At 38.5% G+C, this 71,076-nt stretch overlaps 6 protein-coding genes across 8 annotated transcripts; 2 read left to right on the top strand and 4 right to left on the bottom strand.

The window, feature by feature from the left end:
- Window positions 1-14,845: 14,845 nt before the first annotated feature.
- LOC108673938 (protein mono-ADP-ribosyltransferase PARP12-like) lies at window positions 14,846-18,214 on the bottom strand. Of its 2 annotated transcripts, XM_018161828.2 has the most exons (3): window positions 18,185-18,207; window positions 17,992-18,100; window positions 14,846-17,186 (listed from the first exon to the last, which is right to left on the bottom strand). In XM_018161828.2, exons 1-3 carry the CDS (start codon window positions 18,198-18,200, stop codon window positions 15,401-15,403), a joined length of 1,911 nt encoding a protein of 636 aa, XP_018017317.1. In that variant the 5' UTR covers window positions 18,201-18,207; the 3' UTR covers window positions 14,846-15,400. The 2 variants fall into 2 exon arrangements, with proteins under 2 accessions (XP_018017317.1, XP_018017315.1); XM_018161826.2 differs by having other exon boundaries at window positions 17,992-18,214.
- A 19,901-nt stretch (window positions 18,215-38,115) lies between these two features.
- Window positions 38,116-46,456, top strand: LOC108673935 (aprataxin). Of its 2 annotated transcripts, XM_018161824.2 has the most exons (8): window positions 38,116-38,310; window positions 39,736-40,157; window positions 40,893-41,035; window positions 41,323-41,459; window positions 41,652-41,860; window positions 42,019-42,147; window positions 42,433-43,761; window positions 44,097-46,456. In XM_018161824.2, the coding sequence occupies exons 1-6, from the start codon at window positions 38,274-38,276 to the stop codon at window positions 42,085-42,087; spliced, it is 1,017 nt and encodes a 338-aa protein (XP_018017313.1). In that variant the 5' UTR covers window positions 38,116-38,273; the 3' UTR covers window positions 42,088-42,147; window positions 42,433-43,761; window positions 44,097-46,456. The 2 variants fall into 2 exon arrangements, with proteins under 2 accessions (XP_018017313.1, XP_047737645.1); XM_047881689.1 differs by lacking the exons at window positions 38,116-38,310; window positions 39,736-40,157; window positions 40,893-41,035; window positions 41,323-41,459; window positions 41,652-41,860 and having other exon boundaries at window positions 42,083-42,147; window positions 44,097-46,455.
- A 41-nt stretch (window positions 46,457-46,497) lies between these two features.
- Window positions 46,498-49,950, bottom strand: LOC108673937 (aprataxin-like). The gene is made up of 4 exons (XM_018161825.2): window positions 49,069-49,950; window positions 48,663-48,805; window positions 46,982-47,115; window positions 46,498-46,682 (listed from the first exon to the last, which is right to left on the bottom strand). Exons 1-4 carry the CDS (start codon window positions 49,237-49,239, stop codon window positions 46,516-46,518), a joined length of 615 nt encoding a protein of 204 aa, XP_018017314.1. The 5' UTR covers window positions 49,240-49,950; the 3' UTR covers window positions 46,498-46,515.
- Window positions 49,951-51,529: 1,579 nt separating this feature from the next.
- Window positions 51,530-55,174, bottom strand: LOC108673939 (brain protein I3-like). The gene is made up of 5 exons (XM_018161829.2): window positions 54,897-55,174; window positions 54,566-54,709; window positions 53,288-53,379; window positions 52,947-53,074; window positions 51,530-52,415 (listed from the first exon to the last, which is right to left on the bottom strand). Exons 1-5 carry the CDS (start codon window positions 54,898-54,900, stop codon window positions 52,409-52,411), a joined length of 375 nt encoding a protein of 124 aa, XP_018017318.1. The 5' UTR covers window positions 54,901-55,174; the 3' UTR covers window positions 51,530-52,408.
- A 6,537-nt stretch (window positions 55,175-61,711) lies between these two features.
- On the top strand, window positions 61,712-65,174 carry LOC108673933 (nudC domain-containing protein 3). Its single transcript, XM_018161821.2, has 7 exons — window positions 61,712-61,951; window positions 62,236-62,514; window positions 62,804-62,865; window positions 63,000-63,103; window positions 63,307-63,447; window positions 63,719-63,910; window positions 64,137-65,174. The coding sequence occupies exons 1-7, from the start codon at window positions 61,812-61,814 to the stop codon at window positions 64,242-64,244; spliced, it is 1,026 nt and encodes a 341-aa protein (XP_018017310.1). The 5' UTR covers window positions 61,712-61,811; the 3' UTR covers window positions 64,245-65,174.
- Window positions 65,175-66,110: 936 nt separating this feature from the next.
- On the bottom strand, window positions 66,111-68,966 carry LOC108673934 (platelet-activating factor acetylhydrolase IB subunit alpha2-like). The gene is made up of 5 exons (XM_018161822.2): window positions 68,765-68,966; window positions 67,842-68,048; window positions 67,472-67,594; window positions 67,157-67,258; window positions 66,111-66,896 (listed from the first exon to the last, which is right to left on the bottom strand). Exons 1-5 carry the CDS (start codon window positions 68,834-68,836, stop codon window positions 66,663-66,665), a joined length of 738 nt encoding a protein of 245 aa, XP_018017311.1. The 5' UTR covers window positions 68,837-68,966; the 3' UTR covers window positions 66,111-66,662.
- Window positions 68,967-71,076: the final 2,110 nt, after the last annotated feature.

Below are 71,076 nucleotides of genomic sequence, written 5' to 3'. Positions count from 1 at the left end.
AAAATTCGAATTGAGTAAAAATATGTCAATTTTTCTCTTCATAAAAAACGCCAAGAAAATTTCATTCTAACACGAATCAAAACACTTACCTACATATCCAATGTCAAAATAATATTTATATTGTCTTGAACTAGAGTAGGTATGTAAAATGAAATTAGTTATACGTACTTATAATTACTTCTAAATATACTCTATTCAGCTTGTTTAAGATATGTACAGGGATTCGAGTTCATAAAATTATATGTTATAAGAATCATTGCGTGTTGATTATGCAGGGATTTAATTACTAACGCCTCGTCATTACTGAGAGTACAAAGAACTAAACCGTGATGCTTCAGGCAGTTATTTAATTATTACACATTAGTTATAAATATTTTGAAAGAGCAAAGCGGTAGTTCAAAACTTTCATTTGGTAGCATTAAATATAAGATAATCTGTAATTACAATTTACATTTGTATCGGTGAAAAGGTAATAGGAGAGCTTTCAAAAATAAGTGCAAAGCTGCAATACATAAATAAAAGCTGCTTAGTTCAAAAATGATATTCGAATTGTGTAAAAATATGTCGAATTTTCTCTTTATAAAAAACGCCAAGAAAATTGTATTCCAACACGAATCAAAACACTTACGTACCTACATATCCAATGTTAAAATAATATTTATATTGTGTTGAACTAGAGTATGTAAGATGAAATTAGTTATACGTACTATAATTACTTATAAATATACCTTATTCAGCTTGTCTAAGATATGTACAGGGATTCGAGTTCATAAAATTATATGTTATATGAATCATTGGGTGTTGATTATGCAGGGATTCGTTTCCTTAACATAGGGACGTTTCCTGAGCATGGTTGACTTCGTCCACCGGATCCACAATTCCACATGATGAAGTGCGAAGAGCGGCGCAGTTTGTTAAGATAAGCAATGTACCGGTCCCTAGAGCAGACCCGGTAACGAGCCAACTTCTGCAATGTATTGCCTTGGCGGCACGCAACTTTGATGATCTGTCCCGAATCAGCTTTCTTACGACACACAATACCTACACCAAGTTTATATGGCTCAGAATACGGTACATACTTCAGGGCCGTAAGCACTCGCGTACAAATTACGATTTTCGGTCGCTCTAAACTTATGCTAGTCGAGGTGGTCGTTCTTCAGCAACACTTTGTCTTATGCAAGACAGTACGCATGCATTCGAGTGGAAAACGACATTGCGGCCAAAATCGACATATTGTGTATGGTTCGTTTGCATGCCACCCTAGAAACCCAGTTGGATTACGGAGATTAATTAATTAAAGCAGATGATCACTCACATCTAACCGGTTCAGTAAACCGGTAAACCGGTATTACATATTCAGATGGCGTTTACTGTCATATAGCCGTTTCAGATACCATACAAATAGCTACTTTAGGGGTAGGTTAAACCTTATGGCACCTAGTTTTCAATGAAGCATTATATTTATTTAGCTATATAATAACTTAAGCAGGTTAATAGTTATGTAGCTATCTACAAAGCTAGAACGAGAATACTGGCGTTAAGGAGCGACGATTCTTAACACGAACCTTAATGATATCAGCTTACAATCTGTCTTTACAGGTCTGCTCGAAGAATGTTCAATACACTTGTCACGACTCTCATAGTTTGCGCCGAACTGCAGCGCTAACAGAAGGATGTAGGATGTATCATCAAATTTTCAAGTACATGCTCTCAAAGTGAAGTTAGGACCACAGTGAAGCCAAGGCACCGTCTTTACAAATAAATATTGAGGAAGAGAAAATGCAGTTTCGGAGTCTGTGCTTCTAATGAGTAAATAAAAAATTTAGTACACGTCAGAACAGTTACCAGTCAAATACACCCAAGTAAATTTTACGAAATATCTGCATTGAAACACTCGTGCATATGAAGTAACCATTTAGCATGCATGCACTTCTATGCATAAAAAATTTTAACTGTAAGCCAAATCATGTCCTGCATTGTAAATAAATCCACATATACCGAGGTTTATAAGCCACTGTTTCATTTCGCCGTGGCACGTTTAAGCGTTGGGAAACCAGAACATGCATTTACCAGGCTCCAGTAATATGCGTTCAACAGGCCACAGGAACATTCGTTTAACAGGGTTCAGGAACATCTGTTTAACTAACTCCAACAACATGCGTTTAACAAGGGTCAGGAACATGTGTTGAACTGGCTCCAAAAACATGCGTTTAACAGGCCACAGAAACATACGTTTAACAGGGATCAGGAATATGCGTTTAACAAACTCCAACAGCATGCGTTTAACAGGCCACAGGAACATGCATTCAACAGGCCCATGAACATGCGTATAAGCATTACGTTTAACAGGGTTCAGGAATAAGCGTTTAACTAACTCCAACAACATGCGTTTAACAGGCCACAGGAACATACGTTTAACAGGGTTCAGGAATATGCGTTTAACTAACTTCAATAACATGCGTTTAACAGGCCACATGAACATGCATTCAACAGGCCCCATGAAGATGCGCATAACTGACCCCATAAACAGCTATTGAGGCAGGGCCACATTTCAAAAGTGGTTCAAGGAAGCGCTGAGTGCCCAACATTTCAAATCGTTTTGAGGCTCGGGGAAAGTTAAGCAAGCCGTTGCAAGAGTCCGACATGGAGAGTTCAAAAGATCTCTTAAGATGCACGAGCAAATATTTCGGGAGATGGAGTCACGTTCCTTCCTTCGAGGTATTTTTAATGCACTTAAATGCAAGAAATTGAAATTTAGTCTTCATGCTAAAAAGTTTCAAACCGCATGTTTCAATTATGTTTTTGGTCTCTCAGTGCGCACTGCAACAGCGATTTTTTTATTTATATTTAACTACAGTGAAGGGAGTATCAATTAATGCAAGTAATGACTATATAAGTAAGTAAACGTACCATAATCAATTATAAAAAAAAACAAATTCGGTGACATTAACGCTTAAATTTTGTAAACATAAGAAGAAATGCTAAAAAAATTCCACGGTCATTTAAGAATACAAAAATTTCATAAATAAATCATTTGTCATCACAGACATAGTTTATTTGAACGAAAAAAGTTTGTCGTTATCGTAGCAATTGAACAAATCTAGAATATATTTTTTCAACGTTCAAGTTTCTTTGCAAATTAATGAAGTGCATGAGTTGCAGTTCTCTACATTCATTATAATAATCTTAATATCATGCAAATTTCAAGTGATTAGCCGAATAGCCTGACCATTTAATCGCCATCCGACATCTGTGCAGGCCCAGCTCACAATTCTGAACAATGCAAGCAGATTTTAAAATTTAAATACTTGATTGTCCCTCCGTACAATCATGTTCTTAGGCAGTTCGAAAAAATCTATTCACGGAACAATGACTTGCAGATTCTGCTGCATGACATGTGTAAACACTAAAATTTAAAACTCAAAAGCAGAAAAGATCTAAGGCCTTCATTCTTACGACGAAACTTTGTAAAGCTCGAAATTAATCTCGGGTAATTAGTAGGCTAAATTAGAAAACAAGAATGAGCTTCATCGCGAATTGCAAAGGCATACACTTGACGAGAAATTTTGAATGTATATTATGAACTAATTTATTGCATGGTTATTACAAAAGATCTAAATCAAAAATAATTTAAAATATGATATTTCCTATTGTTTACACAATATATTATACTTATTCGAAAGTATTTTTGTGTTGCACGCGACTGCAGTTGTATATATAATAAATAAGCAATGAAAAATTTTACAGCGCAACCCAAAATATCTATTATGCATATATGTATATTAACTGAAACGACAATGTTATTTATGGTTTAATCATAACACACTGCACGATGAAAAGAAGGGAAATTAGGATAAAAGTTGGAATTTTTGTTTGGATTTATCAGGTAAAATATTTTATTCAAAAAATTTAGTTCCTCATTTTCTTTAGTCTCCGAAACGGGAGTTACATTGAAGATGTTATGTTAAATGTAGATTTTACCAGGACAGTTCCTTATTGAAATTGTTTATTGGAAAATAATCAACGGGATTCGGTAAAACGGGATTTGGAGTATCAAATGTTGGGGTGATTTCGAAAGACCAAGGATTACCCACACATTTTGACTTCATGATGCAAATTCTGTGCAATTATTCTTGGCTAACATGGAATCTGCATTTTCACTGTAACACTACATTGTCCATCAGAGTTCTTACAAACAAACATCTTACTAGCCTCTTCGCCGATAAAATCTCATTCTAGCCTCACAGCTTATTATTAAACATAAGTTCGTCAAAAATTCTATTTTAAATTTCATAAGCTGAACCCATTCTTTGTAGAGCGTCAACAGCCACGGTAACAACGTCAAATCTCACTAGTCCACTTCACCCCAGCATGGCACACTCTTCATTTAGCATCAACAAGCATTGCAACATTAAGTCTCATAGACATAGATCGACTTCAGCTCAGCATGACGTATCCTTCACACAGCGTCAACAACCATTGCAACAACATCAAGTCTCGTTAATCTACTTCACTCAGCAAGATGTATCCTTCACACAGCGTCAACAACCATTGCAACAACATCAAGTCTCGTTAATCTACTTCACTCAGCAAGATGTATCCTTCACACAGCGTCAACAACCATTGCAACAACATCAAGTCTCGTTAATCTACTTCACTCAGCAAGATGTATCCTTCATACAGCATCAACAACCATTGCAACAACATCAAGTCTCATTAATCTACTTCAGCCCAGCATGACGCGTTTTTCACAGGGCGTCAAAAACCACAGCAACAACATTAACGATCTCATTAATGTGCAATACCCCAGCGAGAGCCAAGTCCCACAATACGCTGCAGCAAAACCTCCATGCATGCTGCGGAGACATTCGCAAATGGCGCGCTGGCTCCTGAATAATTCTCATGCTCCGTTTTTGAGCGAGCAGAAGCACACAATTACATATTCAGATGGCGAGATAACGAGCGACGGTTTTTCCTATCTCTCACGAAAATGAGCCTCTTTAATTTCGTCTGAATCTTTCTTAAATTATGGACAAAATTATTCTTTACTTTGACTACGAAGAAAGCAGAGAGCGGATGCTACACAGCTTTGATTATTTCAGAATAGATTAAATGTTACAATCAAGCATTTTAATTTACATGCAGTAAACTGCAGCATGAGAGCAGTATAATTTCTTAGCAGTGAAAACCTCGATCAGGAAAGCTGCTTCAATACACCACACTTTTGTAGCAGTGAAAACCTCGATCACGAAGACTGCTTCAGTACACCTCACTTTTGTAGCAGTAAAATTTTCGATCATGAAAACTGCTTCAGTACACCACACTTTTGTATAGCTGTAAGAACCTCGATCACAAAAACTGCTTCAATACACCACACTTTTGTAGCAATAAAAACCTCGATCACGAAAGCTGCTTCAGAACACCACACTTTAGTAATAGAAAATACCTCGATCATGAAAAAAAAAATCAATTATTGCGGCAAGCATTCCATTATAGAGGATCAGGATTATTACAAATTCTTATGAGCGCATTTAGATTTGCCGTCATTAATTATATATGTATTATAGATATGGTATGTATAAGCCGCTATAAAGAGTAGCGTAGTATTGTTTGATTTGAAAGTGCGGCTGGATGATACTTCAGGGCTGGACAGCTAGTGAAGAGATGGTACGTGTAAAATTCATAGAGGGTTTTAATTCGCATATTATGATACGATAATTAAGAATTAAGAAATAATTAAGAAGAACTTGTGTCAGTGATCGAGTTAGCATTTGGGAGAGTCGTTGAATCAGTTTTAGTAGAAGACACTGCAGTTTGCTTGGCCTGAGCGAAAGGAGCGTTTGCTCCTTTAAGCGAAAGCATAAAATTGCACGCTTGATCAGCATACGTAATTACAAATATCAAATTTTACAAACTTAGGAAATATAATCAAAAGGTATTCATATATTTCCACTAGTTGATAATTCAAGGGAATATTAAATTGTATCGAACAATCTTGGCGTTATAAATGACATTCATTGGTAACAATAGTTAATGCAAACCTGTTGGGCTTAACGAACAATTAATGATTCAACAATGGCTGTTATTATAACATCGTGGCCCAAAAAATCGTGTATTCATCCTAACGTTGCCACCAATTCTATGACATAATTCAGGTATTTTAACATGAATTTCTCTTTTTCCCTATTTCAAGGGAGTTTCGGTAAAACTTCCTAGTATAATTTTTTGACGAACCGCAAGTTAGAAGTAGAAATTATTTTGAGGATGACAGCTGGTCAGCCACTGCGATTGTACACTTCTACAACGTGCAGAACGAGCTTTAGGTGTGGAGAATTAGGATAATTAGAGTAATTTACAACGACATACCACATGCAGAGCGTATATCGTTGTAAATAGTATGATGGAAGTTTTTTTTTGGAAATAGGAAATCGCAAATATAAAACATTTAGTGCAGTTATACGAGCCCTCAAGCTTTGACTCGTAAAATTTTTAACGTATTGTATGTAAAACGACCTTAATCTTCGAAATTCTGTGCAAATGATTGTTGATTTGGTACTTATTTTTACACTTTTATAACTGTACAAGAAAATATTAAATGAAAGTACACCCGAACTTAGTCTCAAATCATGATAATAAAAGGACCAAGCGAATCGAACATGAGCACTGAATTACACATTATGAAAGGTATTAATGAGCATACATTGTAGAATTATTAAATCCTATAAATTACTTACCTTAAATTATGGCCGAAAAGAAGGAAAGCATGGAGTGTCCCTACACACTTGGGAAAAACACAACTTAACTTAAGAAAACACCACGGTAATAACTTTTAACACTCACGAAATATTGCCCAACACTTTTAAATATTAACACTAGATTCAAGAAAACCGCTCATTTAGAGTAAACATGACTTTAAACTCTTGATCACTTATTTCACTTAGAAGCTTACACTATGTTTCATTCGCAAGTAAATTCAAAGCGACTTCTGGCAACACGCGCAATGATTTGGATCTGCGGAGAATGAACGATGTTATTTTTAAAATTATCACAAAGATATTCTCATTTTTGTACTAATATACGTTTATTTATCTAAAACCCCAATTACCGTTAAAGCGTTTCCCCAATTTATCTATTGGGGTAATGCAACTTCATTTTTTGGATAGTTTTCTAGGCCAAAATTAATCGTTCAAGCATCTGTGCATAAATAACGCTATATTTTCACTCAAGAAACGTAATAGTAAACGAGTCGTTTAACGTATAATTTTGTAAAGATTAATCCAGAGAATAGCAATGTAGAAAATAAAATTGAGTAAGCCAAAAATTCGGCACGGTGCCTTAGGCATTTTTATTATTACCTTCAGTGCGACAACGACTTTATTGTACAATCCACGTATATATTTCAAAAGAAGGTTTAGCTCTCACTGAAGGCATGCAGTGGACAGAAGCCAATGCACTCTTCTTCACAAGAAAGTCAGACTTGAACAAACTGGAGCCTTGGCCCGACCAATGCTTTATAGTTCCAAGGCACGCCCCTACCAACAGGCCACTCCTATGCCCTCAGCGGCACTGCCGCGCCCTCTGGTCGACGCCCTTGCTACCCTCAAATGTAACAAAGTTAGTTTCATTTCCATTTAGTTTGAGAGTAAAAATTCAATAAAATTGCTATTACATGCTTCAGATTTCAAACAAAATTCTCGGCTGAATCATGAGTGTTTTGTCTGTACAAGACTGAGGGTAACGCAACAAACGTTCCATCAACTCCTCCTGTGAGGCATCGCGAGGGTAACTCCCCTCTTTGCCCTCACCTGGACTCCTCCTTCTTGACGAGAGGGCAGAGTGACCTCACACTAAGCGACGTTCATGCTTGCACAATCCTCTCACAGTGGTAAACTTTGTCGCATAACCAAGCATGATGAATGCAAACCCCATGCATGCCCATCTTCGCATCCATCGGCCATATGATTGTCTCCCTTTTAATGTTTTCTCCTCTGAACGTGTCTAAGATCGTGGAACATTTTTGGTGTCTCTATAATCGTCGTAGGAGACGCTAACAGTTTAAAATGAACAACGATGCAAGGCTTCCAGCACAGCTCGTCTTAATTAATGCAAATAAAAAATGTGAGCAATATAACAAGAAAAAAATTGAGTTTCACTGAAACATTTTCCCGACCATAAAAAATTTTTCTTGCAGCCAAATTTACCGTTACAGTTGCTGCGGGAATTCTTGTGCGAAATAATTAAAGCCCGAAATTAACAAAACCCGGACCAAAGACTTTGGCAACTCGTGTGAAAAAAAGTTGATAAAATAGCATTAGTAACGAATTTAGTTAGTAGTTAACGAACTCATTGTGAGTTTTTACAATGCGTATTCGAATTCCTACAGAGAGAGAGAGCTGCCGCATGCGGGACGAATGGAGTGACCTTTCCGTTGCCTGCTCCCGGACGTGACGTAAGTCCGTCGTTTGCTCGGATCCGCCTACGCTGGACGACCTCATCCACCCACACCCCATGGTTGAACTAGTAGAAATATAATTCAACCATGCCCACACCCTATGACGAGCGCCGTCTCGTGTTCTCGTCGAGACAGACGTAATTGCAATCATGATAATGCTAATTTTAATTCATAATTTTAGTCACAATGATTTCATCTATTTTTTTAATAATTGTAATCATTCGTTTTCAATTGGAATAGCGAGAATTCAATTTTTAATTAGAAAGCAGATTTATTTAAATCAAACTGATTAGCTGGAAAACTATATAATGTATGAATTAGGTTAATTAAAGTCAGGAATAAAGCATTAATCAAAATCAGTTTATTCGATAAATTTTAGTTTTCTGAAATGTTACCATTAGATTTTCAAGACGTTAGGATAGCCGAAATATATTCCTAGAGAATGTCACTCGAACACAAATGCAGCATTTAATCAAAGATTAAGTTCAAATTTATTGTATCGAGAATCACTTTTCACCACTAATTCAACAGCAAAACATTTAAATTTGAAATACTTTTTAAACAAAAGTGGTTATATATACATTTGACATCAATTTTTCAATTTCGGCGTTATTTTCGAACTTCTTTGTCACTCTTCATAATATCCTTGCAGCCACTTGAAACCTGATTGGTAGCCCCAGTTTTCTGTCAACGAACAGGCCAACACCTACAGCCTGCGTACACCACGAGCTGCATCGTTCACAACCACGGATGTCAAATCCAAGTAGTCTACCAAGTCCAGTTTGTCCAAGAAATCTTCCCTCAATAAATCGCATTTATTTGCAAGGACCAAGACAGGTAAATCGGGAAGGTCGGCGTCATGCAAAACTACCTTCAGGCAATCGATTGACGCGAACATCTTGATGAGATCACTGACGTCGATAAGGTAAACTAATCCAACAAGCGAGCCCGGTTGACGATAAACTTGCTTCACTGCGGAGATTTAATCCGAAAGGCTGCCGCTAAACTCTTGAATCGCGGGAAAAAACTTCTTTACAAGTAATTTCGTTTAGAGATCTTCGTACAGTTGGAATGTCACCAAACTCGAATGCTTTTTTTGCATTACCAGCTGCAAGAACGTAGTCTTTCCAGAGCCCTGCATGCCAACGACGAAAATTCTTGGTTCTTGATTAACTTCAGTCACTTCGTCAGTTGAATCAGAAAAGCTGCCGCTAAGCCGTCGATTTTTAGAACAAGAGTTCTTTGCAGAGCTATCGGAAGGAAGCTGATTTTCGTAAAGGTGTGTCTCCGAACTGTAATACTCTTCCTTCAACCAATCAATCGCACCTTCTTCCCTCAGATGCTCCGAAGTTGCCGGTCTCGACCTCTCCATTCCAAAGAATGTAATTCTTGGGCAATGATCAGAAAACCAGTTGAGAATACATCGCTGGAGCTTCTCGACGTAATCGAGCAACCACGTCCAAAGGATCAGCAGAAAGTTGAGTACAATTTAAGCGTTAATCATTTTGGCCGTTTGATTTTCCTTCTTTTTGCGGTCAAAAATTTTGACAGAAGGCGAAAGACCGCGCATCATAGATACCGGAAAAATTAATTCTCAAATCCCCGTATCTACTTTCAGAAGTCGCTGTCAAAATTGCTTCCACGATGTGGCGAAATTCACAATTGAAATATAAATGGAAATCAAGTTATTTGATTCTGTCTCCTCGGCCTGTTCTAGAATAATTCATGTGGATTGAACTCTGGTTCATATAATTACCTAATAAACGTGATCTAATTGCGATCGTTTCTCAATATCTTTTTATAATTTTTTTTAATGCGGGATGATCTCGGAACAACGTGCGCCAGCAATGACTACGTCGGAAAACACTTTATGCTCATTTATCCTATATTATTTCTTGAAGTTTTGCAAGTGTATTGTTTCCCAAGAACGCAAATAAACTAAAAATTTAACATGGTTAGTTACAAGTGTTTAAGGTGGATAAATGTATAATATCGCAAATTTGAGAAATGAGAGAGAAATTTTTTCTCGACCGTAAATTACCTTTCACCGTTGCACGTATGATCTCGTACTTGGACTTGGTTCAGTCAAACATCTCAGACACATTCCAGATGATCTTGGCTACAAACTAACTCAAGTACCCTTTCCGACACGAACGGATCCACACTCAAATCAAATTAATCTTATGTCCTCCATTGACTACCGTAGTGATTACTAGGTCAATTGAACAAAAATAATGTATCGGAAAGGTTCTATGAATTTTTCTGGATATCACTCACTGTCACAGAGCAAGTAACTCCGACCTATTCATGGAGTAGTGAATGAGTGAGTTCATGAGCTGGCAACATCTCACGGATTCTCACCCAAGTTTAGTCCGGCTCATGTGAATCCCAGCTGACCGAAGCTCAGTCTTTCCCGCTCGCGGTAACGAAATGGTAATTAACTTAGCCAAGATCAATAGTGGAATTGGGGTTGATCTGAACATTTTAATTTAATCTATAGGTTTCATGTCTGGCTAACCATTTGGGTTTGGAAATATTTTTAATGGATACGGTTGTGCTTTGTGCAACATTAATTTTTAATTTGTAGTAATGCGCTCCAACTATCTAGAGCATGGTTGAACTATATATACTAGTTCAACCATGATCTAGAGATCGTTATCCACCTCTCGGCCTCTTGTACGGCCGGACATCCGGCCGGTCTAGAAGGTTCGGAGAACCTCAATTAAATAGGTATCTCCCACTACCGAACGACGGCGAAAAAAATTATTCCCTACTTCAACATGAATGTTCGGTGGTAAGTTATACAGAATTGGAATTGCCTATTCAAATCTGAACAGTAGGGTAAAAGAAATATTAAGCTCACTTCGAATTTTGTTCCGTTTGACGTATAACTGGTAATAGTCAGCGACTTCGAAGAAGTGATCACTAACTGGACATCACGGCTAGGATCTATTAAACACGTGTGCGAAGTTTCATCGAACTGCGTTCATTAGTTAGATATTTTAGGCTCACTGAACCTTGTAGACCGGCCGTCAAGAGGCTATTTAAATTTTAACTCAATTTTTTCATGAGTTAGTTCTCAGAGGAAACAATAGTAGATAGATTGATAATTCCACGCATCAAAATATTCATTAAAAAAAATCCTTCCCAAAATCTCCATCAAAAATCCATTTTTTTGCTTCCAAACGATAATTTGTCTTTACATTCCTGCTACTTATGAATTCACAAGCCCCAAGCTTGTCAAGGATTTTCAACTAGCTTCGCGAAAGAAATTTATAATCTATTCTGTCAAGCACTTACTGACTTTTCAAGTTTCTTATTAAAATGGTGGCTTATTCAGCACAATTATAAAGGAATATTGAATGATGAACTAAGAGTATTTCGAAAACAGTTCGATACATCACTGAGACAGTGAGTTTCTCGACAAAATCAACTCGTTATGTCCGAAAATATAGTTTTACTCTGATGATGGAAGTCACAAACGTTATTACTCGCATAATCTTTAAGACCGATGATGTAGATGCAAAACAGTTTACAATACATTTTATTTCAAAAAAATTTGAATCATCACAAAAATTACAAAATCAGGTTATATGGGTCAGGATACGCGTCTAGGTTTAAAAAAAAGCTATTATTCCAAATATAAAAATTTTCACAGGAAAATCATGATTATGCTTTAAGTAAATTAGACAAAATTTTGACAGTGCTGATAAAATCAAGCGCAGAAATCTTTAAAACTTCTAGTATACATTAGATTGTTAGAAAAACTTGAGAGATCAAAGCAATTCGAGCAAAAAATATTTCCGGCAAAATAAATTATACGTCATCATACGGTCCAATGGTAGCATTGCAGCTAAAATTATAAGATCGGAGACGCGAAATATCTTTTAAACTTGAGCGGATCAGAAGATGGGAGTTATTCAGAAATGGAGGGCATTCAGAGCTACAATTATTCTCGCGTTACCAGCGCATAAGCCGGCAATCTGGTGATAAACAGTACGTATCGAACTAAATAAATCAACACTCGGAATATTACACAGCTTCAGGGGTGTTTGCTCATTATAGAGAAGTCTCATAAGCAATTTCATACTAATCTTGAGAACGGTGATATCAGTACAACACTCGAAAAAATTCTAATTCAATTTGTAGTTTCATCGCCATTGCAGTTAATTTTATTCAAATGAGCAATTAACCCTTTAATCATGACAACGTTGATACCAATACAACACTCGATACAAGCATATCATATTATATAAGTATATATAAGAATATACGCCCACATGAATCATGGAAAAATTGCAATTGATCGTCTGGATTACGACGTCGTCATCACACAGACAGTAACACAACTCCTACATATATATGTGCAAGCAGCATAACGCTGTTAGCTATAACATTAGTCTAATTGATATAACAACATGAAAATGTTGGTGAGAAGGCACGAATGGTGTTAATACAAGTACTGAAAAGAACAAATAAAGCTTAACTTTTTAATAATTGAACTCCGCTTGCCGACATGGAAAATTGAAATTGTCATAAGTTCGAATAGGAAAAAATTCAGCAATATTGAAACAGAGATCTGTTCACCATGCATTTTTCGAAGGAAGTTTAGTAAAGCTAACAATCATACGAGAGCTGACACAGCTTGAAGCGATGTATCTGTGAACTCGAGAGCAAGTAGATCTTGACCATCTCAGTGTAGGAAAACCTTCATACTGATACAACGAAGATTATCACAATAGAGGATTGTGTCACTACCAACTGAAATACTTGCACGGTATTCCTTAAAAACGTGAAAAAATATTTGAAAATGCATATGCCAAAAATTAACATAGCTGAAGTTGGTTTAAAATTATTTCCATTTCATTCTTATATAAAGTTCATACAAAATTCAGTCTCAACTCGTACTTACTATATAAGTGACATCACAGAGCAAAGCGTATAGCGAGATGTTGCAGTAGTTGTATAGAACCTACAAGTATCCTAATCCAGCAATCTTGCACCATAGGTTAAACACTATTTATCGCTAGCAGTAAAGATTCTCGATTTTTGCATACGTTTTGAAGGAATGTTCTTCATTAAAAAATGTGATGAAAAGCTGGAAATGACCTATAAACATAAGTTGAAGAGGTATAACAACCGTTAGTATCACATAGAAAAGCCAAAGAAGAGAGCGTATGGGTCGTCGTGACTCCCGAACATGAAATGCGGAGAAGGGAGATGCAAGGCAAACTTCCTGGATCAAAATTCAGCACCACAACGGATCAACCCAAGGCTCAGTGGAAAGCGCCCCTAAGCACTTATTTCAGGCTCACTAGTTACACAAGGCTCAGTGGAAAACGCGCCCAAGCATTCCTTTCAGGCTCACTAGTTACACAAGGTTCAGTGGAAAGCGCGCCCAAGCATTCACTTCAGGCTCAGCGGTTACACAAGGCTCACTGGAAAACGCGCCCAAGCATTCACTTCAGGCTCAGTGGTTACACAAGGCTCAGTGGAAGGCGCGCCCAAGCATTCACTTCAGGCTCAGTGGTTACACAAGGCTCAGTGCGCCCAAGCATTCCTTTCAGGCTCACTAGTTACACAAGGCTCAGTGGAAAGCGCGCCCAAGCATTCCTTTCAGGCTCACTAGTTACACAAGGCTGAGTGGAAAGCGCGCCCAAGCATTCACTTCAGGCTCACTAGTTACACAAGGTTCAGCGGAAAACGGGCCCAAGCATTCACTTCAGGCTCAGCGGTTACACAAGGCTCACTGGAAAACGCGCCCAAACATTCATTTCAGGCTCAGTGGTTACACAAGGCTCAGTGGTAAGCGGGCAGAGCACTTTGACGCGCTAAGGGTACACACACAGTGAAAGCAGGTTGCCAGCGTGTTGGTTACCTGCTCAGGCTGGCGCCTGAAACCATAGAATACAGAAGCCTATTCGTACAGGTTTTCACTGTGAACACTTACATTATTATCCTATGTTCTTTCTTGTGGCAGGTTGCCCGCGCGGGCAAACCTGCTTCCACTGTGTGCGTACCCTAAGGCGATATCAATGTAAACGGGGATCTTATTCAATATATGATAGAGTTTATACGAAATGAACTTGAACATGAGCATCTTTGCTCATGTGTAGGCTTCATTTATATAATGTTACAAGGTGTCAATAACGAAGCAGATATTTTTACACATTGTCAGTAAACTTCAAAACATCGATCCTTTCATCAGCACCCAAAATGAGTCGATTGAAGCAGAAAAATTCTAATCATGAATAAAGATCAAGTAAAAGCGAGTCACTCGGTATTCTCAAAACAGAAAAAGAGGAGCTTATGCATTTAAATATGCATGCATTATGCATGTATCACTCTCAGATGAATATAAAATACAAATAAAACTAAAAAGCAAAGAATTAGATTAGAAATATAGATAGGGTAAACCTCTTAATTAAAACAAAAAATTCAACAGAATTTTGGAAATTACCTTGAAAGATACTACTAAGAAAGGTTGCTGCATGACAACAAAAGCTGGTTTGACATGCTGCTAGCATAACGAGCGGCAAAATATAATTTCTTATTTAGCTCTTCTGTGAATAATAAAGGTGTCGGTAACACTCTCCTGTACCTGAAATTTGAATAAAATTTGCTGTATAATACGTACAAATAAATTCACAAGAGCTGCCACCAAAAACGAGAAAAAGCAGTTTGAAAGACTACCTCCTTCTAGTTCATTTGCATGAGTAAAATGAGTCAAAGTTGCCCGAAATTATATTCCAATTTGATCTGGATGAATGTACTGCACAGATTTCGAGAAAACTCTTTTGTAAAATAAACAAAAAGGAAAACTTCATGAAAAAAATTCCTCTATAACGGGTATTAATCACAGTACACAACATAAGCTGGGTAATTAAGCAGTACACATTAATTAATCATAGTACACAACATAAGCAGGGAAATTAACCACAGTACACATTAATCATAGTACACAGCATAAGCTGGGTAATACTCGTCATCGTTATACTTGACAAAAATAGTGGGGTTCGAGGTACTGTTGACAGTGGTGTCGTAATGCATGTTGGTGGCGGGGTTCTTGGGTGGGTAATCCATGCTTTTATTTCCCACGCAAGCATCGCCAACAAGAACCATGGCAAGCAAGATGACTTTGGGCGATCCAGACGCATAACCGTGCGACACGCGGGCTTGGTTTGAGAAGTAGGTGCCTCGTCCATAAACGCACCCAACGTTTGTTCCATAGAGACGCCAATCTAGGTTTCCTTCATAGATTTTGTCGAGAACGGACGCCTTAGTGCCATGGAACATGTATTGTTCTTTCAGTCGCTGAACGTCCCCTTTGAACAGGTGCACCATCTTCTTTTTCTTCAGCTGATAATCATCCCAGAGAAAGCTGTTCTGGATACGGAATATTTTGTGGATGCTGATTCCACTAAGAGTGGTACGGAATATATTATCCACGAAAATATACTCATTTGAGCCAACAGCAATCTGATCCACGGAGAAGACACCATTTGATATAGTCTCGTTCCAAAGCTTCCTGAAGTGAATTGGCTTGTTGTCTTGCATCTGAGTTGATAAAATTTTAGCAGGCCTCCTGATCAACCGCATGCCATATTGCATGAAATTCATATTCACTAGATCGTAAATGTTTCCATTCCGAGTTCTTACTTCTGATTCTCCGTTTTGCAGGGCTCTTTCTAAACAGTCGCTGAGGGCCAACTGATAAAACTTGTCCGTTTCACCGTGAGTGAGGAACGTGGGGCTTCCATACTGGCTTTCCAAGAACCACAACCATCGAGTGTTTGTACCCATGTTGGCAAAAATATCAGAAGGTGTTGACAAACGTCGCACCTGGAATATTTTCATCTTACTTGAGCGGAAAGTCATACTTCTGAAATCAAAGTCACCGGTAGAGCCGTTTTGGCCAAAGATCTTGCTGAGATGATGTTGATCTGAGGAGTCTGACTTGGTTTCTAGTGTTAAAGTTACTTCATCCTTGGAGGGATCACAGTAAGCCTCTTCGAGACTTTGATTCAGGGGGTCGGGAAGGCGAACCCAGGTGCCGTCCTGTATTTCCCAGGAAAATTTTTGCTTCATGTGAATATTTCTACAGTTTTGGTGCACGCACCTGCCAGCTAAGTAGTGAGAGCAAATCATTGCTCCTGTTTCATACTTGCTTCTTGCTCTCCGACCAAAGTCGACATTCTTCTTCAGCTGTTCTTTGAGTTGATCTTCACTAAAACGTTGGTCTACCAGATATTGAGTTAGCATTTGATTGTGAGTTGAGTTGAAGCTGTGATCACAATCACAAGAATTGGAATTACACTGTCCATTAATCCACTTCAAACAAACGTGAAAACGATGGCAAAATTTCTGGCAAACAAAGTTCCGCTGGTTGTAGATGTTGCAAACCCTCAAAATATGACGATCACACCTAGAGCTCCGCGGTACACAGCCTAAATCTGGTACCAATTTGTTTGTTGAAACTGCTTTTTCTACAACGTAATCATGGACATCATGAGTGACGTTCACAGTAGCAGGTGAAGCCGAGCTAGCAGTACTGGCAGAGCCAACTTTAGCTGTGCCAATTGACACGTGATCTAAGCCAGGCAGTAAAGATTGCACTGAAGGCGTGGGACGTCCATGAGGAGTTGGCTGAGCTGAGGTTGCTGCCAGAGTAGTTGACTGGGCAGAGGTTGATCCTCGAGAAGTTTGCTGGGGAAGGGTGACTCCTGAAGTAGTGCTGTAGAAATAGTACAGAATTGTTCCAGAAATTTATATAAATATTTCTGATCAAAGAATAGATAGATTCAAAGAAGAGTTATAGTACAGAAATTAATCCTAAGAAAATAATAAGTGGGAGAAAGCAGTTTCATTTGATAATGGCTGAGAAGCAATATTTCTTTAGCAAAATGATGACTAGTTAATGGTGTGAAAGTTTACAAATAGATGGCAATAAATTTCATCGGAGATTTTAGAGAACCTGAAAAATACTTTTTAGATAGAGAAAACTTTTGGGAGAGATGTGACTGGCACTGTGTCCATTGATACCTAATGAAATTAATTTGATGATCTAGGGATCTGAAAGCAGCTGTCTGCATGGCAGGGGAGTATACACATCAACTGCAGAAGATTCACTGCCGTCAAGTGGGGCGACTTTGGCCACCACAACAACAGAAACAGATGGCAGCAAAACAAAATAATAAATAAATGTTGGCCAAGGTGACTGGGGTGACTTTGGCCAACGTTTATTATTTTGTTTTGCTGCCATTTGTTTCTGTTGTAGTGGTGGCCGAAGTCACCCCCACTTGACGGTACCAACCTTGAACCTTGCCATATCATTACTAAGTACCGGTACTAACAGGCTGAGGAAGAACATTCAAAATGTTACATAGGTCTACCCATTTGTTGAAATTTCATTGGATTCTTTCACAATACATATATATGGCTGGCTGTAATTTTAGAAAACCATTGCTAAAACAACAATTGCTTAACAAAATGCATAGTAATTTTGGAAAAATTAACAACAGAAATTTATCAAATACAACCTGTAGTAACTGGAGTAGTTATTGACTGGGCTGCTGAATGAGGGGTAAGCTGGAGTGTAGGCTGGGGAGGCTGTGGGTTTTGGTGCAGGAGGTGGGACCGTTGGAGTACTTTGGCTGCTGAATGAGGAGTAATGTTGAGTGTAGGCTGGAGAGGCTGCGGGTTTTGGTGCAGGAGGCGGGGCCGCTGGAGTACTTTGACTACCTCCCATGATGCCCTGACTCGATCTGAAACACAGTTTTGAGTTATTCCCTGCATCTATTTTAGGAAAACCCTTACTAGAACACAGATACAAGAAACTACTAGGGAAAAACTTGATCTTCCTAAGCAATATTCCAACAAGAGGCCCAAATTCAGAATATTATATACAGCAATATATAACATAAATTAACTTTCAATTTTGGCCACTTCAACAGCCATGTATAATGGCAAAAGTCAGAATCTTCCCATTGCAAATTTTTTACAACTGTCTGGGATGATTCAAGCTCCTAGGCTCTCATCAATATGTTGCATATAAAAATGATGATGTTACTGCCTGCCACCTAACAAATCCAAGAACATGATACATGAATAATGAACATGATGACTTTTATTGCTTGCTAAACTGTTATCTTGTCTTGTGAGCCAGCAGGGCAAATGTGCTTAGAACTCTAAATAAATATATAAGCCTCCAAATTGAGTAATTTTTTATTCAAATGGCCTTAGAAATATTGTTTCTATGCCATTATAATGCCTAGCTTCGCTAGAATTTATTCTTCTTGAATCACAAATTGAGCTTTCTTGCCATTTCTGAGTCTACTATTCTTATGGGAAGCTCTCTGAAGTATTAATAATTAGATAGGTGTCTTAGTATGACTGAGGGTGTTTACTGGATCAGGGTTTTCAAATCAATGGTTTGATTGATGGTCTCCACCTCCTCTACAACCATCCTCAACCACCACTTTGGTTAATCTTTTATGTTTTTGCAAGTTTCATTTATTTACAAAAGTAAGTTAATGATGGCAATTACCTAAAAAATTGCAGGTACAAATGGAGAACAAAGACAGGGATAAAATCAAGGCACGGGAGCTGACATGTGAATTGTAATAACTCATGATTTCCATGGTTTGCATTTTTCATCCAAGTCTTGAAGTCTCAAATCAATTAAAAATGTGATTAGTTTGAGGAGTGCACTTGATCAACATTAGAGGGATCTTTATACATACTATACTTAACAAGGATTTATCACTCATAGTAGTGAATTGACCAATTTAACACTCAATGTTAAAAAAGCATCTTGTGCATCAGGAAATGGAGGTTTGCAAGCATGCAGTGACCACTAATCAGCAACTTCTCCTTCTTCCTTGTAGCGAATGGAACTAGGTCTTCCCACAAGACCTTATTTCTGGTAATGTTTCAGAGAAAGTTTCAAGTCAATCTGGGATATTGAATAGAATATTTAAAAAATTGCAGGTAAAATCCATAATTTAAATGCAATTCTCAAATCTCAGGGGTGGTAAGCAAAAATGTGGCCCTTTTCTTGCTTATTAAAAAATGAAATAGGCATGAATGAATGAATTTTTATAAAAGAAATTAGAAAAGGGTTATGAAAATGGGCAAAATTGACCGTTTTTAGCACATTTTCTCATTAATGGAAAAAAATGCGCTATTGTGCAAGTACTAAGTAATGTCCATCTGCCTGTCTGTCTGTGACTTCACATTTTTGTAGATGAGAAAATGTACTCTCTGTCACTCACTGCAGTGAGTACTGAGTTACATGTATTTTTCATCTTATTTACAGGTAGCTTCTGCCAAATTTTCCTGGATAGGGTCAGAAGAGTTTGGATAATACTGAGCAGAAATTTTGCAAAATTGAGGGTAAACCAATTCATTTCACAGTTGATCTTTGATGCATGTGAAATTACAGGAAAATAGGCACTTTTCCATATTTTTCACTTAAGAAATTAGAAAAAAGCCATATCAAAAGGTGAAATTGGCCAGAGACAGAGAGGCATTTCTGTCCAATTTTTGGGTGACTTCTGCCAAAATTTCCAGTTGGGATTAGAGCTTTCCCAGTAAATCCCACAATTTCAGAAGTTCAGAACCATGTGATTCCCACAAGTCTACAACCACAAGATACATTACCTGGCTGAGTCTGGCTCCTATCAAAATAATCAAATTGTTATCAAAGGTGCACAATGGGGTAGCACAGGATTCCAGATCATTGATGTAATTAAAATTCAATATTTTGGAGCCACAAGACTAGGGTAAATGGGGTATATTTTGACACTTTAAGGACGTAGCAAAAAAGCAATGGCTATAAAAAATACACGGTACGTGCATACAAGTTCTGTTTGCTTTATGTCACTCTCAAAACACTGCACTATGCGCCAGCAACAATGAAACTGTCACAAAATGTTTTAGCATAGTTCTGTTCCAAAATTTATTGTCCTTCGACAAGTGGCCGTTCGACCGAGGGCTGGTTCGACCCACAGCCTAGATAGGGACCACTTAAAGTGCTGAAGGCTATGTTCTGGGAGGCAGGAATCATGATGGTCCATTACATCCAGGGCAGTGGTGGTCTTCGGCAGGCAACCCACATCATTCAATAAATCGTCAAAGTTGTTTTTTTTTTCCTGTTGTTTCCTGTCACAGGCACAAACCTATCTATTTACAATTTTGAGGGGATATGAACTGTTAGTGGCATTTAAAATAGGCTTTTGTTTAAAAAATATAAAGGGACTCTGAAATTTGAAGTTGGAAACACCAGTCAGCGGTCGCCGGTCGGGGAGGCTAAAATTTGAAAATCACTATCGGACACTGGCACGTTGCCCTGCTTGGCATGGACGAGTACTGCTGAATGAGGGGGATTGGCAAACAGGTTTCCGGTTCTAAAACTCCTTCCTTCATGCTCCGCCAGCCTAGTATAAAAGTTGCGAGATGTCATACCAACATACGCAGATGCGCATAGCGTACAACTATATTGATAAACTAGGGACGATTGCATAAGAACAGTAAGTGTGTCTTTATACTTGAAAAAAAAATCGGATTTTAAAATTATTTACCAGCAATACATGAAGATTTACATATGGGAGGTATTTAGAGAACAAACATTTCAACTCCTTAGTCATAGACTCAGAAGCGGGACCATAGTAAAGAAATGAACAATAAACAGCATTCCTATGGTCATGTTTGGGAATAACTTCAGAATATTGCTTAGACAAAAATTTCTTAATTTGAGTATATACCAATTGCGATGGAAACCCATTACGTAAAAACGTACTGCGTAAAAATTCAGATTGCATCGTATGGAAAGTTGAGCAGATACAAAAGCCTTGGTTTATTAACGTTCAAAAACCATTTAATTTGAAACAAAATGAACAAAAGCTAAAGAAGCTGGTGCATAAACTGGTAAACATTGATTTTTGGTAAACAGAGGTCTGAAAACGGCCATTCGATTATGTGACATTGTAATCAAGAAAATATAGACTATTGTTTGATTCTAGCTCCATGGTAAACTTGATGGACTTGTGCTGGAGATCAAGATAATAAAAAAAGGCCTACATATGAAGGATGCTTGAAAATTAAGAAAGTGTCATCAAAATACCAGTTATAGAATAGTGGCTTGAAATCAAGTGGACAATTGGCCAGCCATGTAGCCTCGTGAAAACACATGTAAAATGTTTGCAAAAGTAGGGCCGAGAGGAAAACCCATGCCCAAACCGCCAATTTGTCTATAAAATTTTCCAGCAAATATAAAACTGAGTTTAAAACAGATAATTCAAGAAGAGATTTAAAACAGGTGAGGTTCAAACCCATGACACAGTCATTGACACTTTTAAACAAAGAACTTAGGCAGATATTGATAGTTTCATGGAGGGGTATATTGGTAAACAAATACCCCTCCATGGATTAGGTTTGTTTACCAATATACCCCATCCAGTTTCCATACTGGAAACTGAAATGCTCAAGAACAGCAAAAAATGCCAACACTCTACCAATCACAAAAACCAGACTAATCCCACTAATTACTTGGATCTGGCAGCTCTAAGCTGACATTTCATGAATAAATTTCGAAATTGTGGCTCAATTGTGCACTTTTGTTAACAATTAGTTACAAGGTATTTTCCTACTGTTAAACTGCTACTTAGCTGTCACACTTACCTTGCTGCAGGTGCTGCTTGTTGCTAAAAAAACATATAATGCAGGTGAAAACCCAAACTGGCTTATCAGGCAAAGTTTTCCAAGAATTAGGAGTAAAAACTATTACTTTACTGGCAGTTTTTTAAAAATGCTAGCAAATATGTGCTGTTGCTCTTATTTTTTATGATAGAAATTATTTTTTAATTTAAATCTTGTGGCTCCAAGTCAAATATTTTTGATAAATTTTCAATCATTTCTTAGAATCATTGGGCCTCATCTCGGAGCTAATACCAACAATGAACTCACTATGGCCATGGCTTCAGAGTGATATTAGGGAGCTGTTATTAAGTGGATCTTGAAGTTGAAGGTATAGGAGCTCACCAGGACCTCTACAATTGAAGTCAATTTTTCCTGTGATGCCTTTACCTCATAGGTAAATATGTTAATTCTAACAGCATTTAAAAGGAAACATATGTGTTGGCATTGGCAAGCAAAAACAATATTTTGGTGGCCAGGGATTTGGCTACTGTGCCTTAACATGTAACAGCGGAAACAGCCTATGTCCCCCCCCCCACTATTGCATGGCATGTGGTGCCGGTGGCACCCATGGGGCATGGAGTATTAGAGTGCATCTCTGCAGGATCTCAAAACACTGAAACTGTGGGGTGCCCACATGGCTAGCTATGGTGGTTATCCAAAAATAAAGCAGTCTTCTTCTATAGAGTGAGAGAATGGTCAGCACTGAGCCTTTCATACAGAGATGTAGTAAAAGGTGTATATATGTTGTAATCCAAACAGGTGATGAACCAAAAATAACCTTGCCTTAACAAATATTTTTTTAAATATATTTAAAAATAATATAAAAATATATATTTCAGTCTCAGGATTTCCACAATTGCCACCAGTTTCCACCTGAGATAGAACCTAGAATATGTCAAAAACTTTAATGCCTTTCATACAGTACATGCATTAATTTTGATTCTTCTAAAACCAAATCAATTTAACTTAGCATGTATATATGAATTACTAGTAAGATAAATGTAAATGTATGGTGACAATAGGGTACGTCCGGCACTAAGAACCCGGCTGGCTTTCTCGCCCCTCCCCCCTCCTCTTCTCTTCACGAGAAGAGGCTGTAGGCACTAGGCAGGAGTAGGTTTGTGAGCCAGCCTAGGCCTGAATTTATTCATTATTTATTAATATTAATCTATTCAGTAACAATCATGTAACATGTTAAATATTATTCCTTTTCCTCTATAAATTTATTATATTCTTTGTGCTATTACTAGTATTAGCCCACTGCCCAGTCAGTCAGAATTCTTGTATTGCTCAGCTTTATTCATAAAATTAATCATTGTATATTTGTACTTGCCATCAATTAAAAAAATATATATATATTTTTCTTTAGCTTTGTTTTGCTTTAAACATGAATCATTGATTCCTATTTCCTTGTATTAGTATTAAACTAAATTTATATAAGCATTTCAAGTTTTCACCTGTCAATAACCCTAAATTATCTTGCTTTGTTCAACTTTAATTATCTGCTCTGTCATTGTATTATATATTTATTCTATCCTAGCCTTGATTTCATGTTTGTTGTTTATAGTGTGATAACAGTGTTTAAATAAAGTACAGGCACTATGTCAGAGTCTGCATCAGATGATGTCAGTGACATGCTTAATAGTGATAATGAGAACATCATGCTGGAAACACCATCACAAGGCTCTACTGGCAAATCTGCAGTTTGTGTCCCAAGTTTCCTTCCTGGGAGTCATATTTGACCAAAAACTTACCTGGGGCGCCAACATACCTAGTGCGCCTTGCCTCTAGGTGCCAAGCTGACCTCCGCCTGCTACGAGTAATTGCTGCCAGAAGGTGGGGTCATGGAGAGCTGATGCCACAACACTATGGCCATAGTGACAAAGCAGAGAGTTTTTTAGACTCTACCTCAAGTTCATTTTTGAGTCCTATAAGTAGACCAGTAAACTGAGTAAAGTAGGTATCATGGATACCAGCATTATCATACTTAAGAAATTGGTTTAAATCTTGAGTTATTCAGGAAATTAAAAATGAACTGATTCCAAAAAAGCTCTGGTTTGCCACTATGACTACGGCAGCTATACATTGCCCTAATCCAGTCCAAACTTGACTATGCCAGCTTCCTCCTAATTCCAGCAGCAGCCACGCACCTGCTAAAGCTCAACAGAATCCAATACGAAGCCGCACGAATCATCCTTGGGTCATGGCGCTGCACACCCACTGCAAAACTAGAGGCAGAGGCAGACCTGGTGCCTTTAGAATTGAGGCAACAGCAAACTCTACTGACGTACTGTTCCCACTTCCCGCATCCTCACCATCCCCCGCCACCCAGCAAGATCCAAGATACTCAATTACTATCCCTTTGTGCTATATGAACACCTATCTTGACCGCTACCAGCAGCAGGACGAGCATTCCAGGGCTTCAGAGATGATGGGATCTACAACTAAAAATAGAAGATGGCCCAACTGTGCCAATGCAAGCACGCTACATCCCTGCCAGACTTGAAACCTGGGCAACACTTGCAGCGCATCGCAAAGAAACGGACCTCTCCTGAATAATGGCAGCAAGCTTTCAAAGACCTTCTGAATCACACATACCCTACCCAGTACCCACCACGAAATCTACAGTGATGGCTCCACAAAAGACAATAAATCAGGATGTGGAATCCACAGCTCTACATTTCAAATCAAAGCCCGTCTACCAACAGCTACATCAGTCTTCTCAGCAGAGCTGTATGCTATCTACTTTGCAATAAAATTTGCTGCTGAAAAACCAGGCAAATTTGTCATATTCACAGACTTCCTTGCCTGCATTGCCTGCTTTCGATCAGCCCGCCCCTCCAGACATCAACTGGTGTCATGGATCCAGAGTCTCCTCATGACTCGCACTCCAAACAAATTTTCCCTGGAGTGGGTACCTGGCCATGTTGGTATAAACGGCAACGAAGCTGCCGACAGGCTGGCCCGCTCCTCACTGGATCTCACCCAGACCACACAGGTGCCCCTCAGCTCTGCTGACACCAAACAACTCATCACTTGAACGTTTCACACTAAATGGCAAAGAGCATGGTCTGCACAACTGCAAGAACTCACATCTTTCAAGCAAATACTGGGCCCACTAGCCCAACATTCCCTTCCTCATCCACATCAAGTTGCCATCACATGGATTTGACTGGCAGTCTGCGTACTGATGCATGGCCATCACTTCACAAGCTCACCCCCATACCAGTGCTCCTCATGTCAATGCCGGCTCACTCTAGACCACCTCTTCATTAACTGCCCTGCACTGTCTCCTCATCGCAATCAACTGAAGGCTGCTTGCATCCGCCTCGGAGTCTCCTTCAGCCTGTCCTCACTCATAGCCCCCGAATTTCCTGCTGACATAATTATCAAGTACCTCCAGGACACCAACATGCTTGACCCTGAAGAAAGCTGAATGGGGGTGCCAATATTTCAGTCAGTGATGCACCTCATCCTAACCAAGTAACCAAGTAAGTTCAGTCGAGTCATTAATCTCATGTGAGGCACTGTGCAGGGCATGTTAGTAGTCAGTAACCTGGGATGAAATATGTATATATTGCTCAAATAAATCTCTTGCAATATTTATCATTGATTTTACAATCAAACAGCTCCAGTCTCTTAACATGGCTGCTCGCTCGTTGCAATGTCTTATCTCGGTCTTTTTGCCCACAGTTGCGCAAATCCTGAGCACTATTCTGTTGGGGGGCTAACTTGGACGAGTTTCCATAGCTCCCTCAGCGCTAAAAGAAGAGTTGAAGGTCAGAAGGTCCTATGTAGAAATATGTAGAAGTGATCTTGGTGAGAGTCAGCTGCATTCATCGAGTGAACACTGAACGGTACAAGGTTCATGGTGATAAGATGTGTTGTGCCAAAGTGTTGAAAAGTCCAAATCATGAAAATCAAAGTGCATAAAACCAGAATAATTTCAAATCACTTCTGTTTTTGTTTCAGAATTCACAGAATCTGTGTAAAAACAAGAAGTATGGCAGAGTCATCATCTGGAAGACCAGAAAAACTTTTCAGTGAAACCATGACTGATCTAACTGACTTTGATGGCTTCCCTTCAGACTCTCCAGTGATTGGCCGGCCGGCTGCTGGCAAGAAGCAAAAAGCCAAGACTTCAAGCCAAACCTACCCACCACACCGAAACTTCTTCAACCAGCAGCCCACAGTCAACAGCTCAAGCAGACAAGCCCACCCAAGCTACATGCCTACTGAGTGATGAGAGAAGATAAAAAATCACTACCCTTCAACTTTTTTTGCCCAAACCTACAAGAACTGGCCAGCGCTGGAGCTTATTGAACCAGACAGCCTTCATCGCAATGCCAAAGGCACCTTAATCACTGGTAAAGTATCTTCTGCTAATGTAAACCGCTTTATCAATTCAGAGCACTGAGAGCACACCCTTGAGCACAATGGCATGAAATATACTATCCACATTCGCAAAACCCCACCCCTATACCAAGGAGAAGTGGTATTTGACCTAACTGATATAGCATAGCATGAATCAACGCAGATGATTAGGCCGACAAGGGCCTGTCGTCAAGTCTCGTCGTCTTGCATTCAAACACAAACTGCTAAAAAAAATGGCCACATGGCCACGTCAAGTCAAAAAATTTTGCAATGTGCGCTCCCTAAGAGCGCCCAGTCCGATTGTCCAGTGGTCGTACTCTGGTGGGAGGCTCCTCCACACTGAACATATAACTACGCATAACTGAGTCAAGTCGATTCTTGAAGGCGTTCAGCGTGGTCGCCTCGGCAATCTCCGCTGGCAGCCCATTCCACCAATCAACCACATGATGAGAGAAGTGCCGCCTTGCAGTAGTATTACACCTTGGTTTCTTTCTTTTAAACAGATGACCCCTGGTGATCCCTTCCGTGTCTAGCGTGAAAAAATTCTCATTCCGGTAATAGCTATGAGTGTATTTGTAAGATTCTATAAGGTCGCCACGAGTTCTCCTATATGCCATACTAGGAATGTTCATCCTCTCCAGTCGCTGCTCATAAGCCACATCCTTAAATCCTGGGATGACTCGAGTTGCTCTCCTCAAAACACCTTCAATAAGTTTCTTGTCTTTCTAGTCCATACTAAGCTACTCAACAGAACACCTGATTGCCCAGGCAGCCCAGCTCATGTTGCCTTCCAGTTAAAACTCAAATAAAATGATATCTATAAAGAAGCTGTATCCAAGTCATGTTCTAGCAGACCCTAACAATAGCCAGTTTCTTTCAATGCGCATTGCAATTGAATGCTCCTCAGCTGTACCAGATAGGGTATTTTTTCACAATGTAGCCCTCAACGTACACTCCTACCTTGCACCTCCTACTAACTGCTATGGCTGTCAAAGGTTTGGACATGGTGCCGTATCATGTAGAAGACGTTCAGTATGTGCCCGCTGCTCATCACCCAACCATGTGCTACAGAACTGTGATGCTGAAAACCCGTGCTATGCATCGTGCAGGGGTGCTCATCCTACATCATCTCCTTGCTGCCCCTTCTACAAGAAGGCCCTTGCCATCTCATCCTGGGTAGCTGCCAGGGATGAGGGAGCTCACCTGTGAGATGGCAGCAAAAGAATATGCATCTCTGTATATGCCAACCAAAATTATCCCCAGCCAACAGGCAAAAACAAATGGGAACACACCTGCATCCTTACCAAAAGCAAGCCCATCAATCGTGGCACCAAGCCTTGCTCATGCTGCTGCCGCTCCACGGCCCTCATATGCCTCATCAGTCCTAACCCCAGTGCAGCACTGTTCACCCTTGGAAGCCTCCTCTCGCAAGAGGAAAAATCCAAGCTCGCCTACCCCACAACATTTGACAGAGGAAATCACCATATACTGAGTGGGGAGTCTTGGTCCAACACTTTGGACCCTCTCCATGCCCTGACTCAGCTCACAGAAAATCATCAATCTCCCCCAGCAGTCAACCCAACAGAAGAATCTATACAAAAAGCCTCTTTCACGGATCTCATTGCCAACTTCTTCAAATCACTCTATGTACAAAGCATGCATGCCTTATCAGAATGCCTGACCTCCTTGAATAACCCAATAGCCACAGTCTTGCAGCCTCTTCTTGCCTTGCTGACTAGCCAAGTCTCTTCAGTCTAATGCCGCTCCAATCAGTGTTCCTCTGGAATGCCTGAGGACTTGTGTCAAAACTCTCAGAGCTAAAGCTGTTTTTGTTGCACTCAACTCCCTCTGTAGTCTGCATCACAGAAACCCATCTGGAAAATTGGCACTCCCCACGGTTCCCAGGGACCTACTGCCAGGACAAAGCAGATGGCTTCAGAGGACTGCTGATCCTAGTTAGTGTCCATCTACAACAGAGAGCTGCAGACTTGGAACCAATTGCAGATGGACCAATGCAGGCCTTGGCAGTGGACACTGCCCACATGGGATCATGGTCAAAAATTTTTCTCTTTTAAACCCTTGCCTCTCTATAACGCAGACTGAATTTGAACATTATTTGTCCACATTTGGCATAGGGACCTCATCTGTGGAGACTTTAATGCCCATCATTCACTTTAATGCCCATACCAAACCAAACTGGGCAGGAGTCTCTCTCTTCAATGTCATTAGCAAGACCCCTCTCTTGCTCCTTAACACTACTGCATTCCTACCCCCCTAGACCCACACTCGGATACAGGCTCAGTTTTGGACCTGTTTTTTGGTGCCTCTCTCTAGTTCCCATACTCAGTTTCACTTGTCTTGGACTTGGGGAGTGATCATACTCCCCTGCTACTGAAGAGCACACCTCGACAAACTCCTAGGATCAAAAGTGTTCCACGATGGTCACTACCACAAAGGACTTGTATTCAGGAGTAAGATTCATGGGCCGCGGCTCTCTCAAACAGATCCATTCCTTGAGGAAACACACCACATGAATCTTATCAGGCTTTCTCATTGGCAGTGATGGAGCACAGCAAGCGACACTTCCCACTGAGGCAATCAACTTGCCCACATTGGCCAGGATGCCCATGGTAGACATCAGCCTGTGCTTGGGCGCTGCATGCAAGGAGGAAAGCATGCAACCTATTCTACTGACACCCAACACCCTCAAAACAACAGTAGAAGCTGCCAAGAAAGAATCTTGGAAAAAATTTCTCTCACATATAAGCTCACAGACTCGTCTCACAACAGTGTGGAAAATGTTTTGAGCAGTGGCTGGCAGACTCCTCAATGCAGTCATCTCACTCTCAGTCATAAATAACCCACTTTCTCTAGAGAAAACTGCAGAAGCCCTAGCAGCCCATTTTGCAACCACTCTTGCCGCAGCCCAACCCAGCAGGATGTCCGAGGAGAGGAAAAATATAATAGCTGCGGCTCTCGCATGTGAAGATGACACATCCTACAACTGCCAGTTCACTCTAGGCAAACTCACGCGAGGCATACTCAGGCTTGAGACCCGCTCATCACCAGGGTCTGACCTCGTGCAGAATGCATTCCTTTTCCACCTCCCCAAAGCTCATCACTCAGTGCTCCTGGCACTCTTCAACAAGTCCTTCTGACTGGCAGAACTACCCCACGAATGGAAAATGGCACTCATTATCCCTATTCCAAAGCCCCTGAAGGATCCAGGGCAACTTTCCTCTTACCAGCCTATCAGCTTGCTGTCATGCATGGGGAAGCTCATGGAGAGACCTGTACATGATTGCCTCACATGGCACCAAGAATCCAATGTGTGTTTCTTGCCTCACCAGTTTGGATTTAGGCATGGTCTTACAACCATCGATGCTCTTATGCTACTGGAACACAAGATCCAGATGGCACTTTGCAGTGGGCAGGTCCTAATAACAGTGTACTTTAACTTCAAGGGCACATTTGATCAGGCAGACCACTCAGGCATACTAAACAAGCTGGCACAAAATGGAATCAGGGGTCATATGCTGCATTGGAAACAGGCATACCTGACAGCGCTCATTCTGAGTATCAGTCACAGGAAGCTTGTCCTCACTACATCTCACAAGGACTGGTGCACCTCAGGGATCCATCTTATCCCCACTGCTCATTAATGTGCTACTCCACGACATACCTTCTCTGCCAAATGTTAACACAGCTGTTTATACCGATGACATCACAATGTATGTGGTAGCAGACACTGCAGCAGAAGCAGGAAATTTACTGCAACAAGCTATTGATACGTTTATCACCTTGGTGGATGCCTGGTCATTGTCTGTAAACCCTGTAAAATCAGTATATCAAATATTCCCATGTAAACGCAATATTCATCCTCTTCCAGCCCTTCACAGCTCAGGCACACCCATATAAAATCACTCGACAACACCAACTTCTGGGCCTCACCTTTGATTCTCCAACCTTGACCTGGGAAGCCCACATAAACTGCCTCCTAACAACTGCCAAAAACAACTAAACATCCTGAGAGTTTTGAGCAGCACCAACTTTGGAGGCTCTTGCATGATCTTTTTGTGCTTCTACCACACATACATCCGTGGCTACAAAGACTATTGGCTCCCAATATACTCTTCAGCATCACCAACTCTCCTATCAAGATTAGACATAGTTCACTCTACGGCGATCCGACATTGTGAGGCCATGGCGATCTACTCTGCTACTGTCACTATACTGCAAAGCAGGACTGCTACTGCCAGAAATCTACCGCAACCAACGCACAGCCAAGTTTTTCCTCCAGCTTCTACACCGCTCTCCAGCCCATCCAGTGCACCTCCTTTCATGATCATCAGCATAATGAACACTGAACATCTCAAGTGTCTATCACCCTTGATTGTGTGAAGTTAACCAGCAAATAATCATTTATAACTTGATCTTGGACTATACATTCTATATATACCTTGAGTATATTTAGTGAGGGTTCCTTCCAGTTCCGGAGTCATGAACCTGGCTGGCTTTCTCGCTCCTCCCCCCTCCTCTTCTCCCTATGAGAAGAGGTAGGAGACTAGGTCTAGGAGTAGGTTTGTGGGCCAGCCAAGGTTTAAATTTAGGTACAGTAGTTAAAATCCCATCATTTTAGTTCACTATAATTTTCATATTAAGGCTATATTATTTTTCTTGAAACCCTGGTCACATCATTTGGGAGCGCAGCCATGCACCACCAATTATGTGCACCAATAAGCCCTGAATCGAACCTCTTGGATCTCTCCGGACCTACACCAATCAGCCATGCACCACTCGGCTTTGTCCTCTTCTGGCCTTGACCACCACCTGCCGTGCACCACCAGGCTGCGGATCGAATATGACTTTTAGGCATTGTTAAATTACGTAATTTTACGTTCACCGCATCTGAGGTTAGGTTTCAGATAGCATAGTTCTGTTCCAAAATTTATCGTCCTTCGACAAGTGGCTGTTCGACCGAGGGCTGGTTCAACCCACAGCCTAGTTAACAATAAACAGCATTCCTATGTTATATATACTTTTTTTTATATATACATTTTTTTCAAAATTATTTATTCTGTTAATTGATTCATGCATTGCCTCTGATTTCACACCAGTGTGCAAAATTTGAAAAAAAAGTGTGTCAAATATCAGTTATAAGATTTGTAGCTGACAAAATTATTTTTTCAATTTTTTTAATATTGGATTTTTTTTTAATTTTTAAAATAATTTATTTTGACATTTAATTCATGCATTGTCTCCAACTTTACACAAGTGGGCAAACTTTCAGATTGATAGGATCAGTAGAAGTGTATTAAATTTTGATTACAAGATTTGTAGCAGACAGACAGACAGACAGACAGACAGAAAAACAAGAAGTGAAGTTAAAGAGAAGTGTTGTAAAAAGAGGCCTACATATGAGGGATGCTTGAAAATTAATAAAGTGTCAACATACCAGTTATAGAATTGTGGCTTAAAATCAAGAGGACAATTGGCCAACCATGTAGCCTCGGGAAAACACATAAAAATGTTTGCAAAAGTAGGTCCAATAGGAAGACCCATGCCCAAACCACCAATTTGTCTATAAAATTTGCTAGCAAATACAAAACCATGTTTAAAACATAATTCAAGAAGAGATTTAAACAGGTGAGGTTCAAACCCATGACACAGTCATTGACACTTTTAAACAAAGAACTTAGGCAGATATTGACAGTTTCATGGAGGGGTATATTGGTAAACAAATACCCCTCCATGGATTAGGTTTGTTTACCAATACAGTATACCCCATCCAGTTTCCATACTGGAAACTGAAATGCTCAAGAACAGCAAAAAATGCCAACACTCTACCAATCACAAAAACCAGACTAATCCCACTAATTACTTGGATCTGGCAGCTCTAAGCTGACATTTCATGAATAAATTTCGAAATTGTGGCTCAATTGTGCACTTTTGTTAACAATTAGTTACAAGGTATTTTCCTACTGTTAAACTGCTACTTAGCTGTCACACTTACCTTGCTGCAGGTGCTGCTTGTTGCTAAAAAAACATATAATGCAGGTGAAAACCCAAACTGGCTTATCAGGCAAAGTTTTCCAAGAATTAGGAGTAAAAACTATTACTTTACTGGCAGTTTTTTAAAAATGCTAGCAAATATGTGCTGTTGCTCTTATTTTTTATGATAGAAATTATTTTTTAATTTAAATCTTGTGGCTCCAAGTCAAATATTTTTGATAAATTTTCAATCATTTCTTAGAATCATTGGGCCTCATCTCGGAGCTAATACCAACAATGAACTCACTATGGCCATGGCTTCAGAGTGATATTAGGGAGCTGTTATTAAGTGGATCTTGAAGTTGAAGGTATAGGAGCTCACCAGGACCTCTACAATTGAAGTCAATTTTTCCTGTGATGCCTTTACCTCATAGGTAAATATGTTAATTCTAACAGCATTTAAAAGGAAACATATGTGTTGGCATTGGCAAGCAAAAACAATATTTTGGTGGCCAGGGATTTGGCTACTGTGCCTTAACATGTAACAGCGGAAACAGCCTATGTCCCCCCCCCCACTATTGCATGGCATGTCATGCATTAATTTTGATTCTTCTAAAACCAAATCAATTTAACTTAGCATGTATATATGAATTACTAGTAAGATAAATGTAAATGTATGGTGACAAATATTCCTCTCTGTAGTATTGTTCCAGATTGATGTCATTACTGACTATTACGTCACCTTCTGTGACATCACTATTCGCGGGCCACCGCGTATATAAGCTGGGAAAGCGCACCGTTAGTTTTAGGTAGTCAGACGTAGACGAGCAGTCTCAGTCTTAGGCAGACAGCCTTCAGCTGCAGTCATGCAGTTAACTCTAGACTCCGGCACTCCGGAAAAATGATAGGATTTAGAAAAGTTACTTCTGCTAAGGTCCATAGTAAAAAAAATATTTGCCATATTAAAAAATTTCGCTTAGAAAAAAGTGGCAGACAAGTGTCAGCATGAAAACTTTATTTGCGGAATTTACATACCTCAACAACATACTGAAAGCACTCTCAGGCACTTCCTTTGGACAAGACAAGGAAACCCTACTACAAACATACAAAGCCATCGGTCGCCCAATAATTGTACTATGATTTATTTCTCCAAAACATATGATGGTTGTCACTAAAACATTCCTTTCTGTTTCAGGTATGTTTTTCACGATCTTTTTTATAGTAAATTCACTTAACCCAATTAAAATGGTATGAAATTACAAGCCATCCTGTAAGCTTACAGATACAGGCAGGGTGGCCCAGTGGTTACAGTTCAGAGTACCATGATTGGAGCAGAGAGGCGCGGGTTCGATCCCAGCTCTGTGCGCCAGTTTCTGGTCAGAATCGGCAAGGAGGCTGGGCAGTTAAGCACAGCAGAATTGGAGCCGTGAGTTGCGATTTCGAGACCGTAACAAGCTGTTAATGCTCTGCGATGTTAAGAATCGGCGACAGGCCTACGGCCTAATAAACGCTGAAACCGCTACAGAAAAAATGCTATAAGGCTGCTGATATGAAGCTTGCAATGGACAAGGTAGTTGAAATGGTCAATAGCCTGTTCATGGATACGGTAATATTGCATCAATAATACGGTAATTAATGTACCATCAACTGGGGCTACTAGGGACAGTTTTGAGCGTTTTTTTGTTAATAACTGTTAATAACTTCTTATGATGAAACATTTCATAAACAAGTTTAGGCTCATTTTATAGCTCTTTGCAAGGGCTATCAAATGGCATTGTAAAAAAATTCCTTATGCTATTCGTAAGGTGCCAGAAGCAAAAAAAAGTGTCCCGAGTAGCTCCGTCAAATGGTGCTACTCAGGACACTTGGAATAAAACTTCATTTTAAAATATTTGAAAAATGCAGAGTGTACTCTTCCATTACTAACAGTACTCTGAAGTCCTCCTCTTTCTTTGTAGATGATGTAGAGGTAGAATAAATGAAATTTCTGTGATTTTTACTTGTTTTTCCTTTATTGATAGGATATTACCATAAACATTAATTACTGTCAACTGGGGTGACTTGGGCCCCGTTTTTGATTTTGTTTTGCAAACAAAACGGGGTCGTAAACGCCTGAGTTGTAAACAAGGTCATAAAGGCTGGAGTGACTTTGGCCATTGTTTATGACCACTAATGATGACCCCCCTTTGGCCATCATTATGAACAGGGTCCAATCCCCCAGTTGATGGTACCATATTATTGATGGGATATTACTGTATTATTGATGTGATATTATTCAGAGGCTCAGAGGCCAGAGGGAGAGAGCCAGTTGCGTCTGAATGTATTAATTGTAGGTTTGAGCAAGGGATTACAAATAAATCTGAATATCTATAGCTTCAAAATTCGCCGGTTATTTCAAGGAACGAAAATTACACACGTGCTTTCGCCACGAACGCAACTGACTTTCTCCACAATCTCATGTGAGCCTGTGAGGCACTGTGGCACTGTGCAGCGCAGGGCATGTTAGATTGTTAGTACCTAGTCATTAACCTGGGATCATGGGATGAAATATGTATATATCACTCTCTTTCAATATTTATCATTGATTTTACAATCGAACAGGTCCAGTCTCTTAACATGGCTGCTCTTTGCAATGTCTTATCTCTTGTCTTTTTGCCCACAGTTGCGCAAATCCTGAGCACTATTCTGTCAGGGGGCTAACTTGGACGAGTTTCCAGAGCTCCCTCAGCTCTAAAATAAGAAGAAGAGTTGAAGGTCCTATGTAGAAATATGTAGAAGTGATCTTGGTGAGGAATTTAAAAGCAAAGAAAACAGCCAGAATATTAACCATTTCTTAAGAATGAAAACGTTTCGGAGTCCAGCTCCATCGGCAGTTCAAAAGTTCAAAACATATAAGAAAAGCAGAATCAATTAGGAAACTAAATTCACATTGAAGATAAAAACATAAATTGACAAAAATAAAAACAAATACACATAAGGAGACAGGCCTATCTAGCTATTTACAATTTCAAGGGGATACGGATAGGAGCTGAAGGCTGCATTTAACCAAGGTTTCTGTTTAAAAATATACAGAGATTCTAAAATCTGTAGGTCAGTAACACCGGCCGTGTAAGCTAGAACTCTAAAATCACTATCGGACACCAGAACATTGCACTGCTTGGCATGGACGCGCACAGCTGAAGGAGGAGGATGAGCAAGTAAAGTTCTCGTTCTAAAACTTCTGCCCTTATGCTCCGCCAGCCTAGTGTAAAAATTGCAAGAGGTCATACCAACGTACACTGATGCGCACTGCGCACAACTGTATCTATATACTAGGGACAAATGCATAAAAAGAGGGAGAGCATCTTTATACTTGAAGAACAAACTGATTTTGAAGTTATTCACCAATATCACCTGCAGATTTACATTTGGAAGATATTTATTGATCAAATCTTTCAATTCCTTAGCCATAGTCTCAGTCTCTCAGATGCTTTACCAAAGTAGGAAAAGATGCTCTCCCTCTTTTTATGCGTTCGTCCCTAGTATATAGATACAGTTGTACAGTTACAGTTGCGCATCAGCGTACGTCAGTATGACATCTCGCAATTTTTACACTAAGTTGGCAGAGCATAAGGGCAGAAGTTTTAGAATGGGAACTTTACTTGCGCATCCTCCTCATTCAGCTGTGCGCGTCCATGCCAAGCAGTGCAATGTTCCGGTGTCCGATAGTGATTTTTGAGTTTTAGCTTACATGACCGGTGTTACTGACCTACGGATTTTAGAATCTCTGTACCATAAAATGGGGTAACTTTGACCACCTTTTTTTTCAAAATGATGCCATTTTTTCACTAGATAAGTTAAGCTTAAATTGAAATGTGCAAAATACAGGTCTATACTCTAGCTTTACTCACCATAAATTGCTGGCTCCTGCCTCTCATAGTTTTGATGTAATTTAAAAAAAAGTGATGGTCTTTGTTACCCCAGCTCTTGGGGTTTCTTTGACCTGTCTCTTATACACATCTAGATGTGTATAAGAGACAGGGTAGTGGTTAAACAGAGTGGGCGATAAGACTCCGCCTTGTGGGACGCCTTGTTTGATTTTTCGGGCTTTCGATTTGACGCTCCGAAATTCGACGAACGATTGACGACCTCGTAGATAGTTGCACAGCCAGCGTCTTATCGACGATGGTAGCGTTGAATCGAAAACGTCTTGCAGTAGGATGGCGTGATCTACCGTGTCGAAGGCTTTCGACAAGTCGAGAGCGACTAAGACGGTGCGGTGGGCGGGTTTGCGCTGATTCAGTCCTTTCGTGATTTGATGTGTAATCAAGTGTAGTGCGGTGGTTGTGCTGTGATTTTTCCGAAAGCCATGCTGGTGTTGTTTTGGCTGGAAATGTTCGTTAATCACGGGTAGGATCACCGATTCGAGGATCTTGGCAACGGGCGAAAGTAGGGTGATCGGCCGATAAGATGTGCCTTGATCGGTGGGCTTGCCTGGTTTGGGTATTGGGATGACGCGTCCGGCTTTCCAGATATCCGGGATGACTGACTATGTGAGTGAAAGCTTGAAAACTTCCGTGAGGTATCGAAGGCCCTTCGCGCCAACGGTTTGGATCTGCTTCAACCATGGCGGAGTCATCATCTGGAAGACCAGAAGAACTTTTCAGTAAAACCATGACCGATTTAACTGACTTTGATGGCTTCCCTTCAGACTCGCTAGTGATTGGCCGGTTGGCAAGAAGTAAAAAGCCAAGACTTCAAGCCAAACCTACCCACCCCACCAAAACTTCTTCAACCAACAGCCCACAGTCAACAGCTCGAGCAGACAAGCCCACCCAAGCTAGGGTAAATGCGGTATATTCCGACACATTAAGGATGCATCAAGAAATGAAAAACTATGAAAAATAACCCTATGCTTTACTCGAGTTCTGTTTGCTTTACATGACTCTCAAAACACTGCACTATGCACCAGCAACAATGAAACGTCACAAAGTGTTGCCATATTTATTTAAAAGCCTTTAGAATGCAAACCTACCAAATCCATATATTCCAACACAGTGTGACACTGTGTGTGACTAAATTCGGCATTTTGTGAGGCTAATTCCGGCCGCGCTTCAAACTCTACTAATTTGTAATTCCGACACTCTTGTGTTCAAATTCCAATTGCTGTGTGAGCTGTATTGGAATACAACACAGCTTGGAATTAGAACACTATTTAATAATGAACACTACTTATTTAGGCTTTTAATTAAGAGCTATTAAGCTTTTAATTGAGAAAATGATCATTTTTGCACACAGCTTGGAAGGAGCTGTGTGTGTCCAATTTAAGTTGTGTCGGAATTAGTTTTTATGTGTCTAAATCCATTTCTTAACTTAATCATCTATTAGTTTATTTACCACTTGAAATCAGCAAATACAAGTATACTTAAAGGATTCCTAATATATTCACAGACGTATTTAAAAGTGTCAAACCATAATATATTTAACTTAGCATGTATATATGAATTACTAGTAAGATAAATGTAAATGTATGGTGACAATATTCCTCTCTGTAGTATTGTGTTAGAAGAAACCAAGTTACTAGATTATGGCTTTAGAGCCCCAATAACTCTATCCTTGGATTTTGTTGAATACTTCAATAATCTCAGGCCTAATGGTGATTCTATTGACCATCTGTAGGTTTTGAGTCATTATTGTAGAATCACTTATAAAAAGATGATTTGATTTTATTTCTTCACAATTTGCCATCATTTGAATGTCCTGGCAAATCTTTTAGGAAATGCAGAGGAACATGTTTCCTGGCTGTAATTCTGGAGGTGAGATATTGTTTAGTTTCCTAGTTCATAAAATTATTGGCATTGGCATTACAGGTGATGATTAATAAATTAAAACCTAGGAAATTGTGATAGCCTTCTATCATGATTGTTTTTTCTGCTAATCTAGAATTAGTGTAATAGGTTTTTAATACTTTCGAATCAATTCAAAGAGGCTGTGTAAAGAATAACTTTCAATGACATCCTGGGCACTAATTTCTGTCCTCCATTTTGTTAAGTAGGTATATTTTAGATGCCTTACATCTTGCATACTACACCGCATTATTTTACCAGGCTATAATATAGATTGTTTCCTATCAAATGCTGTCTTCAAATGCACAATTATGAACTCAAAACCATTTTTAAAGATTATGAATATGAAATGACCAAATTTCTTGTCTCAAGCCAAGCCATTTCTGCGTACAACAAGTCTGACATTGGTACAATACAAATGTTACTGATGGTGAAGAGACTAAGTCATTCATGTGTGTGTGTGACTGAGAACATGTGCATCTTTATTGCAGGTGCATGTGCATCTTCTTCACTGGTGCATGTGCATCTTCAATGCTTCTTACTTTTTCAAAGCTTATTTGTTCCAAAAGTTTTTATTTCAATGTCTGTGAGTTCATTATGCACCATTGAAAAAACTACATGAAATGAGAGGTTTGACTGCAGCAGAAAGGTCAAGTACCTCCCACCTCTATAGCTTGTTGAACACTGATTCAAAAGTTGACAGGAGAATGGTTCCTTGCCAACATGCTGAACAGCTCCTTGATGTTAAAAGTTTATATATAGTTTACCAAATGGCCTACCTAAATAATACAGATAATATAGCTAAAATATTTTTGATCTGATACCAAAAATAGTATCTGTACTTGAAGAGTATATGTAAGAAGAGTATCTGTCAAGATACTTGAAGAGTATCTTGACAGAGAAGGCTGTGAGATTTCTGATTTTTTTATGGGGGTTATTAGAAATAAAGGATGTTTTCCTGCCCACCGGACATGATTAAAATCCTATTATTATAGGATAATCCTATAATCCTATTATATTGATAATTCATAATTTTCTTGTCCAAGTACTCGTGTATTTGGTTAATCTTGTGCACCAAGGCTATAATGTCTTGTCTGTATACACATATATAGAAAGTAAAAGCTGAAGTATCATTGTTCTACATGGTTTAAAATTATGCAGCAATGCTATTACCAGAGATTGCCAATTCATGTTCAATTTTATCAATTGAGAATCAATTGCTAATGTCTTAGCTACTTCAATATTGTAAGTCTAAGGAATGCAGTAAAATTATTATTTGAGGCATAATATCCATTGAAAGTTTTACTGACAAATTTTAGACTACTTTTGCACCAGTATAACACTGAAAACAATGTTGATAATATTATTTAATTAACAATTTACTGTAATTTCCAGGCATGGGAAGCATGGGCATCAACCCACTGATGTTCTGTGGAGGAATGCAAGCTCACCACACTCATGCTGCTTCATTATCTCATCACCCTCCTCACCCATCACATCACCATCATCCACACCACCACCAACACCATCACTTACATCATCATCCAGCTTCACAGTTACACCCACCTCCCTCCACACTAGCTCACCATCATGCCCAGCTTCATGCTCATGTTCCAGCCGTCCAGGCTCCTCCTGTGGAGGCTGTTCCAGCTGCTGCATGTAAGGGCAAGAAGAGGAAGTCGTCAAGCAGTCCTGCCAGGCCTCCAAGACCTGAGAAGAAAACCTGCACTGCTGGCATCCTTGAGCACATGAAAGACACAAATTTAGTTGTGCTATCTGATGATCACATCCTTATTATGAAAGCCAAGTATCCAAAGGTAAATTTAATAAACATGTTTCAACTTCATGTTGATTTCGAGTTGATAAAGGTATATTATAAAAATACATTATTTGTATAATTCCTGCTCAATTCACTTTTTCTCCAGCAACAAATCAAAAATTTTTAATGTTTGCTTTAAAATGCATTGCTCTTTGTATGTACCATATGAATAATCTGTTGTTTGCTTTGAAATGCATTGCTCTATGTATGTACCATATGAATAGTCTGTTGTTTCCTTATGAAGAATGCATCACACCAGAACATAAAAGGTTATGACTAGAAACCTGTGCTATGTTTCAATTTAAAGTAAGTGATACTGAATTTGAAAATTTCCTCTACCTAATTTACTTAATTTCCTTTTTAATTTCTATGCTATTCGAATGTATCATTGTGTCACCATTCATTTTTATGTGATAACCAAAACAACTTAGCTAATGTGAAGTGTATTGAGAATCCCTCAATAGTAAGAAGTGTTAATAACTTTTTCTCTTAATTTGTTTTATACAATATATTTCAAATAAATATGCCTGCATACGGTACTCCTAACAAATCTGAGATCTATAAGCATTACAAATGATGTAATGGTATCAACACAGTGTTTATGAAACACTGTTGTTCACTGAAGAGATTTGAGGTGCTTTCTCTTTATAAATTGCTAGGATTGAAAATTAATGGTTTTATTAGACTATTGAATTAAGTGTATAAATTATTGAAGTCAACATTTTTTGGCCAGGCACTTCATCATTACATCGTAGTTCCTCGTGAAAACCTCGCCAGCCTGAAGAATGCTGAGGCTCGTCATTTAGCTCTCTTCAGGCACATGGACGAGAGGGCGCGCAACTATATTGCTTCCCAGAACCTACAAGTTAGCTTCAGGTGAGCTTCAATCTTCAGACCATTGCAAATTGTGTGCTTCTCAACATTTAGAGGTCATTTTAGTTGAACCAATTAACTGTTTTGCAATAAAATTTATTTATTATTACTATTTTATTTTATCACAATATTTTTGAATACTAATCCATATCACATATCTCCGTAATAGAATTACTTTAATTCATAAAAAACGAATTTTTTACCAATTAATACACCAATGTATGATTTTATATTAAATACTTATAAGAATTATGATGTAGGCAAAATATAATTTATATTACCTAAAACAGGTATGGCTACCATGCAATACCCATCACTGACCAGCTCGTCTACCTGCACGCCATCAGCCAAGACTTTGACTCGCCTTGGCTGCGCACCAAGAAGCAGTGGAATTCATTCAACACTGAGTACTTCATTGAGAGCACTGGTTAGAAAAACTACCTTGATGCATATATACTTTCTTAACTAGCCAACGTATTAGTATAAATTCATTCAATGATAGAGGTTTCAGAATTCTTAATTTTTAGCCGTTGGTGAATGATGCTTGTTTTTGAGTAAAAAAATTAGTCACGTGTAGTTGTTAATTGTTGTAAATATTCTTTATTGTTGATATTGGCAGCTGTGCTTCAATGCCTTGCTAGCCGTGGCAGGATGGTGACGTGTTCAGCTGCTGATGGTAAGAGACTCCTGGAAATGCCCATCAGTTGCCATAAATGTTCTCATCCAGCCTCGAGTATGATGGAACTCAAGCAACATCTCCTGAAGCATCTCTTCACTGGACCCCTGATGCCTGATGTTGCTAAATCGGTCCATCCCCTCTGGCCTACCGTGAGCACTTCTTTGATGGTACCATAGTGAACATTCATTAATGGTTGTATGTTTATTTCTAAAAATTTCTTAATTTAGGTTGACTTGTATAGATTTATTATAATTTACTTTTTTATTATTCAGTACCGTATTTTAATGCCGGATGTTGAAAATTTTAGGTACCATCAACTGGACCTAAGAAGAAAGAAGGTGGACCCGTTATCTCTAAAGCAGCTAAGAGAAGATAGCAATTAGCGAAATCGTCCACTCGTGCTGCTAACAGACAAAAAAAGATTGTCTCCTCTAAGGTATGTACCGTATTCAAGTTCATGAATTTTGTTTCATAGTGGAAAAGTTTTTCGTCTTGGCAAGTTGTCAATTTAAACCTAAGATAATCTGGCTGTCTGCTTGCATTCCCAGATAGGCAGCTGTGCAGAATTGAAAAATTTCACAATTTTATTTATTATAATTATCGGTGTTAGGGATACAAAAATTTGTTTAAAAATATCTTAAGCAAGAAGTTTTCTTAACCCTAAAACTATTGCCTGGTGCAACAAATGATTTAATGTTTTTATTATTTATTTTCTCTGAAGAAAGGGATACAAAAGAAGCAGCAAAAGGGGACGATTTCAACAGAAGTCACTAATGAGATCAGAGAAACTGGACCCTCCGCAAGTGGAACTAGTTCGAGTGACGCGCCATCAATGCCGAGCAATCCATACTCTTTTGGGGACCACTACAAGAGCAACAAGCTTTCATTGCCCACACAGGGGCTGTACAGTTCACTCCGCCTTGCTCCTGTATCGACGGTTGCATCCCAGCCCAATACTTCAAACTCCGTCAGTACTACAGCTCCAGCAATCTCAGCTCCACTACCTGATCCTATGGCATGTTTCAAAGGCACTGCACTCGTCAAGACCACAAGTACATTAAAGTCGGTTGGAAAACCGTCCGTGACGTCATTGACTTCGCTGCAGTCCAACAGTGGGTCTAGCTTTGTGGTCACTTCCAGGCCGTCAAGTACTAATACTTCGGTGACTCAAACAAAATTTCCTAAGAACAACGTTGGCAGCGTTCCTTCTATTGTAACTCCTCCTGCGTCATCTGACCCAATGGCGTGCTTTAGGAAGGTTGATGCCCATATTGCTAATGAGAAAAATCTGAACAATATTTTTAGGACCCAGCATCCTCCTCAAACAAGCTCTCAACAATCGGGTGCTTTGCAAGGAATGACTGCAAACCTGAGGACTAATTTACCTTCAAGTGTAAACCAAGGGACAAACATTGGATGCATTCAGGAGGATAATTCATCCAAGAGTAAAGCAGTTGGCCTACGAATGCCGAGCGCAAGCTCCCTAAATTCTTCTTTGAGACCCGCCACAGCAAATTTAAAAAATCCCTCTACCAGATCATTAAATTCAGTACCTGTTGTGAGGAATACGACGTCAAACATTGGGAATTTTTCATTAGGACTGATGTCTTCACAGTCGGGCTTCACGCCTAGTCTTAAGAACCCGTCTTCTGGACTAAAAACATCATCTCCCGCTTATTCCCCGCTATTTATATCGACAAAGAATTCACCAGGTCTGAAGAGTCCACTTTCGACGATACAGTCACCTATGATGAGCAACCAACGCATGATGCCCGCATCATCTGCACCCAGTTTCACATCTGCAAATACCGAATCTCAGCAGGAGTCACAAGAAGAAGATAGCTCGTTCACTTTCCGCAACCCGGTGTGCATCTTTAAGCATCCTAAATCAACTTTCAGGAAGCAGATGTCGGGGTCGAAAACTGCTTCGGTTGTGAGACGTCCTGTGATCCGTCCCCCGCCATCCAACCCTCTTGCGTGTGCCATCCGCCACGCCAACTGGCGTAAGACGTTCATGGAGCTCCGCAAGCCCAAGGTCTCTGTCACGCTGGTACGTGGTTCTCTTTAGTTTCTAATAATTATGTACTCTTAGGAGGTTATTTATGCTGGCTCTCATCAGCGTGACATGCGTTTCATTATGCAAATCTATACATTTTCAAGGTATTTCATTTATATGACTTGCACCTTGTGTGATAATTTTTTTCTTCTTTCTTCATATTTCACGTGTGAAAATTATTTGTTTTGAAGGCGCAAAACTTTCTTGCTGAGCTAAAAACAATAAAAAATCTCCCGAAAATGTATTTGCTGTGAATATTTATCTGGGAAACCCAATTAAAAACAAACTGTGACAATCATAATAAAGTGCAAAATATTTTGTATGTGCAGGCAACCGCAATCACCAGCACTGCAATTACCACGAGTACCACCAACTCTTCACCAGTCAGTGCTGCAAACGCTAGCACCTCATCTGTGAGAAGCGAATCCAGCTCTGCTATGGCTGGGGAAGGCAGTGGAAATGCAGCTCTAGACGAGTTACATGTTACTGATGCAATAAATCCTGATACAAGACATGGTAAAAACTCCTACGTCGCTCCCAGTGACTTGTGCTCTGGTGCGTCAACAGCAACAGAGAGCTGTGGTAGTAGTGATGAAACTGGAACCCAAGATGTTGATGCGAATGCCTCAGCTACCGTCAATGACACTTGAGTCGACACTCAGCAGATTCTGTTATAATTACTGTGAAAGACGATGTTTAGGGTTCGATTGTCCTATAATGACTACGAAGCTGCTTCAATCTAGAGATGAAAATTGTCGTCAGTTATGTCCAGAATATATGTCGTTTCTATTGAAGGCCGGCGACATGAGTTCTGTGGCAACTTCATGGCATTAAAGTTTCTCTGTGGCTCCCAAACAGCAAGCTCATTTAACATTTTAGATGAAAGTTTTCATCGCAGTATTTGGTCATTGTTAGAAAATGCTGATTTAACAAGGAATGCAATTTAAGGAAAGAATATGAATGTGTAGAAGTGTGCTGTTGTACTTAAATGCCATAGAAAGCGGTTGTTTCGCTCGTGTGAAAATGAGACGTTTAATGGTAGTTTTAAAAATTAAGATTTTAAGTTAATAGTGACTAGAAAACACTTGATAACATCCAACTAGTTCATTCCAGCTAAGTGGCCATCGCCAGAGTAGGAATAATATCGATACTATTTGAATCTCGCATTGTCTACATATTTTTTTATCTACGATTCTCTTAATTTTTAAGTGATTATAATTCAGTAATTATTTCTATTGTAGAGTTTTAGATTGCTTGTTAAATGTCTTACGCAGTAATGCTTAATATGAAGGAAACTAGCATGGTAGCTATGGCATTCCACTTGCAATACTCGGCAAGCGTGCAATTTGTGAACTTTTTTTTGGTTTTCATTGCGTTTCAAGGCACTTATATTTATAAATGGGCTTGAGCTATTGTTTCAGATCTTTCATTTAAGATGATGGGCTGTCTGACTTCTCATTATCTTCAGTAATATCATAATGCCGCAGCGTTCAATTTTTTTAATGAAAAAAAATATGTGCGAGATGCACATCTCCAAACAGGCACGGAACTATTCAGATTTTCCCTGGCTCATAAGATGTTGTAATTCATGGTTCAAAATTCAGCATTCATCACAAGTACGAGTACTGAATTGTATCCATTGAAAAGCCACTCTAAATAGTGGCATGTAAGTTGGTAAGAAAGCACACAGTGTGAGAGGCCCTGAGTTGAACGAATAACCATGTCAAAGTACTATACTTCTTTACAAATCTTATCGCTATCAACATTAAGGAATTTCACATTACAAGCTTCTGCGCATGAAGTTTACATTTCATTTTAGTTGCCTGTGATAACGTATCTTGGTCAAGCATTCACTTCACTAACATGCATTGGGTTCACAGCGCACTGAACAATTTTATGTTGTGTTACCCTAAAATTGAATTGGTACCCATTTTAAATGGAATATATTTTATGAATTTTTAATTGACGACGATTGAAGTAATGAAAATTTTGTTTTACACATTAAAAAGTGAAACAATTTATCCCACAGTAAGCGATAGCTCGGTATAATTTACTCAAGCTCCGAGACACAACTTAGAATTGTGTTACAGAATTTTTCATTTTATTGTTGAAATTAAAATGAATAAACATTTGTAATGTTTTCGAAATAAATTCCAGAGCTTAATGGTAAAAACTGTTTCTCTTTACTCTATAACAAGAGACTTGTGACAATCTAAAGATTTAAATCGTTATAGAATTAAATTTTCGTTCCAACTAAAGTTTGAAGTGTTTACTTTACACTTCAAACTTTACATATGTAAAGTTTAGTGCGAGACGAAACGAGTCAAAAGCGTGAACTTGAAATTGAAGCTCCGAAACTCAGCCCGAACTGAGTAAGGGTATCAACATTTAACATAGAAGAAATGAGCCTTATCTAGATGATACTCCTGGGTTCTTCGCCCTTATTACAGGCTCGGTTCAAACTAAAGTTGCTTTGACTTGCCATTCCAGTAGATCAGGTACTACCATTCATAATTCATAATTCTCATTGTCTTCAATGAGAATTATGAGATTTTATTCAATGAGAATCCATTCATATTTCTCATTGTCTTCAGAAACGCGGTTCGAGTGTTCGTCCCCATGCCTTAACCCATTATATACTGACGGGACTTTCCAAGCCTTCGCCCAGACCTATGTGTACGGATAGTTAATGTTAGTAATGTGTACTGACCAAAATGTTAATTAAAAGGCTTTTAATTCGAAACTTTTTTAAGGTTTTTCAGTCAAGTGTGTTCGTATGTGGAGCTTGAGTTTGGGGATGTTTGGCGGCTCAACGTCGCATTTGTGGCAGCGAAGTTTCGAGTCCAGCAACCGTTTGCCCTCAGAAGAAGAAATTTCAGAAATGCGGCCATGAGCGGCCAGCTTGTTCAAAATCTCTGAAAATAAATAGGTCATCTTAGAAACGATTCCATATTATTTTTCGATCACTTCTGAACAATTGATAAATTACAAAATCAAACGTGAACTTGTGCGGCGAAATTTGAAATAATTCTAGAGTGTGACTATTGTACGAACACAGACCCATCAACAAAAAATGTAAATTAAGGATGGAATTGACAGAAGTACATCCGCAAATCACGACGAACCAAAGCAGCATAAGGATCGTTAGTAAAAAGAGACAACAATATTTTTCATTCAATTTAACCTATATACGGTGATAACTCTCGCTGCTCACCTTGGCTATCGATGAAGTAGTCGGTAGTGAAGGAGTTCCAATGCTTCTTGGTCTTGAGGCAAGGCGAATCAAAGTCGTCGCTTATGGCGTGCATGTGAACTTGAGCCATGCTAGGGATAGCGTGGTACCCGAACCTAGGAGAAAAAACCGACCTATCAACTACACAATTACTTTCAGACGAGCAGTCTTACATAATTCAGTCGTCCAGTGGACAATTATGTATTGGAGGCGAAAGGAATCAATTGAACTTTAGGGAAGAAATCAATTCACAGCTATATCTCAAGGTGAGATAAAGCAGTGCTTATTTGCTGACTTTAGATTTCGGTGCATACCGACTAGTGACTATTAGACTATTGTTCTATTGTGGCAACATGAGCAGGGGCCACTCGCCAAGTTTTCAAACACTCACTAAGTTGAGAACTCGAGGCCACTCACAGAGTTCCTCGTGCAAGCTCTCATATGCTCAAGGTATTATCATAGGATGCGACAAAATAATGTTAATGAGGGACTAAGTACTAGCGACGTCAACATTATCTGTACATCAATATCTATCGACGTCAATATTATTCACGGGTTTCACGCCGCATCTAAGATAAGTAGTAGTAGTAGTAGGGAGAGGTTTCTAGCGCTTCAGATCCCCTCATATAAGATAATCAAATAAAATTTGCTTCATTACGGCGCCATTGACAATCTTATTACGGTTTCAAATGCGAACGCATAATTGTTGTTTACCCGATTTAAAACACGCAATTTTTTTTAATACTAGATTAATAATGAACTATTTAATCTAGAACTTCATCAAACGAGTCAACAGAACTTCTTATGATCTTTAACGGAACTCCCTTCTGACGAGCAGTCTTACATAATTCAGCCGTCCAGTGGACAATATTATGTATTGGAGGCAAAAGGAATCATCAATTGAACTTTAGGGAAGAAATCAATAACTAAATTCAGAGCTCTATCTCAAGGTGACATAAAGCAGTGCTTATTTACTGACTTTAGATTTCGGTGAGTACCGATGTCGAAGAACGGAAAATGAATGACAAATAATTTAAGTAGACCATTGTTCTATTGAGGCAACATGAGCTGGGGCCACTCGCCAAATTTTCAAGCACTCACTAAGTTGAGAACTTGAGGCCACTCGCTGAGTTCCTTGTGCATGCTCTGATATGCTCATCATCTCATGGTAGGATGCGACTAAATAATGTTAATGAGGGACTAAGTACTAACGACGTCAATATTATCTGTTAATCAAAATCAATCGACGTCAATAATATTCACGGGTTTCACACCGCATCTAAGATAAATAAAATTTGCTACTTTACGGCGTCACTGACAATCTTATTACGGTTTCAAATGCGAACGCAATAGTTGTTTACCCGATTCAAACCACGCAAGTTAGTTAGTTTAGTGGCCAAATGTTTACTAGCGCTTCAGCTATTTAGCTATCTCGCACCGAAAGTCAAGATGAACATCACCATAGAGGTGGAAGGTCTCAATTATTCATCACCCACAAGGGGCGGAAGGTCTCAATTGTCCAGCCCGCTGAAGCTGGCCCACGCAAATTTATTCTTGAATACTAGATTAATAATGAACTATTTAATCTAGAACTTCTTCCGTTCTTTAACGGAATTTCTTGCAATTCTAGCTCATTTTTGCAAGTATCGCGCACCGGACTCACCTGAAGACAACACCGGGATGTGTGGCAGCCGTGAATTTCCTGGCTTCAGCGTCGATGTGTTGCAGGAGGCTCAAGTGCTCCGACTTGACGTTCTTCAGGCTAGCGAGGCTCTCGTGCGGCAGCACCAGGTAGTGATGGCGCGCCTACACCAACAATATAATCTGAATTTTAAAGTAAATGGCTGTTTGCGAGCTTTCAAACATATTTTATTATTCGCTATTTTCTTTTATTATTTCCATTATATTAAGTCTTTTGAGCCTCCTCGCTCCTAGATCTACTTATAATAGGTGATTGTTTCAACGTTCCGAAAAATATATCAGTATAAACCTATATTATTTATATCAACTCACAATAAACTGACTCCAACCATAAAAAATCGAACGGTTTTCCAAGTTTTGTAGCAAACCTTGGGATACTTGTCCTTGATGATGACGATAAGGTCGTCTCGAAACACCCTCATATCAGGATCCTTGACTGCATCTTTCAGTCCCAGAGCCCAGTGTCCTTTCTTTGGAGGTGCACCGGGGTTGTCATCAATGGTCTTCCTCTTAACGCTTTGGTTTTTGTCAGATACCATGATGAATTTTTCAGCGCTTCTCCCTTTCTTATTTATACCTCTTTATTTAATGAACGTTTGATAGTTTAATAATAGTTGAAAGAATAAAAGAATATGAATAGAATAAAGAAAATAAAATTGTGAACAAAATTTGGGTACGATTGAAATACAATGGTGAATTGTGATTAAAATCGAAAGATGTTTCCTCTCATAATTTTCTAATTTTTTTAATTTTGATTTGATCTATGCCCACCATCACATATCATTATCTTAATATTACATGTCACAAAAGTGACATCAGACAAACTACGTGATAAGTATTGAGCGAGAAATTGGATTAGCTCGTCACTTCAAGCCTTTCTGACAGTGACCACCGCACGAGATGATCAAAACAGAGCTTAGTTAAACGAGAAACTAAAAAACCAAACTTTACAGCATATCAACTCATTTCGCACCAGGCATAAAGTCTGCCGAGCCAGGCTAGCAGTGTCTTACCATCACATTCTTTCCTCAGTAATCAAGTTTTCATAGCTAGCAAGTGACGGAAGGTCTTACATGGCAATCTCATCTACAGTCAATAAACAATTAAAAAGTTTTAAGTTAAAATCGCTATGTGCCCAAGGAGTAGCAGTAGAGCAGTATCAACAGAGACAGAATAGCGAACAGAAACGTAAATACAGCGGATATGCACAGACGAAAGTAGCTACACAGAAACGAAGAATTGATTGAGAAACAACAAAAATGAAGATAGGACAGGTGGAGAGACGTTGAAAGTAATGCACTCACACATTGGTTCGATGGCAAGCTGCGTCGGTCGTCTGCTCTAGAGACAGAACGGGAAGTGCTAGGAACCCTGTCTACACTACGGTGCTCAACGTCGTTACTGGATCAAAACGCCAGCACTTCTGATACAGAACGGGAAGTGTTAGGAACCCTGTCTACACAACTCGCGTCATAACTGGACAAAAATGCTAGCACTTCTGAAGGTGGAAGCCAAACAATCACACAATCAGAAACCCAAACACCCGCTGATTCTGCCTGCAAATAAACTTATTTCAGTGCCTCTTCTCGGGAGCGTTTACAAACGTATGGATGGTTTGTGAATATAAAGGACTTAGGGAAGGCCCGGAGGAGCGTCCACGTCCCCTGCAAGAGCATCAAGTTAGCCTCCCCCTGCGGGCAGAAAATCTCGCATGCCGCACGATTGTCGTTAACCGTGAACACTCACATAGACGTTGTTTATAGAGTGCATAAGAAAGACTGAGCTACATTTCTTTTTTCAGCATAAGACTTTGAACAATGCATCGCTCTTAGTTAACCAAAAAGTGAATGCACATCTTAATTCGGTCTGAACTAATAGTAATAGAGTTTTTAAATAATAAAGTTTTTCGACATTAAAATTTACGAACGAACGATATGCACTTACTAGCAAAATATTACTGTAAAGAAGGTAGAATTTGAAATGAAACCGCGACAAGAAAGGTAAATATGTATTTTGAGTACAAGAATACATAAGCTATATTGACTATCAATAAGGCATCAACGAACACTCAGGTTTAGTGCCAATAACAATACAAAAACGTAGTACCTGCGAAATCAAAAATACTGTTCGCGTGCTTACTGAAACTAGACAAGATTTAAAATAATTGGTACACAAAAATTAGTTCGAATGAATATTCCAGTAATTTGAGAAGCATCGTCTGATCCCTGTTTCTGTTAAACCGACCGGCACATAGATTTGGTTAACTTTTGCTCCCAAAAGCAGTTATAATATATTGAATAGCTGCTTTTCTACTTAATCACCAAACTGCAGAGGTTAAAAACATTCTATAAATTGAATAGCGATGGATCATAAGAGCAAATGATTTTATGTGACGCGTATACCCACATTTTGAGTCTCTCAATTCTCGTTTTGAAGATCAAGAAATATATTGTTGAATCTTAAACTAGGTAATAAAATATGGATAACGTTTTCTACTTTATAAAATGAAAATATTAGTCGAATCACAAAGAGACGTGATGATTGTATAACAAGTTCTTCTCTAATCTCAACAACTGATACTCTTTTGGGCAATAGTGAAGATAGAAAATTATCTACATTGCAGAGCTAGGAATTTATTAAATGTAAAATACAATCTACGACTCTAGACGAGGACATGACGTTGGAACAACAGTAGCAAGATGAAAAAATAATTCAGTACTCACTGCAGTGAGTGACAGAGAGCGCATTTTCTCGTCGACGAAAACTTGAGGTCACGGACAGACGGACAGACAGAGAGACAGACGGACGGACGGACATGGCGAGCACAATAGTGCATTTTTTCCATAAATGAGAAAATGCGCTAAAAATAACTGCCATTAATAGATAGGTATCCTCAAATAAATCCATTTTTGTAGCAACTTCCTGGTACTAACTAGTATAAAAGAAACCTGAAGCTATAAGTACGCATCGAAAATCAGACAACAAATATTAACCTACGTTATGAACAAGCCATCATTCATCAAAATACATTAATAATGCAGACCAAAAATAAAATATAACTTGGCTCATGTGACTCAGAAAATAAGGGAAATTATATTAAAATATCTCACTTGCAACACACGAGTTAACCGATAAAATGGAAATTTACTTGAAAAGTATCTCCAAATTTCATCAAGAACGAGTGAAACTTGAGGATCTATAACACAAAAAGTAAAGCAGCGTTCGGTCAATGAACGACGAACAACATAAGCATAATATATCACAAAAAGAATTAAAGATCATAGATACCAAACCTTGACAAATCGTATCTTAACGTAGATGGAACTCAAGCAGCAGAAACTCTACAATTTCAGCTCGCATGGTGCAGCCAAGCATGGCAAGAGCTGTTCACACATTGGAGCTATAAAGCAAAACGGAGCCCATGAAAGACAACGGGAAGCAATATCTATTTGCCAGATTGCTTTTTGAAAGATGAGAAGATTGTTTGCCAATTGAATGCAAAGAAAAAACGCAAGGAACATAAAAGTACGAATTTGCTTGGAGAGATATAAGTATAAGGACGGTTCAATTCTGTTCAAAGCTTGGAACATTGGGTGCAGGATGATCTTGGTATGGGTTGTCTTGAGTCCACAATGAGCAGAATGTTGGTCAGAAGTTCAGTGGTATTGCTAAGATAAACCAGTAGCTCCAAGGATGTAAGAATGACAATTACAACCTAGAGAGAAAATGATATAAACTGTAACTATGTATCTCTCTTTTTTTAATAAAAAATCAGTGAAACAAGTAGAACATTAAGAAAGTGTCTGCTTTTGAATGGAAAACCATGAAGACCACGTTTAGAAATTTATGTTTGAAAAGCATACATTATAACAGAAAAACTTATGACAGCAGTTCATGAAAAATAACATTCTTCCATGAATATTCATTATAAAACTGGAGGTTACAATAATTTTGAAAAAATTGTTTCCAAGGATTTAGGGCATCTATTGATGTAATCTCATGAAGCATAATCACACATGTAAATCAGATTAGTTTTATGTCTAAATCCACTAATTCCAACTGTTACAAAATAATAAGTTACCCACAAATTTTTAGTTCATTACAGGCACATTTCAACAACTAAGGAGGAAGCCAAGTCAATGACACTCTAGCATTAGTTCCCTGAGCCAACATCTCTCAAAATTTGGTGAGTTGTCACCTTCTATCATCTTCAAAAGATCAAGATTGGGGGTTAAATTTAACTTACGGGAAAGTTGCATGGCAGTTGGTGCAGCGGCGCTCCCTCATGGCGAGGCAGCAGAGGATGCCAATGGGGAAGAACCAGAATGCACAGCACAGACCACCAAGAGAGAACTCTTCATTCAGTACTCCAACCTGCGCAATCAAGTTATGATTGAGTGTATACTCACTTTCAAATTATTGAATTTAATTTAAGGCAGCTATAAATTTTTATGATAAAATGAAAATGCAATCTTACAGAATCACCAAAAGTCAGCATTAAAAAGCCCAATCAAGCAATAAAAAAAATAAACATACAATGGATATCTTGATTCAAGTCGGTAATATTAAATCAAGCAAGCCACTCACACGACAGGCAGGACAGCCTCCCACCAATAGCACGCTGGTCACAGTGGCAGGCTCTACCACAATGGTGGTATTGCTGCCAGTAGGAATGCTGCCTGGAAAAACAGTAATCTTACTGTGACATGATGGACTATTTTTCTGATTTTTAATAGAAGTTTTATTTGAAACATCACCATTTCACAGGTTGCGTATTTACTACAAACTATGCTATTGAACTCATTATATTAAGCTCTACCTGAGGATTGGGTTCTTCGTTGACTAAGGTAGTGAGGGATAAGTAAGATACATAAGTCCAGATAACGTATCTTGTATATATGGGGTGGTAATAGAGAGTATATTGACACCACACACTACCCTTTTAATGTTTAGGGCTTTCATCATGCCTCTTACCATCAAATAATTATCTGTCAATCAAATAATACATAACTAGAGTTCATACCATTCCACACTATCAAAATGAGAGCTCAAAAAAAATGAAAAACTTTTTTAAGCTTTTCCATATAAGAAAAAGGTGTTATATATTTTTTATTGTGATTTGTGGATACAATGTGCAAAATCTTGAAATTTTTCATGAGTGAAAATACCGCACCTTAGAATCCGTCATATTGACTTCTACTAGCATAAAAATTATTCATTTATAGGTTTCTAAATTGCAAATTTCTAAGTGTGCTCCATTAATGGTATATTTGTTTCATTTCGATTTCGTGGGTTGATATATAAATTGCAATTTTTATATTGAATCTAAGCAAGCTTTGATATGAATTCACATGAGGAATTTATGTCAATATCTGAGGTAATTGAGCAATTGAGGAATTTATGTCAATATTTCAGGCAACACAATACTATTTTTGCAAAGTTTACTGATGTCATGAACAGTTTCATTATCTAAATTGAATAAAATTAAATCATAATAACCTTTCTGGCATAAGTCACATCATTTCCAAGAATACAACTTGAAAAGAATTCATTTCCCATGTTCACTATTACATGAGCTAATTTTTTCCAAAATGGAACAGCAGTAAGGCTCATTGTAGTACATGAATACACATTGGAAAATAATCTAAGTTTATGATTAATTTTTAAGAGAGAATGTTTAACCTCATATATATAATACAAGTCCTAAGCAGTTAAATAAATGGCAAGATTATGAACCAATTATTGCAGAGATCATTAAATCTTAATGACCATTAAAGCTAGTCATTTGAATGTTATATCTTAACACACACACACACAAGAAACAGTTTTGCAAATTCAAAAGTAAAAAAACCTTATTCAACTCACCATAATTGGTAGAAGTGACGTAAGCAGTGCTGCGGCCAGGAGGAACCACTCCTTGGACGTAAACTTTGTTCTCGGGGTTGAGGGGGGCATATGGAGGTGGATTAGGGGGCTCATATGGGGGAGGAGGGGGTGGATAGATGTTTGCTGAGGAAAATAAAATGGCATGAAAATTTTCAACAAAAATTGATCAAACATAAATAATATAACCAATATGAATGATTAATTACATTCAAGAAATTTATATAGACCCATTATTTCCAGCATACCTGTCATGATATATTCCAAGACTACTCATAATTTCATTTATTAAATAATTTAATAAGAGACTTACACATTGTTAGCAGGATTATTCAGCAGTTTTCAAGTAAAATTTTCTTCTTGGGTTTTGGTGATGTGAAGTAAACAATTTTGCTGAAGATGTAGTAACACTGGGCGTTTTGGCCAAAGAAAATAAACTTCTATGGAAAGGCAGTTAATAGTATCTCAAATTATTGTCATGATTGTAACAAAAATGAATACCTAGACATGTTAAATTATATCAGGGGACTATTTGGGCCTATTTGGAATGTTGAGCAGAAGTTTCTTAAAAACACATGCAAAAAAAGATTGCTTCGCAGGTGATTTATGTAAATTGCTGGTAGAGGTAAAAATAGGGCGTCTTTGATGGTATTTCTTATTTTCAACTGGAGAAATTAGGAAAACAGGTGAAATTGTGGATTTCATTTCATAAGTAGATTTAGCTCAATTGCCCACTTAGATATTTGAGTTGATGCCAATCTTCCTTGATTTTGCGAGACTAATTCCGGCCGAGACTAATTCCATTTTGCAAGACTAATTCTGGCTGCGCTTCAAACTCTACTTATTCGTAATTCCAACACTCTTGTGTTCAAATTCCGATCGCTTTGTGAGCTTTATTGGAATACAACACAGCTTGGAATTAGAACACTATTGAATATTGAACACTACTCATTTAGGCTTTTAATTAAGAGCTATTAAGCTTTTGATAAAAAAAATTTTAATTTTTGCACACAGCTTGGAACGAGCTGTGTGTGTCTAATTCCAAGCTGTGTCAGAATTAGTTTTTATGTGTCTATAACTGTCTCTTAACTTAATCATCTATTAATTTTTTTACCACTTGCCTGACTGCCTGAGCAGGCTGAACTATGATGAAACTATGAAATATTAGCGATTTGATTCCTTATTGTTCGTATGCATAGTGACAAAGCAGAGTTTTTTAGACTCTCTCTCAAGTTCACTTTTGAGTCCTATAAGTAGACCAGTAAAGTATCATGGATACCACCATTATCATACTTGAGAAATTGGTTTAAATCTTGAGTAAATGAGGAAATTAAAAATGAACTGATTCTAAAAAAGCTCTGGTTTGCCACTATGTTCGTATGATTGTATCGTATCAGTATCACCAGTAGGCAATACATAGTCATTAGCTCATCACCCTGCTAATGCAGCTAAACTAATACTTCTTCATTCATTCATACTCAATTGAGTCAATTTATATTCAACCATAGTCAATTAAAAGTCTCAAACCATAATATTCTTTCTACACAAACAGTTCATCACTATTTGGTAGAGCAAGGTCAACTATCAACTTTGACACATTTTTCGATGTTCTCGCTGGGTGACGCGCACTGTCTCTCTTTGGATCTCAACATTTCTTGCCAGACAGCCCAGACCTAGTGTTTTGGCAATAGTATGGCGCACAAGAGTATGACGTCACCATTTCAATCAACAACGAATGCGTGGAACTAAGAAAAAGCTTAATATAAAGGAAAAAAGTTGAGAATTGTCAGAATTACCCACAAGGTCGGAATATACCACGCTTATGACGGTTTACCCAATAAGTTTTTCTTATATTAGATGGTTTGAATAATACTACAACTTTGCATGTGGAAAATTAAAAATAAGAACTGAAATGTTTTGATTTACAATAAAGTGAATTTTTATTATTTATGACTTCAAGTCATAAAGGGCCAAACTGCAAAATTGGCCAGAGCTACCCATAAAGGGGCCATGAATGAGACAAATTTGCAAGTCCAAAATTTTTTTACCCTATAATATATTTGATTGTCATAGTTCACACTCAAGAGTCAAAAGGCCTCAGGCCTGACTGCCTGAGCTATGATGAAACTAAGAAATATTAGTGATTTGATTCATTATTGTTCATATGATTGTATCGTATCACCAGTAGGCAATACATAGTGAATAGTCTGATACTCTGATAGGTAGTCATTAGCTCATCACCCTGCTAATGCAGCTAAACTAATACTTCTTCATTCATTCATACTCAATTGAGTCAATTTATATTCAACCATAGTCAACTACCTAGTAACTTCACATTACAGAAGCACATTGACATTTCATTATCTATCAAAATTATCAAGCAATGCAGATCTGAGGAAAAAGTTTATTACATTTATAAGGAGTGATTTATTGATGCATGGCACAGGCCACAGGCTGAACCTGAACACTGAAGGTCTGTGATGGAGACAGGTATACCTATTTTATTTGGTGACTACTGACTAGCCACTAGCCTGAAGGCTGACTGTGACTGATGAGGGACTTCATTATAAAATGATCTGGTTCCAAAGGCCGGATCCCTTGTCGTGTGAATCAAGTCAGTAGTCACGAAAAGTTCAAGAATCGGCAACAGGCGATGGGCCTATTTCTTCAATGCCGACACTTCTATTCTAATTAATCGACTCTGACTCTTAGTTAGTTTAGTTTAGTTTAGTGGCCAAATGTTTACTAGCGCTTCAGCTATTTAGCTATCTCGCACCGAAAGTCAAGATGAACATCACCATAGAGGTGGAAGGTCTCAATCTAACAAATACAGTGCCGATAGGTGGTAGACTGGTAGTACCGTAGTGGTATTGTGGTACTACTACAGTACTACTACCTAGCTACTAGTGACTACTACCGTACCTACTACACTAGTAACACTACTACGGGGCACTCACCGGGGTCCGGGGGCAGTGGGGCTCATTGGGGCACTGGCTAATGGGCAATGGTCCTAACATAGAGCTGCTGTGGCCTGTGAATGTTCTACGATGTTAAGAATTGGCAACAGGCCTATGGCCTACTAAACGCTGAAACCGCTATTATTATTATCCCCTGGGCTTGATAATGTTTACCTACTTAGTTCAAGTCTTCAAAAATTAATATTCAAAGTGGCAAAGCAGAGACTTTTTTTAGACTCTCCCAGTCTCCCTCAGCCTCAAGTTCATTTTTGAGTCCTACAAGTAGACCAGTACCATACTCAGGAATTAGGATGGTGCTGTTTTCCGCAGATTAATCCGGCATACACAAATCTCTGAGAACTTGCCCTGGCTTACACCTTGGAGTACATTAGGAATAATTTGTGTACTTGGGACATAGTGGTAAACCAGTGATTTTTTAGAACCAGTTCATTTTTAATTTCCTCATTTACTCAATATTTAAGTCAATTTCTTATGTATGATAATGCTGGTATCCATGATACGGTACTTTACTGGTCTACTTATAGTTATAGTACTCAAATTTGAACTTGATAGAGAGTCTAAAAAACTCTGCTTTGCCACTTCTTGGGGTACCCCCAGCGCACATGAGGAAAAATTTGTGCACTTGGTGGCGGTGCAGACACTCAAAGGGAGAAGAGAAAGAGGCGTTATAGTCTACCTCAGAAACTTCCTTGTGGCAAAAACAGTTCCCCTGCATTTAGGCTCCAATGAATATGTATAACATGTTTATAATTTTCCCCACAGATTTGTCAAGTTTATTATTTACTTTTCATGAAAATAGCTGTTCATCATGGCCACAAAAGTATCAAGCAACAATGGCACTGTTGATTTGACAGAATCCATGTCAGACAGTGGAGTTGGGGTTGTGGCAAAGCAGAGAGTTTTTTAGACTCTCCCTCAAGTTCATTTTTGAGTCCTATAAGTAGACCAGTAAAGTATCATGGATACCAGCATTATCATACTTAAGAAATTGGTTTAAATCTTGAGGAAATGAGGAAATTAAAAATGAACTGATTCTAAAAAAGCTCTGGTTTGACACTATGAGTCATGTTATACTATACAATATACATTCTCCATCTCCATCTGTGCTGACTGTGCATAGCTATCGTATAGCGACCGCCTGACTGCCCGCCTGAAAAATTCAATGAAACTCTTGATATAATAGAAACAAAGGTTGCCATCTTAGGTGAACCTTCCCCAAATACTGTGGTTGCAAGAGAGTTTAACCTACCACACATACGATGGCCAAACATGGACTGTGTAGAACGGCGCGGAAATCAAACCAGGCAACACAACTACTTCAATTCGCTAGGGAACACTTGCTAAGCCAACATGTTCTGGTGCCAACAAGAGAACATAATATCCTGCATCTATTCTTCACCAGCAATGGAGAACTGGTTGCTCATATTTGTGTTGAGGTCTTGAGGAGACCCACTGTCTGACTATCGACTAGTGGTGGTCAAGACAACAATTGAGAGGGGAACCCAGCAAGACCTATACCTCAAGAGGGGCTAGCTGGGCTAAATTTTCATCATCAAAGAACAGACTGGGAGGCCATTCCCCAAAATTACAGGCTGGTTACATTAACATGGAAGATGCTTTTCAACAGAAGGCAACATGGTTTTAGACAAAACCGTTCCTGTTTGTCTCAGTTACTGGAGCATCACCACTAGATCCTGGCCATGCTGGAGGAGGGGCCAGGGTGGATGTGGTGTACTTGGACTTTGCAAAAGCGTTTGACAAAGTTGACCATGGAGTGCTCTTCAGAAAATTAAGACTGCTGGGAGTCGGAGGTGAATTGCTGGCATGGATCCACAGCTTCCTAACAGAAAGACTACAAGCTGTCATTGTAGGAGGCTCGAGATCGAGCAAGGCTAGGGTGAAGAGTGGAGTACCACTGGGAAAGGTACTCGGCCCAATCCTCTTCCTCATTCACATCATTATCATAGATGTGGCTGTGAACCATGCCCCTGCATTGTCATTCACGGACGAGACCAAGATTCTAATGACCATAATGGACAGGAGGGCCTGCGAGAGGTTGCAAGAAGACCTCTGTACAATACATGGCTGGGCCCAAGTGAACAACATGCAGTTCAACGGGACCAAGTTTGAGGTTCTGAGAAACAGAGGTACGTAGCAGAAGAGCTGGTATGGAGCACTGCTACCTAGCACCTGACAACTCAGAAATCAAAGAGAAACAACTTGTTTGTGATCTAGGAGTGTTTATGAATACTCAGGTCAATTTTGGTGATCACGTAACGGCAAAAACCGCAAGAGGTAGGCGACAGATGGGATGGATCTGGCAGACGTTCAGAACAAGAGAAGCGGAACCGATGATCACACTCTTAGAGCCCTTGTAATACCAATTCTCGAATACTGCTGCCAGCTCTGGACCCCGTTCACACTCTGCGCAGTGCGGCAACTGGAAGGTGTCCAGCTAACCTTCATTTCCAGGATCAGAGGGATGGAAGAGTTGAACTACTGGGAGAGGTTGAGGCGCCTGGGCCTGTACTCACTGCAGAGGAGATGGGAGAGGTATGTCATTCTGTACACATGGAAAATGATAACCAGAATGGTGCCAAACTTCGAGAGCAAGACCTTCAGAATTGAGACATATCACAACAAGAGAAGGGGGAGACTGTGCAAGGTCCCCCCATTACGTAACAGATCCGCAGTCAGATTTCAATCCCTGCGGGAAGGATCACTTTCCGTGGCAGGGCCAAAGCTGTTCAATGTCCTACCAAAGGATCTAAGAGGGGTAGTTCACTCTAGAGACCTTCAAGAGACAACTGGACATTTTCCTGGGCGCAATCCCAGATCAACCTTCCCTGCAACACTACCAGCGGTGAGAAGCAAGCAACAGCATCGTGCATCAGGTGGCCCAAATGAGGGCAGATGAATGATAATCAGAGGCAGCAATCCATTGTGGCCTGGGACTGCTATGTCCCAAACAAGTACCAAGATTCCCCATCTACAAAGAAAGAGTAGGACTTCAGAGTACTGTTAGTAATGGATGAGTACACTTTGCATGCATCAAACATTTTAAAATTGAGTTTTATTTAAAGTGTCCTGAATTACCCCATTCCAAGGGGTAATTCGGAACGCTTTTATTTTGCGTTAGGCAACTTAGGAATAGCATTTGGAATTTTTTTGAAGATGCCATACGATAGCCCTCGCAAAGAGCTTTAAAATGAGCAAAAATTTGTTTATGAAATGTTTTTTGGTAAGAAGTTACTAATGAAAAATGCTCAAATCCGTCCCTTACTACTTAGTTTGATGGTATATGTAATCTTGGAGATATATTCCTGCTCGTAGGAGCATTTACATTTTAGGATAACATTATAGACAGTAGCCAAACAATGCTTGTATTCTATGAGGTTAACTTGTGTTGGCATCTTTCCAGAGCTCTCCAAGCATGTTGCCTGCTTCTGATTGCCTCTTCACAAGCTTTATCCCACCAGGGAGATGTCAGACGACATGATTGCTTTCCAGTGGTTTGAGGGATGCAGGCAGATGCAGCATCAATAATTTGAGAGGTCACATCTCCTGTCAAATCTTCAACTGATGTTGGTTGCAGCAGGATCAAGGAAGCAACACCTCTGGGGAAGTACTTCAAATTTTCACTGGTTATCTTCCCCCAGGGAACTGGTAGCAATGAAAGAACATGAAGAGGAATTGTTGAAGATGCTGATATTGGATACGTAGTGGTCACTACCAACATCTCTAAGGGGATTTGAATGAAAATATGGAGCAACATCTGATATCAACATAAACATATCCTAGCAACTGCCCCTCCCTGTCTGTCTGTCTATATATGTATGAAGGGAAAGTCTACTTCATTCAGTAGAATTGAGGATGTTATTAGGATAATTGCTCAAGAGATTGCCCTGTAAAATCTGATTGGCTGCAATTAGGGGATAGAAGCAAAAAATGGGCAGTAAAATCCCCAGTTAGCTGGTACAGAGGGTTAAGCTGATTAGTGTGTGATTGATCCAGATTCCAGTCTGGATCAATCTAGATTCTAGTCTGGCTTGATCCAGATTCTGGTCTGGATTGATCCAAGCTAGAATCTAGATTGATCCAGACTAGAATCTTGAAATTTCATGAAGTTTGTGGTAATCTTATACAATTATTTTGCAGAAGTAAAATCAACCATAGCTATATAACAATAGTTTTGACTTGTGGGCAATATAAAGGAAATCTAGTTGAAATAATCAGACTAAATTTCTATAATGTCTAATGCAGCTGTATTTCATAGCACTTCTTCTGACCTTGAAGCAGATGCTGCTCTGAATAAAATCTTAAATTCGGTTCATGGATCAGTACCACAACTGTTAGATACAATTTTTGCATTTTTAGCAAAAACCAAACCGTAAGTTAGTTATCTTGCTTGTTAAATGTTATTTGATGATATTTCATGAATATATTTTTGAATCATCCATCAAATTAGGTTTACTAATTAAAGGCCTTATTGATCTATAGTGTGATACGCATATATTAAATTCTCACAATAGGTTGGACTGATCACAGTGCTTCTTGTTATCTCCCTGGAATTGGACTGATTGAAGTATTATTTTGTAAAAACTTTTAAGCCAGAAATAGATGTCCTTTGAGTTAAATTGATATTTCTTAAATGAAATAAAATTTGTATTACAGGGACATATTTTCTTCAGATGGGATTTCTCTGGAACACCTTGTAAGCCAATCTCTCCATAAATGGAGAAGCAAGGTCCTTCAGGAGCAGAAAGCAACTGCCCTTCCACATGGATTAGCTGCTGGTGCAAGCACTAAGATACCAGAAACAATTACTGATATTCCTACTGAACAAATAACTACATCAAAAGGGGAGAAAAATGGTATTCCTCAAAATAATGATCAACCCCTGGAATTTCACTGTACAACATCAAAGTCATTGATTCAAATACCAAGTGGAGGGTGAGTTCCAGTTTTGTATGAATTAAAATTTAATACATGCATATATGATGTCTATTCTACCTAAGTTGAGTTTACAAGACTAAGCTTATGTGATACTCCTCCAAATTATTTGATTCCTGAAAAATAAGTTTCATTTAAATGAAGCATCAAGCAATGTCTGTTGAATTTAACTTGAAAAAATCTCCATTCTTGCATTGTCACAGTAAGTTGATGATATTGTGCATCTTTTTTTATGTAGTTTTGGAGTAGCACTACGGTACTTTGCATTTAACATTTTCTTTCTTTTCAGATCAGAATTTCATTGCAGCAATGTTGCTGCTGAAGAAATTGTTACTTCAACTAATGTACCAGGTAATATTGCAGGGTAAACAAAACTTAATTAATTTTTGGTCTCTGACATGTATTTTTAATCTATAATGTCAAGCAGTCAGCTGATGGGATTTGAATGCATGTATGGCTAATGTCTTATGTCAAACTATTTTCAGATTGCAATCAGGAGTCTGCCAAATCACCATACTCTTGGAGTCAGACAATGGAAGACCTCGACATCAAAGTGACTGTACCTTCACATGTAGTTAAGGGTAAACAGGTCTGTAAATACTTATATAATTAAACTGAAGCAACGGTGACTATCTAATCTACATGTTATCCCTAGGTTACTTTTCTAGGTTCTTTTTCATATCCTGAATTTTTCATCATAATTTTACTCACCTGAATAAAATTTGGATATTGTTAATTTTTAATTTTACTTTATTTTTCAACGTGTTAATTTTTACCCTATTGTTATTGCAGGTTATTGTTGCCATTAAAGACTCCAGTATATACGTTGCTCTGAAAGCCACTCCTGAGACGATCTTGTTGCACGGCGCGCTGCGGATGCCTGTGGACAGCAGCGAGAGTTTATGGGACCTCACGCCAGGCTGCTTCATCACTGTGAGCCATAGGGGTTAAAATACTTATCACTTTTTACATCATCTTGAATTCCGCATGACTTGGGGCCATTTTATATTAATGTAATATATCAAATACCATTAAAAATTAATGTCACTCTTGAAGCAAAGCAGCAATTAAAATTGACGCTACTAATGGACTATTGACCGGTGACTTCAATTTTTGAAAAGAATATCTCCCTGGAAATGGTGTGTCTAAGACAAAATTGAATATGATGCACCTGAATATATTAAAATTTTGGTTCGATTTTCAGTTACACCTGACGAAACGGGAAGCTCTGTGGTGGCGAGACAGCGCCCTCGTTGGAGTGATGGGAACAATAGAAGGCGCTACCACGCCTGAGCGCGACTTCGGCTCGATGCCTGTTGATGAGCAAGCTGACATCAGAAGAATCGTCTTCGATGCCGAACAGAAAGCAGCTGGCAAACCTGTTTCGGATACTCTAGTAAGTTTTTACCTTCAGGTGCCTCTTACTATCCCGTTTGATGAAATACCGTTTCTTTTAAGTCATTAACGTCTGCTAATTTGCAGACGATGCATGCAATATTTGCGTTTGTGTTACATATTAAGGTTTGTCATTACTTATTCCTCTAATTTTGGACAAGTGCAAATTAATCAAACGTCTTGCTTTACATCGAATTGGAGAGCTCACATTACGTAACATTTTTCAGAAAATGGAGAGCTTACTACGAAATGCTTGGGACGCTCCTGGATCTCCTTTCAAAGGCCAACCGTTTGATCTGAGTCAAGTCAACATCGTGCCGCAAGGACCCTCCTGAATTGCAGGCTGTAGATATTACGTTAAACATCATGAATATTATCTTATTATTATTATTATCTCATTATTATTATTATCTCATTATCATGAATATTTTTAGACCAACTTCGATTTAGGGATATAAAATTGCCACGCGCTTGTCGACGTAATTCACTTCACCATCTTAATTCACACTGAGCAAAAAAAAATTGTATTGTGAGATGCCTTGCCCACATTATTTTAAATTTTATTCATATCAAGCAGGATAAAAGTAATGAAACAAATGGTACATTTCTCTTTTGATTTGCAACACAGAGAAGGCAACATCAAGTTAGTTTTCACTTAACGCGTCATTACTCAATTATGATTTGAAGCTGGTAGTGCAAACACTTCTGAGATTCATTTTGAAGTAGTCAAGTTCAAATGCTTTACGCATATATTTATGCACAGACAAAATTAGTATAAGATGATGCCAGCCATATGTATAAGTTAGTAAGATGTTCAGAAAATATTATATCTGAGACTCGTACTCCTACTGATAATGACGGTGATGTAACTTGATAAATGCAGCAAACGTGGATGGCTGAAAATGAAAAAAGGTTGTGAATTCAACATACAAGTGCTATATGGTGATATGCAGACAACATTCATGCTAGAGTACGAGAAATAATATTCTACATATCGTTTGTGAACCTCGATTGTACGAATTATAGTTGAAACTTCCCAACCTTTCATCAGGTAGGAAGGTCGCATCTGGGAAATGACTGAAGAATTCCTAAAATTACAAGATTCTTTGGCATCATTTAACCTGCCATTAGCACGAGCTGCTGACGAATAAACCATTAAAATTTTCAAAGCTTTATATGATATATACTTTTTAAATCATTCTTGTTGCACCTACAACTTCCTCCTTGAGATCCTCTATGAACGGGATTAAACTTTATGTAATCAAGTTGTTTTCCAACATCAACAGCAAAATAGGAACGCTAACCAAAGCATGATTTTTATAAGGAAGCTTATTACCAAACTCAACATATCTAGATAAATGGGAGTTTTCATCAGGTTTTACGAGTTGAGTTGAGATTTAGATACATTTAATTATTCATTTCCCAGGCGCTTCATGCCTCAACTGACCCTTAGTGCTACCGTGTAATGGAATGTTCCTTCCGAGCAAACGCGAGTGAAGAACCTTGGCTATTCTTAGTTTACAATTCATCGTTAATCATCATATTCTTACTTAAAATTGCTAAGTAACATTTTAGAAATATTTTGAATTAAATTGGGAACCGTTTCTTAGTCAATAAGATAGGACAACAAATGTTCTATATACTAAATTGATGCTATACTGAGGATAGTGCAAATTGTTTGACGCAGGACTTTGAACACATAAGATTTAGAACTATTAGAACTGACGTCAACATACGATGCGAATATTGTTTGAGAGCGACCATCCGAGGTCATTCTGCTATCGTACGAACACAATGGCAGGAATATTCCGATTCTCAAAAGCAAAGAAAATTATGAACTTGCATCACATTTGAGACAAGCAACAATTTAATGGCTAAATCTACCTAGATTCCAAATCAGATTACATCTTGAAGTATTCACCAAGGCAAAGCCTACAACTTTCAACATATTCAAGTAGCGCTCATGGCCATAGAATTAAACTTAAAGGGAGAGGTCTCATCATCGCACATTATGCATCTAGCAATGACATTGGTTATAGCAGGAAGAGACCGTAATATATAGAAAATTTTACACCACTAATATTTGGGATTTCAAGCTGACAGGAAAAATTGCCACAAAAAAGCGGTGTAATCTTTGCATAAAGAAATAGTAAAAGTGTACTATTAATATTTCTGAGCATTAGGCGGCAGGCAGAATATTCAACATCAAATAATATTCTGAATTGTTTGCTGAATCATGCAAAGTTCAGCAGCTGATACACTTATTGTGACAATTTTCTACTCGTCAGTTGAGGCTAATCTAGAACAAGTGACAAAAGTTGTCAATATTTTAGCATCATAATGTCTTCGGCAATTCAAAACTTGCAATTTTACTTGTGTTTAAGTCCTGAAAGTATTGAATGCTTATAATTTATAGAAAAAAAATTTCAGCCAATTGAATGCAAGTACCGAAGAGATTTATTAGCATACCAGTATCAGGTGACGTAGCATTGTAGCAATAATCATTAGGATGCCAACAAGTTTGGTGATGGTCATATTGGGCAACTCTATCATAAATATCTCTCCAAAATACAACCTACAACTTGTCTCTACTATATTATACTTAAACTTGAACACTGAACAATTCACACAAGTTTTCTTTTCTCTCTGCATACAAGGAAACGTTAATTTTGGTCTAGCCACCATCCATCACAATCAATTTGATAAGTTAATGATTATTAAATTTATTTAATATCATTGAAAGCGTAGAGCATTCACTCAGCAGCCACAGAGGCAGGGTCACTAGGTGACGGCAGAGTGGAGTGCGTGGCTGCCGCGATTTCATTCACTAGATGAGAGTCGTCGCCGTGCAGCATCTGCGTTAGCAGGTCATGTAGGGGCTGGAAGACGCGGCGGTAGCCACGGTGCGTCAGGTGCAGGTAGTCGAACATATCGCGGTGGCTTATGGTGCCGTCGGCTTGCAATAAATCTCGGCCCAAGTCCACCATCTGTAAGATAATTTGAACCAGTTTGTGGTAAAATAAATTAGGAGGGCATCACTTGCAAAGAAATAAATCTCACGACGTCTTGAAAAAAGTCTACCAAAGATGATTTAAAATAATATCTGTAGATCCAACCACATACAACAAACATTTTAGCTAAAATCTCTGTAAACTGTACACTTGAGATAACTGTATAGCTGAAAATGTTGATAGTGATGGAAATTAAAGGATTGCAATGTAAATTCAAGTAAGGATAATTGACTCACCTGTATCCTTTCAATCTTTTTACTTTCTTCACCCAAAATCTCATTGATTTTTCTATGTTTTTCTCTTATTGGGTTCTCCTTTTCACCCCTTGGAAGCAATGCCTGAGGTAAAAAGAAAAAAATCATGGGAGTCAGGAATTCTTAATCAATTGACAAGGAAAAGGTTGTGGAAGTAGCTCCAGATTAACTGAGATGTGGTTCCTTCTTAGAAAGATTTTTGTCAAGAATGATTTTATATATCCAAGATTAAAACTAAAAAATAAGACAAGACCGAAATTATCACCTAAATTCAGAATGAATTTTTAAGAAACTCACCAGGAGCACGATGTCTGCCTGTGGCTGCTTCTCATTCAAAAGCTTGCACACTTCCATGATACCTTCAGCTACTTGTTCTGCACTGTGACTATGGTTGTTGGTGCCCACCATTACTACAATAACCTGCATAAAACAGAAAATGCTTCAGTCAGACTTGCTATGTTAATGTATGAATAAAAAAATCCAAATTCTAGGCTCAGCAGCAAATAATTTTACAAAACTATTTATTGATAAGTGATTGCTATTGATCTTCCTAGACACCAGTGTGTTATTGGGTACAGGTGATTAATACAAATTTGTATCATGAAAGTAATAAATTGAAAAATCATTTGTGACAAGTAATATAATGCTTGACAAAGCAGACTATTACCTTTGGTTGTATGCACTCAAGCTCTCCATTATGGAGTCGCCAGAGAACATGCTGAGTTTGGTCCCCTCCCACAGAGAGATTCATTGAGTGCAGGGGAGCAAACCAGTTCTCCCAGAGTTCAGTTATTTGTAAATTAGCTAACATGGAGTCTCCAACAAGCACAACATCAGGCTCCAGATCATGTGCTTGGGACACAAAGTGCTGATGCTGTAAAGAGAAGATAACTTTCACACAAACAAAATTAGGGTGAGATCACATTTATGAAAAAGTCAAAATATGGGCTTGTACAAGTTTGGATAGGCAGGATGCATCTTAACTAACATTATTCAGTTTGACATTGGAAGATTTCCTGATGAGCAAAAAAATTGCATTACCAACATACCAGGCTCAGGCTGGTGCCCTAACTCTCTAAGACCTCAATCGGTTGACAATGTCCAAAATTATCTGATGTGATTGTATCAACTGGTAAATTATGTTGCATAAAAACCAATACAGTGGAACCCTGCCATATGAACATCCTCCCTTACAACTAAACCAGCTTAAAAACTGTCAGATACGGAAAAATGTGCTCCACTAAAGCGCTGACATAGAAAAAGAACCACTTCAATTTGGGTTATAAAAACCCACTAAAGTATTTTATGTTACATGTATAAACAAAAAAGACACCTTTGCTTTGCTGCTATGTGTAAAACCAAGGTTGGAATTTTCTTACTTATTATTGAAATCTTGCAGTTCTCCAGTGATTACTTCTCTGATTGATTTGATAAATTACAGAGACACTCCATACTCTTTTGAGGAATTTTCCCATGCAAAATGAGCTTCCTGAAAACTGGTTCATGCAGTTTGCATTTGATTTATAACCTCTCCCTAAAAAAATAGACTATAAAGGCTAAATAATAACAAAGTTTAAAAGTGTAACTCACCATACTGAGCCATCGCCCATCTCCTTGGACATCTTCTACAGGAGTAGGCACAATGGCAGGATTACTTCCCATTTTCAGTATTCAGATGAATATGGTTATCTAATCTCAAAAAGTCACCTTGATACAAATAATTCTGAAAAATGAGTCTTTTTCTGGAGGACAAAAACTAAGAAAGACAGGATGAGTAATTCAATGACGAGATTAATTACAGCATTATAACTCTCTATTCTTTTCAGGCACCTGATGGGCACTGACAACCAAGTACTGGTACCAATACTAACCATTTAATACCCATAAATACTGTACGGTCAATCGGTCACTTTTCTAATATGCCAAGGTGCAGAAAGTGGGTAAATGTCTGAAGAACTTCAGCAATGCATCAGCAGCAAAATTTACACCTTTAGAAGATCTTGCCAACACATTTGGAGTGAAATTATTGCATTTTAGATATTTGCAAATTGTTGGCAACACTATTTGTGGAACAGGAGAGATACCAGTGGCTGCATCATTTTCAAAATTTATGGTTTCCTGTTGGTCGTATGAGGCTGCAAAGCAAGATTCACAATTTGGTAATTTTGTTACCACATTTTTCTTGACTTCGTTTCGTGTGTGTCTGTCATAAAAAAATTCAGACCTTAATTTAGAGCACTTCTAAACATCCTAGTAAGCTGAAATTTGGCATGCATGTTTATGCTGCCTAACAATTCAAGATTTTATCATCAGAAATAATAATTTAAAAATTTTTTTTAAATGTTTAAAAAATATTAAAAGAAACACTAAAAATTCACGGTTTGAAATTGAGTTTTTTTTTCGAACATCCACAATTGCCAACCCTGGAAATTGATTTGAATTGATAAAATTGCTAACTAAAAAGTAGAAAATAAATAAATATAAAAAATATTTTTAAAAAACACATTTTTCTGGTTTTTATAAAACTAAAAATAGTGAAATAAAATGAATAAAAAAAATCTTAAAAACCACGTTTTCTTAACGGACAAAAAAGAAAAACATTCACTCTTACATAACATTACCGTCAACCGGGGCTACTCGGGACACGCGGGGCTACTCGGGACAGGCCTTTGACACGGCGTAAAACTGTTGTAGTAGCGAAACTAATTGGAATATTGCAAAACTAAAAATAGTGGCGTAAACGTAACTATTTTTCCTATCTATCTAGTATAAAGGAAGTTGAAATATACTACATTTACTTGCTTTGAAAAATTCCTGAAAAAAATGGTGAAAAACTATGTTTTGTAAAGTTACAACTGCTAAGGTATGTAGCAAAAAAAATATTCGCCATATTAAAAAATTTTACTTACATAAAAGTTGCACCCAGGTGTCGGCTTGAAAACGTAATTGACAGAATTTGCCCATCTAATTCCAAAAAGAAATGGCAGCCATTTCCGCATGGCGGGGCTACTCGGGACACCCACACGGGGCTATTCGGGACACCCCCAAAAACGCATTAAGGGTAGAACCTCAGTTAGCAAAGGCTTCAATTACGAAAAAAAATTGATTAAAAACAAAGAATATTGATCACATTTTCCTTGCTCAGCGAAAAAAATTTCACTTATCGAAAAATTAGTGCATTCAGCCATTCACTAGCCATAGACCCAAAGTTTCCCAATCTTTATTGAATGGTGGCAGAAATCAGGTAAGTTATAGTATAAAAACAATTCTGTTTTTCTAGTACATAAAGGAAAGAAGTAAAGAACAAAAGTAAAATAAAGTCCAGTTTTCTAGTACATGCAAAATTTAATCATATACTAAATATTACCTACATACATATTGTTTGGTTTCTAAACTTTAGTCTAAAGTCTTCAGTTGGACAGTTGTATTTCTTTACGTGCATGGAATACCGTCAAACGGAGTAAAGAGGGACGGTTTTGAGCGTTTTTTTGTTAATAACTTCTTACCATGAAACATTTCAGAAACAAGTTTAGGCTCATTTTAGAGCTGTTTGCAAGGGCTAACGAATATCATCTTCCAAAAAATTCCATATGCTATTTGTAAGGTGCTGGACACAATATAAAAGGCTCCTGAAATAATCTTGAAATGGGGTAAAAAGGGACACTTGAAATAAAAACACAAATTTCAAACATTTGAAGCATGCAGAGTGTCGGGAACGTAATGTATTCCTGACATTGACATTCAGGTTTGTACTATTTGCCAAAGGAATTCCTTTGTTAGAAGGAACGAATCTCAAGCCATGTGGATTGTTGCCTTCTACTATTCAGTTTTGTAATTAATTTCCAACCGAATTGTGATGTATGAATAATGAATAATTATTCATAACATTGCCGACTCTTAGA

Source organism: Hyalella azteca, unplaced genomic scaffold, assembly GCF_000764305.2.
Source record: "Hyalella azteca isolate HAZT.00-mixed unplaced genomic scaffold, Hazt_2.0.2 contig8602, whole genome shotgun sequence".
In the NCBI taxonomy this organism is placed as follows: domain Eukaryota; kingdom Metazoa; phylum Arthropoda; class Malacostraca; order Amphipoda; family Hyalellidae; genus Hyalella; species Hyalella azteca.
This window is presented reverse-complemented; position numbering and strand designations above follow the sequence as displayed.

What these genes read in the sequence shown, in the direction of transcription:
- LOC108673937 (XM_018161825.2), bottom strand. Translation starts at nt 49,239, where the DNA reads ATGGTATCTGACAAAAACCAAAGCGTTAAGAGGAAGACCATTGATGAC. An exon ending in CATCCCGGTGTTGTCTTCAG is followed by an intron (nt 47,116 to 48,662) that starts GTGAGTCCGGTG and finishes TTTTTCTCCTAG; the next exon opens with GTTCGGGTACCACGCTATCC. An exon ending in CTACTTCATCGATAGCCAAG is followed by an intron (nt 46,683 to 46,981) that starts GTGAGCAGCGAG and finishes ATTTATTTTCAG; the next exon opens with AGATTTTGAACAAGCTGGCC.
- LOC108673938 (XM_018161826.2), bottom strand. Translation starts at nt 18,200, where the DNA reads ATGGGAGGTAGTCAAAGTACTCCAGCGGCCCCGCCTCCTGCACCAAAA. An exon ending in AACTACTCCAGTTACTACAG is followed by an intron (nt 17,187 to 17,991) that starts GTTGTATTTGAT and finishes CTATTTCTACAG; the next exon opens with CACTACTTCAGGAGTCACCC.
- LOC108673935 (XM_047881689.1), top strand. Translation starts at nt 42,544, where the DNA reads ATGCCGAGCAATCCATACTCTTTTGGGGACCACTACAAGAGCAACAAG. An exon ending in CCAAGGTCTCTGTCACGCTG is followed by an intron (nt 43,762 to 44,096) that starts GTACGTGGTTCT and finishes TTGTATGTGCAG; the next exon opens with GCAACCGCAATCACCAGCAC.
- LOC108673933 (XM_018161821.2), top strand. Translation starts at nt 61,812, where the DNA reads ATGTCTAATGCAGCTGTATTTCATAGCACTTCTTCTGACCTTGAAGCA. An exon ending in ATTCAAATACCAAGTGGAGG is followed by an intron (nt 62,515 to 62,803) that starts GTGAGTTCCAGT and finishes CTTTCTTTTCAG; the next exon opens with ATCAGAATTTCATTGCAGCA. An exon ending in AACCTGTTTCGGATACTCTA is followed by an intron (nt 63,911 to 64,136) that starts GTAAGTTTTTAC and finishes AACATTTTTCAG; the next exon opens with AAAATGGAGAGCTTACTACG.
- LOC108673939 (XM_018161829.2), bottom strand. An exon ending in CGTCACTTCTACCAATTATG is followed by an intron (nt 53,380 to 54,565) that starts GTGAGTTGAATA and finishes CTGTTTTTCCAG; the next exon opens with GCAGCATTCCTACTGGCAGC. An exon ending in GAGGCTGTCCTGCCTGTCGT is followed by an intron (nt 53,075 to 53,287) that starts GTGAGTGGCTTG and finishes TTGATTGCGCAG; the next exon opens with GTTGGAGTACTGAATGAAGA.
- LOC108673934 (XM_018161822.2), bottom strand. Translation starts at nt 68,836, where the DNA reads ATGGGAAGTAATCCTGCCATTGTGCCTACTCCTGTAGAAGATGTCCAA. An exon ending in ATGGGCGATGGCTCAGTATG is followed by an intron (nt 68,049 to 68,764) that starts GTGAGTTACACT and finishes TTCTCTTTACAG; the next exon opens with CATCAGCACTTTGTGTCCCA. An exon ending in TTGAGTGCATACAACCAAAG is followed by an intron (nt 67,595 to 67,841) that starts GTAATAGTCTGC and finishes TGTTTTATGCAG; the next exon opens with GTTATTGTAGTAATGGTGGG.